The sequence below is a fragment of a genome, unplaced genomic scaffold (genome assembly GCF_019419815.1).
Source record: "Pyrus x bretschneideri cultivar Hongxiangsu unplaced genomic scaffold, Pyrus_bretschneideri_v1 Contig45, whole genome shotgun sequence".
NCBI classification, from domain to species: Eukaryota; Viridiplantae; Streptophyta; class Magnoliopsida; order Rosales; family Rosaceae; genus Pyrus; species Pyrus x bretschneideri.
Genome location: NW_025999779.1, coordinates 85,097 through 157,185, shown reverse-complemented (window position 1 = coordinate 157,185; position 72,089 = coordinate 85,097).

Below are 72,089 nucleotides of genomic sequence, written 5' to 3'. Positions count from 1 at the left end.
TGCTAAAGCCGACTCTGTCAAATATGTCATGTCCAAGCCAGTCTTAACAGGGCGACTCGCCAAATGGGCTTTGCTTCTTAATCAATATGAGATCATCTACGTCCCAGCTAAAGCAGTCAAGGGACAAGCGATAGCAGACTTCCTTGCCGATCATCCAATCAGACGACTTGCCTGATGAGGAGGTGTTCTACATCGACATTTTCCCGACATGGACGATGTTCTTCGACGGATTTGCACGAGCAGACGGAGCGGGGGCAGGAGTAGTATTCATGTCGCCACAAAGGCAAATACTACCTTACTCCTTCCAACTGAGTGAGCTATGCTCCAACAATGTTGCTGAGTACCAAGCATTGATCATCGGGCTCCAAATGGCGATCAACATGGAAATCACAGCTCTTGAGGTATATGGCGATTCTAAGCTCATAATCAATCAGCTCTTAACTGAATATGAGGTGAGGAAAGATGATCTTGTCCCATACTTCCGGCTGGCAACTCAACTGCTACAAAAGTTTGAGGCCGTGACATTAGAACATGTGCCAAGAAAGGAAAATCAAATGGCAGACGCTCTTGCCAATCTAACCTTGAGTATGACACTAAGAAAAAATGAAGCTGCAGACGTGCCAGTTTGCCAAAGATGGGTGATTCCGCTCGTTAATGAAATGTCACTAGATGATACAAATGTCATCTCAGTACTTCCAGTCGATGCTGAAGAGTGGAGACAACCGCTGATCGACTACTTAGAGCACGGAAAGCTTCCAGATGATCTTAGACACCGTTCCGAAATACGTCGACGAGCACCTCGTTTCCTTTACTACAAAGGGACACTCTACCGACGCTCTTTTGAAGGAGTGCTCCTGAGATGCCTAGGTGAGGAAGAAGCTAATCAAGCCATGGAAGAAACACATTCAGGTGTGTGTAGGGCACATCAGTCTGGACCAAAGCTACATTTCCAGCTTAAAAGAATGGGTTACTACTGGCCGAGCATGGTGAATGACTGCCTGGAACACGCCAAAAGGTGCCAAGCTTGCCAATTCCACGCCAACTTCATACATCAACCGCCTGAACCATTACACCTTGCAGTTGCTTCATGGCCGTTTGACGCATGGGGATTGGACGTTGTAGGACCAATTACGCCAAAGTCATCTGCAGGAGAAGCTTACATCCTAGCTGCAACAGATTACTTCTCCAAGTGGGCTGAAACCATACCTTTAAGGGAAGTAAAAAAGGAAACTGTTGTTCGTTTCATCAAGGAGCATATCATCCACCGATATGGTGTGCCTCACTACATTATCACTGACAACGGAAAACAGTTCTCCAACCGACTCGTGGACGAGCTTTGCGACAAATACAAGTTCAAGCAGCACAAGTCTTCCATGTATCATGCTCCGGCCAACGGCCTCGCAGAAGCATTCAACAAGACGTTGTGCAACCTCCTAAAAAAGGTAATCGGCCGAACAAAGAGAGACTGGCATGAAAGAATAAGTGAAGCACTTTAGGCATATAGGACTACATACAGGACTTCCACCCAAGCTACGCCTTATTCTCTTGTATATGGCGTGGAAGCTGTGCTACCGCTCGAAAGTCAAATCCCCTCACTAAGGATGGCTATACAAGAAGGCTTGACTGATGAAGAAAATGCAAAGTTGCGCCTTCAAAAGTTGGAAGTGCTGGATGAAAGAAGGCTCGAAGCTCAACAACACTTGGAATGCTACCAAGCACGATTATCCAAGGCATTCAACAAGAAAGTCTGCCAAGGTCTTTCCAAGTCGGAGATCTCGTGCTGGCATTGCGTAGGCCTACCATTACAACCCACAAGACAAAAAGCAAGTTCACATCAAAGTGGGATGGACCCTACGTAATACAAGAGGTCTACACCAATGGCGCCTACTTAATCATGGCAGAAGACGGCTTGAAGATCGGCCCTATCAACGGCAGATTTTTGAAGCGCTACTACCCCTAAAGCAAACGCACCACGTTCCTGGCCCGCAAGAGCATAAACTGTGTACGGCAAAATCATCATCAAAATCACCCAAAAAAAAAAAAAAGGAAATTATCTATATTTAGCACAATACACTGAATAAAATAAAGCATGTCCATTGATCTCCGAGAAATTACAAGTGCGTACAAAAAAAAAAAAAAGAAAAAAAAAAAAAGAAAGATGGAGCTTTCACAAAGGTTGTTCACGTGAAGCCCCACTACTTGGCAAAACTCCAGGAGCGGGAGGCATCGAAGATAGATCATTCGAGGCCTCAATACTTGGTAGAACGCTAGATGACGAAGGAAAAAGGTGCCTCTGGAAGAAAGCCGCAAGCCTTTAACGGTCACTTTGAATTCGACCTTCAAATTCTTGCAGCTGATCAAGCTTCCTCTTCATGCTCGTCGAATAATTATTTGCAAGCACGTGCAAACCTCTATTCTCGCGCTTAAGCTGTTTGATCTCTTGTTTAAGATTTTCCACCTCCGCCATCAATGATTCAACTTGACGGGATCGAGCAAGTAGGCGTTGTCCCATGTTGGACACAGAGCCCGCACATTGAACATTGAGAGCTAGGGACTCTTGAACGGCCAACTCATCAGACCGTTCTGAAAGCAGCCTACTATCTCTAGGAGTGAGGAGGTTCCTAGCTACTATCGTAGTTGTTGTTGCATCCTTCATCACGGAGTCTTCACCTGTAAGAGGGCCATTAGAAGATAAGAAAGACGGGCACCATATATTACCCTGACGCGGCGCACCCGTATCACTGCTGAGACTCAAATCTAAGCAAATGTTAGATGGGTTAGCCATTTTCGAAGATGTTAAAAGAGAAGGGTTGGATGGAGTAAAATCTCAAAGGGCTGTTAAAACAAAATACACCGGAGACGATTTTCACGAATGGGCAATCTTCAAAGTGTGCATGTTGGAGGTGATCGATACCTTTATAAAAGGAGAGGCGACACAACCACCGATTCAAAAAAATTGAAGAGACACCACTCTTCAAATCTTAAAAGCAAGATTTTCCTGCGTAAAGTTCGTCAACACTCTTCAGACACAATCTCGGCTTTTCAGATAACGCGTGCAACTTTGTCAAAAGATCTCTGACAAAGTTGAAAACGCGTGGAGGTCATTATCCCAACTACCACACTTTTGCCGACAAGCGTGGGTGACAAAGCCGCATCTCGGCTTTTCAGATAACGCGTGCAACTTTGTCAAAGATCTCTGACAAAGTTGAAAACGCGTGGAGGTCATTATCCCAACTACCACACTTTTGCCGACAAGCGTGGGTGACAAAGCCGCATCCGCACTACTACTTGCCATTAAAATTCCTATATATGTCAACATTCATGGCAAGGCATACATCCAAAAACGCATGACTCTTCTTCTCGGCCGAGAATGTAGCTGCAACCAAACCTCTCAACATGCTCAGTTTTCTTCTTCCCTTGAGAACACCTATTCAACCAAGTCTTCGAGAGCAAACGTATCCCATATCATTAGGGTCGAAAGCAAGAGTATCTCATAGCATGCCTTTCCCTCATCCTTTCCTTTGTTCTTGTTCTTCCCTGAAAGACAAAGAGAGAGAGAGATCAGTCGGCACTTGGAATCAAGCTTTCCGTTTGGAGCCAACTGCCTGGAATCCCTTCCCTGATTGCTTATCCAGCCCTGCTCTCAAGTACTCATCTTCAACCATTGATGTACCCCCAAAGAAGATAACAGATGCCTAGAGTACAGATGAGGCAGGAGGAAACGGTAGATCGAAGTATGTGGAGACGAGCGCAACAAATATATGTGCTGATTCATTCGCTGCTTCTTCAAAAGCAAAAGTATCTCATATCATCAAGGGCGAAAGCAAAGGTATCTCATATCATGCTCTTTCCCTGTTTTTTCCTTTGTCATTGTTCTTACTCGCATGGCAAAAAGAAAGAGAGTAATCAGCCGGCACTTGGAGTCAGTCTTCCGATCTGGAACCGACTACCTGGAATCTATTCCCTGGTTGCTTACCTAGCGTTGCTCTCGAGTAGTCATCTTCAACGGTTGATACACTTCCAGAGAAGGGACCACATCTGCTTGGAGAACAGCTAAGACGAGTGACAATGAAACATCAATCTTGTGGATCGTCAGCAAACGCAACAACTGCATATGCTGAGTCATCCTCTAACCCTCTTCAATATGAATTGGAAAGATTGAACAAACAAACAGGTCATCACCTCCACCTCGTGCTTGCCTGCCATGTGTCTGAATCCTGAAACCGCTCATGGTCCTATTTTCACTCAAGATCAAGCCTCGATGGCCCTTGAAGAAATCACAAGTCCGATTCAAAATCAAGTGTTCACCACCCTTGAATCAAATTCAACTCCAGATAAAAGGAGCAAGTTCAGACCTTCGGGGGAGACCAAAAGAATCCTCCAGCCCAGTTCAAGATTAAGCCTGTGGAAAATCAACGATTGGAGGAAACCAGAAAATCTTCCAGTCGAACTCAAGATCAAGCCTCGATGGCCCTTGAAGAAATCACAAGTTCGATTCAAAATCAAGTGTTCACCACCCTTGAATCAAATTCAACTCCAGATAAAAGGAGTAAGTTCAGACCTTCAGGGGAGACCAAAAGAATCCTCCAGCCCAGTTCAAGATTAAGTATAGTGCTTAGTATAATTGAAAGTGTGATCATGCATTATTACAACTAGATAAAATAGCATAAAAGGAACCATCATACTCTGTAGGTAAATAGCTTCATTGCCACGTCCACTTGCCAGCTTCAAAAGTCTTCTTGTGCTCTATCACACCCCGGCCCATGAATAAAGACATTCATGAGTTTAGGGTGTGAGCCATATCTTAGAAATTCTATAACCAATACATGTTGAGAAAAATGAAAGTAAAATTTTATTTATTTGTAACTAATACACAATACATCATACAATATTGAGTAATAATTTTTACACAATATAAGGTATAACAAATTTTACGTAATAAACCCTTAAGTTTACTACGTACATTTATTGAATACGTAGCGGAATAAAAATTTGCAATGATCACTGGTTCAGGGATTAGTTCTCAAAATGATTAAAGCATCTACCAAACAATAATTAAAATGTAGTAGTTCTTGAATGTAAAATATATGCAAGTGAGATGCATGAATGTACTTACTCCCTTCTAATCCTGCTAATGCATACCTAAGGCACCCAAGCCTGCACGTCCCATACCATGCTTATACCACTTGGCTTTGAATGCCTTAGAATATGAGTTAACTTCCTTTCATCCTTTAAGCCCAAATTTTCAGAATTAAATTCTTAATTTTCACTTTATTATATAGGCACTTCCCTTGACTCCCAACTGTATATTAAAGCCCTTCCCTCGACGCTGGACATACACAAGATTTCATTATTTTATAATCATCTATTTGTATACTCAAGCCTTTCCCCCAATGCATGACATATACAAGGTTCATTATTTTATATTTAAGGCATTCTTCAGCCCTTGAACATATACACAACTCAACACTTAACACAAGAAAGCACTTGACATAACTCTTTGTCTTGCTTTGCATGACTGCTTATGTATATGCAAAGTAACATGGATATCAATAATCACATGCTCTATAATAATCAAACAATTTGCAACACTAATCAAAATAGTTAGTAAAATAATATTAGACTACCAATAATGAAGTATTGATAGCTAACAACAATATAAATGAGAAAATATGACTTTACCATTGGCTCTTTTTGTTGATCGTCCTTTAGAAAATGCAGGGATCCTTAAGACTGATCTCAATTTCATAGAGGAACGGTGAGAATATGCTTAAGTTTGTCTAGCTGCCTATCAACATCAAATTCGATCATATTACAACAAAGACGTTAAGTCCAGAAGCCTGCAAGCTAGATATCTAGTCCTAAGAGAAGTCTTTGAAAAAACCAAAATCCCAGGAGAAGTCAAACTCAGGGCAAAGAGGAAATGACCATACATGATTGCCAAATTAGAATGTAAATGAATCTATTATCTGGAGAGCATGAATGGAACCTCGATTGCCAAAAAATGGAACATCCCTAAGCTCAAGCGGTACTACTTATAGAAGAACCAGATCCAAACTAACATGGTTTGATTCCATTTCCAATATATGTAGGATGTCCATTCTGGACTCAATCATAACCTCGTCATCTGCATGAAGACAAGTCCATGGAGAAAACATCTCCCAACGCCTCACCATAGGCTTATCGTCAAAAGTGATCCCTGATGTAGTTGTGAAGTCAAGATTTATTGTTTGTCTTTCCTTATAAAAAATTATAAATGGTACCACACATACTCTAGTTATATTTAGGATACAATGTCACTATAGGATGATACTGCTTGAAATAATCTCTCAAAGGTTGGACTTCTCACTCAAGGGTTTGTTCATACATATGCATTTCATGTGTAAATTTGCAGTTCATTTTGTCTAGTGGTTTTATCTAGTTAGAATTGTTTGTTGTTTTCCAGCGAGCTCAGCACATACTTTAAGACAATCCGCATGGGCTGACTGACACCTTTTTGCTGAGGGCTAGCTTTAGCACTTGATATACTCAAATTGTTTGTTAGGTTGACAAGTGCCCCTTGTCCTTGATTTGCTAAAAACAAACAATCCTTTTGTTTAAAAAACCCTAGCTGGGATTCAGTGGTGGTTGGCTAGGAAATTTAAGTTTTTTTTTTTTTTCCTTTTTTCCCCAAGAGTGTTCTTAAAGTCATGAGTTGCCTCTTAAGTTTCTCATTAGAAACCCTAGCCTCAAAACCTTCTTCATGCATTAATCACCCAATTATTGAGAATCTAGGTTGCATTGTTTTTCTTTGTTTTACATTAAGTTCATGGTCTTGATATTAGTTTTCAAATCTTCAAATAAGCCAATGTTTGGATTGTCATCAATTTCTTCTTTTAAGTGTTTGACTGTAGAAACTGGCTAGTCATTGAATCCAGATTTTTACATTATCATCATAACATCATTTACATTGGTTAATTTGGTTCCGGTGCCACAAGGAGAAGAATGTTGGAAATGTGCCTAAAAGCCAATCATATGATGATACTTTTACGGGCATTTCACATGTTAAACTAATCTAGTTTAATATAAAGGGCAAATATTATTGTTTAAAGCTGTCTCATATAGACGTTATATGCTTAAACGATAAGTCCAAGGAATATGTAATTAGAAGAATGTGATATAAAGAAGTTAGACTCATGAGACCATCATTTTTCGTATACATATCCTAAATGCTCCTGATCATAGGATTGCCAATTGGGTATTAACAGTCCGTTAAGATCAGTACGTGCTATGTCTACTCTTAGGGAGAGTGATTGGTTTCGAGTCATTGGTGTGACTAACGCCAAGACAAGCATGTAGGTGGTCAATAGAGAATGAGTCCACTAAATGCAATCAACAAGGAGTTCTCATACTCATTCACATGAGAACTCATGGTTGAGATAATGCAAAGTAGTCCTTTGACCTGAGGCATCATAGTTGTCTTGTGGTTAGGTCCTTGATCTTTGACTACGTCAATGTCACTCCGTCAAAGGGTGTCCACGGCATAGTTGGGGTTAAGCCACTTAGTCATGGAGGCAAGTGAATGCACAACAAGGGATCTCTAACCTTCAAATCGTTTGAGGGAGAATACTCTATGATATGATTAAGAATCTTTGGCTAGAGTATGAATGAGATATAGGAAGTCGTTCCAAATCACATTCAAGGTAATCATATAAGTAAAAGAATCACATTGGATAGTAGACATGAATAAACTATCAAACCAAACCATGTGGTTAAGAGTATTGTATTAGAGAAAGACCGTATTGCATTGTAATCCTAAACTGAATATGTTCTCCACCTCTTCTGATTAGCTTGGGTAGCCATGATATACTGCTAGGTGTCACTCATGATTTGTCGAAGCCCTAAAAGTGTATAATCACTAAAGGGAGAATTGAAAGTATGTTTCAATTCATAATTGATTTGAAGAGTTCTAATTGCCCACTGCATTGCTAAAAGGAACCTAATGGATCGTACACCGTGTAAGGTAGAGATTAAAGAAACAATGAAGATGAGTAAGGATAATTAAATGGTTTAATTATTTATGGCTAGGATTAATTGATATGTTAATTAATCAAATGAATAAGTTCATACTAGACTTTGAGGTTAGTTTTAGGCCTCAAGGTCCAATGGGATTTGAATGTCAAGTCCAATAAATCAAGTTGTATGACAACTTGAAAACACAAAGGTCTTGTAAGCCCAATAAACCCATCAAGGCCGGCCATATGAGGGAGGGGTAGTGAACTTGGCTTAATTGCAAGTTTGCCACTCAAAAGTGAGGTGGTATAAATGCATCTTTATAGCCATTTCATCATTAGGGGTCTTTTTTGAGGAAATTGGAGAGAACACAGGCTCTCATTTTCTCTCTAAGAGGGCGGCCACCCTAGAGGAAAATAGTTAGCAATCTTTCTTCCTCTAGGTCATTCATCTCTTCCTCAATGCTCTCTTTGGTGTGGAGACTTAGAGGTTCCCTATTTTGGGAACTCGGAGAATCCATTCCTTCATCGATCCAAGAAGTCATACAGTCAAGAAGCAAAGTTCCTCCATCCTCATCCATGGAATCAAGGAGCAAGTAGACTAAGGAAAGAAGGCCCTCACATGGGTGAATATCCTTTGCTAAGTAAAGAGGTGCTTCAAAGGTATAAAAGTTTCTCAACTCTTGTCTTTAAGATTTGAGTTGAGTCTTGGTTCACACAATTACTAGGCCTTGAATTTCATGGGTAAAGTTTTGTTTTTGAGTGCATACAAGCATGATTCCGCCTTTTAATTGTTAATTGCATGCATAGATGTTGCTCAAATGAACTAGTTTTCACAAATTTTTCCTTCAAAGAGTTCAAGGTAGGAGTTGCTTCCTCGCGAAGGCCAAAGGGATCCTCATCTCATGCAAAGTAAGGTTGCACAAAGATAAAGCTACTCTGTAGATTAGATCTAGGAATTGAGCTTTGAGTGGTATTTTGTATGAAACTCATTTGCATTAGTGAATTGGACTTAGTGAGAGTCCCCGATTTTTTAACCTATAGGTGGGTTTTTCCTGCCAAAAACTCTATGTGTTGTTTATTGTGTTTCTTGCATATATCTTTCTCTTTGCATATGATATATGGCCACCTTGATTTGCAAATAGATATGTCCACGAAACTAAGTTTATTAGAGTTTAGAGTGTGCATTGAATTGGACCTTAGTTATCTAGGAACAGTTTAGTAAACCAAGTTTTAAATTGATTAATTCTACTATTGGTAAACCAACAAATCCGATCTCAATTAACTGGTGTTATTGACTAGTCAGTCAAACATATATAAAATTTTTAATTGCAGGTTATTTTGCCTTGTACCAATTTTAATTGGTATCAGAGCATTACTCTACATATACGTAGAGTGATCTCTGGGATTTGCTGGTATTAGGTGGAATTTCACTAGGCCTTGCAACTCTCTTCCATTCTTTGATGGAACAAATTATGCCGCTTAGAGTGAGATGTTTCAAATCTTTCTGGAGGCACAAAATTTAACTGTTGTTGATTATCTTACCCTTGAATACTTTTGGAAGAAACCAAGGGAAGTTTGTTGATAGGAGGGACAAGTCATTCTCTAATGTACCTGGACCTGTACCTAGACCTTATTTTGCCTGTGGTGTAAGTGGACATTGTGCTGCTGAGTGTGCAAACAAGAAAGTGCCAAGTCAAAAATGTGATAAAGCCATGATGGCCACATGGAGTGATAGCGAAGATGAAGATTTTGTTTGTTTTGACAAATCATCAAATGCCGAAGACGATGTTATTGCTTTTGTTGCATCTGTCCAAGAAGTGTCTTCTAAATGATGAGATACTGTTGAATGATAGGGAGAAAATGCCTTATCAGAAGTTGCCCATCTTGTATAACTCTTTATTTGATGAGACATGTGTTGCAAAATTGGACAATGCAGAAGTATCACAGAAGATTTCTGAGCTAAAAGAAGAAATTGAGTCTCTTCGACTAGTCAGAACTATTCTGAGGGAAAAAGTTGTCTTTCTTGAGGCTTAGTCAGGGTATTGAATGGAAGGGGATCTATTTGTGATGATGAAGATGAAATAGATGATCTTATTGCTGCAACTCTTAAGTTTAGGAATTGGTGATTTATTAAGAAACATTGTTGCATTAGGTTGATTTGTTGAGAGCCAACAAATTGTGATGCTAATATGAAATTAAGGTCTGAGCTGAATGAGGCAAACAATCGTTTAAATTGCTTAACCATTAGGGGTAAAACAATCAACAATATGTTGGGTGTCAAAAAACCATCTCATGACAAGTGTGACCTTGGTTTTTTTGAAACATGCTCAAGTTTTATGTGCACCAATACTGAAGTTGTGGAGAAATCATTACATGTGACTTCTCTGGCCAAATCTTCCTTAAAGAAAAGATTCATTCCTACATGTCATCATTATGGTGAACTTGGTCATATTCGACCAATATGCCGAAAACTTTCCTTGGAAACAAAGAATGACTTGAAGGATCAGGTAGTTGTGAAAAACAACAGAATGGCTCAAGTTGTGGACTCCTCTACCACAAACAATATCATGTCTTTTTCAAGATGATTTCAAAGAAGTTTTGACAAATGTCTGGTAGCTCATTGTGCTCCTTTAGTCCCAAAACCATATGTATGGTAATTTAATAGTGGATGCTCCTATTATGTGTTTGGGGTCAAAGATGTCTTCTCATCACTTATACTTTCTAGTGGAAATGATATTGTGTTTGGTGGAGGATACAAGTCTCAAATTATTAAAAGGGGGCTGTCAAGATTCTTAGTCTTCCTCAACTTGAAAATGTCAATTATGTGGAAGGTTTGAAGACAAACCTCATCAGCAGTAACTAGTTGTGTGATGATGTGGAGTGTGAAGTTTGCTTCTCAAAAAGGAGTTGTAGGATTGTAGATAAAAATAAGAAGAACATGTTATTCCTAAATGTGGTGAGTGCTCAGAGTAAAACAAAGAAGTTGATACACTAATGACTCTAAGGAGGTAACCACATCTCTCATTTTCTAAATGTTTTTTATGTGAGTCTTACAACTTAGGAAAGCATACTGTGATGTCTCGCATGAGATTCTCTTACACTGAAATTTCCAAAGCTTCCCATGTGGTTGAAATGATTCTCAATGATCAAACTCTATTGCTACTTCATGGGAAGATGATGTCAGTCTTGATTGCTGAATGCAATGAAAAACAAAGGTATGTTTCTCTCCCTGATGTGAATGCAAATTATGATCTTATCATGAGTAGTTATGTTGTTAGTTGTGGATGTTGTATTTGTTCAATAACATGAGGTGAAACAATTGGCTATTCATTTTCAATGTGACTAAGTGTGTGAAATTGACATTTGGAAGAACTTTGTCCAACATTTAGCAATCAATAATTTTTGGAACTCAATTTCACTTCATTGGAGGGTCTATGGAAAGAAAAATCTATGTTTTAATCTTTGTGCCGATTGAAAAACAGCTAACTAATTGTCTCACATGTACTTTGGACAATCGAAGGCATATGAACCCTTGATGTCTATTGGTCTTTGTGCCATTATTTGAACAGGTTGAATAGCTATAGTTCCAAGGTTCCTTTTTGCTGTATATTCTGCCTTTGGCTTTATTTCTGTTGCGTCTGTCAACTTATCAGACAATGGTATCTTTTTCTATAAGCATCTCTTAATAGTCATAGTTTGTGGATTAACGTTGAATAATCTTTCCACTGTGATGTCAAAGGTTCTCCCTAGTATGGCTGATAACCTTTAAAAATCATTGTTTCATTTAACAAAAAGCTTATGTTGCTTTAGGGGTTAGGCTAACTTTGGTCTTGATTGTGTTATCCCATGCAATGTCATGGGTAATCAAATTACTCCCACTTGTCATAAAAAGTTCAAAAATGTCTTGGGGTGCTTCAAATACATCGTGCACCAACCATATCAAATGACTCGTGTATCTTATTTGTTGTGCCATCTTAAAGTTTCATTTAGCTTTGGCTTTCCAATGTGAGTAGTTTTGTGTTTTGCTCCTTGTTCGTTTTATATTGCAAGTTTTGTTTCTTAAACTTAATGGATTACTAAAAGTTTGGTTGGCCTTCAATTAATCTTGAGCATCGTGACATAGAGTTTTGATTTAAAGATAGCTATCACCAATCCCATTCTCATACCTTGACACATCATTGTTGTTTTATGAACTTGTGTTAATCTATACTATATTGACCATGTGTGATCTTGAAGACCTGTCTTTGTAGCATTGCATCTCCGTAAAGACAACCACGAGATCCTAATAGGTAACAATTTGCATATACATAAAAAAATAGCATTTGTACGTAATACATTTGTATTTACATTATAACACATTCTAATAATCTAACACCATGCATTTGTGGAACTATAAGATATTTTGGGCCATATCACGGCGGTACAATACTTAAAGCAAAAACAAATCGACAACAGAGTCAAAGACAAGTGTGATGTATTTATAAGAAATGTCACGTAAATATAATATATAACAATTATAAATTTAAAATATCCTCCACTTCTTCCTTAATTTACCAAAATATTTATAGTTTTTTCTTGCACATGATTGTTTCAAATATAATCGTTTTTATCTATCCACTCTCTGTGTCACATTCAGCTTATTTGTAACTCATTATTCTAAATGTATTTCCCTTCTTTTCCCTATAGTAAGGAAGAAGTCAGAATCACATAATGGGCTGATGTTGCAAGAAATTTTGTCTCCATGTTAGTGAAGAATTTAACACTATCAGTCATTGTTGCTATCACAAGCTTGAAAGTAAAGCAATTCTAGTTATTCAATTAACATTTACCTAAACATTTCTAACAGTTGCTATTGAGCAATCAAAATCTTATATTGTCAGTCTAGAATACCCATGAAGTCTTGTACTAAGCAACAGTGGATCATCGTTATTCTTCATAAATTCAAACATTCCAGAATTAAGTGCATATAAAATACAACGTATGTACATTTGCTTAAAAAAAATTATATTACATTTAAAAAAACAAATTTATATTTATTCTTGTTAACTTTAATATTTTAATGCACTATCATTTTATAAACAACATTACACAATTTTTCCAATTCAACACAAGGTGTGAAAATATTGCCTCATTCCTCAAAACAATTCCAGGATTCTGAATAACTAGAAACAGTTAACAAAGTGAGCATTCTGGATCCATATTTATACAAGGTAAAACTCGAATTTCATTCTTTAAATTTTAGTTAATTGATTTTCATTATTCATTTTAGCATGAAAATCTCAAATTATTTTCAAAATATAGGGGAGCGACCCTTTCGCATTGTTTTAGAAGTAAATGAATGCAATATTTTCAAATTTGGCATCTAATAGCCAGGATCATGGATCGTAATATCTATGTTTATAAATTTTGTTATTGAGCATGAAAATTCCAAATAGGGGATGGACCCTTTTGCATTGTTTTAGAGGTAAATGAATGTGATATTTTCAAATTTGGTATCTAATAGCCAGGGTCAATGAATCCCTTTAAATTTCGTTATTAATTTGAGCATGAAAAGAACAAATTATTTTCTAAATGTAGGCATGGGATCTTTTGCATTGTTTTAAAGGTAAATGAATGTGTTACTTTCCAATATTGCATCTGATAGCCAGGGTCAATGGATCCCTTTAATTTCGTTATTTTCTAAATATAGGCGAGGTATCCTTTTGCATTGTGTTTTAAATTTTAATATATTGATCTAGAAAGAAGAGTTAAAAAGAAAAATGGCCGCTGCTGTATCTTTAAAGAAATTTCAAGTTGGTTTGCAAATGAATTCTTTACAAGTTTTAGAAAATCAAGTGCTACATTTGCCCAAAATCATGGGTTTGAATGAGCTAAAAGAGAAAAATATTCTTACTAAAATATCGTTAGATATCATATAGTCTAACTGAAAGATTATATCTATATTTCAACAAGGTGCATAGGGAAAACAACAATGCTATCCATCCTCCCAACTTCTTTAGAAGATTATTAGGTTTCATGTATAAGTGAATTTTGTACTCTAATGGATTTTATCTCCATACTAATCTTTTTCTACACATCTTGTAGAGCGATACTTCTTTTCGGCAGAGCATTTACAAGTAGTTTCGATATATGTTATAGATGGTGGTATAGTGCTTGCCTAATTTGTGTTAAACAAATGCGCAAGGACACAACAAACGGTCAATTAATTCGCCAAACCCATCCTAATCAGTTTCCAATTCCTTGGTGGTTATTGAATTTATCACCTTTTCATAACAGTCATGGAATTAGGGTTTGTGAGTGAAAGAATTGCAGGAAGCAGAGAGTTGCAGAGATAAAAAATAGCAGCTGAAGGTTTCTCATTAAAATTGTATTGAAAATGGTATATTTTACTATTTATGGTAGTTACAATATCATCCTTATCTGATAACTACCAAGCTTACAAAGTAAGCAACCTCTTATACTAATGACGCTTGGGACTATCTCGATTGTACATTTGGCAATTCTGTTATAAGCCTCTGTTATTACCCCCCCTAAAGCTTAACCTCGATCAGCAAGGTTAAGATTAATACAATGTTGTATGAAAACTGGGCTGTGAAGATCCTTGGTGAGAACATGAGCAACTTGCACCTTAGTAGACACATAGTGAACCAAAAGATCTCCTTGTTGAACTTTCTCTCGAGCGAAATGGAAATCAGTATCAAGATGTTTGATACGAGAATAAAAAACAGGATTAGTACTAAGAGCCAATGCAGAAACATTATCATAATTTAAATTGGGAGGTGAAGGAAAAAATCTCTGAGAACATTGCAAATCCAACAAACATTAGCTGCGCAATGAGCAAGAGATTTGTACTCAGCTTTAGTAGAGCTGATGTGATAAAAACTAACACACAAATTAAACCCTTTTTAGACAATTGTAGTATACGTAAGTAGGGATCCTTCTAGATCGGGGATTAGAAGGGATGCTAATCAACACAAATTAGACTTAAAAACACAAAACTAGACTCTAATGACTCAAAACTAACTAGACTAACTTTAAAAAGAGCAAAACAAACAAATTGACTCAAAACATGAACTAAAGGGTGATTTGGACGAATTCTAGACTTAACTTGACTCAAAATACAAACGGGGGACAAGTTTGAATGAATTTTTAAAACTAAACTAACACGACACAATGGCGGGGGGTTTGGTTTGGATGAAATTTAAAACTAAAACTAAGTAACTTGCAGAAAACAAACTAATTGATACTAAATTGGGGTGAATGAAGGGGGTGAAAGGTTAGCTAGAGGGTCATTCTCCACACATGACACATATACAACACAAATCGATCTCCAATTACTATTCCTATAAACCATGAATGACAATGCCCTAAGTTAACCGTGAACTGCACAAATTAACCATCAGATTTTCCTAAATTCATTGAATTGGACTTAGCGATGCAATCAACTTATTCTCATCAAGTTCCCTATATGAACTGCATGATAGAGATACATATCAAAGATCATTAAGTTCTATGAAAATCATAAGCATTGACAAGGCATTCATAACTATGAAAAGCATGATACTCCTACCAGGAATTTGCTTAACATAATCATGATTAGTGATTTCCACTACTTATAAATATAAGTTCATAACTATTAGGTGAAATTCCCTTATATTTTAGCATCAAATTCATGCATGCAAACTAGGTAGGCCTCCTTAATCAACATACAAGAATAAGTTATCAATCAAACAGATAAGTAAATTGCATTCACGATTTATGAAACAATAACTGGATGTAATCGATTCATTTCACACATATGTTCATGGCTTTGAATTCACCTCTAGCTAAAACGAAATTAGTTCCACATGTCTATCATAACTGAAAACCAAATTAAAACAAACATTGAACGAAAAACTAAAGACATAATACACCTAGAAATGCTCCAGCAATCCAAAGACCTTGGATGGCAGGCACGGCTCCAAGCTCTCCTTCCTTGCAAGTTGTGGCACTATGTGTTTATTCTCTGAAAATCCAACTCTGGTGTGTGGTGTGTTTTTTTTTTTTTTTTTATTATTATGCGGCACCTTTGATTGTATTTATAGGTTGAGGGCACGGTACAAAAGTTGTTTTGGAGAAGGATTTGGCACTCCAATCCCACAAGGAAAAGGCTAATTGTAAGGTAGAAACCAAAGAGGATAAGGACTAGAATATTTGGCAGGTTCTTAGCATGGATAAGGGCCTATGCGACACCTTTTTAGGAAAAGGGCGTGGCTTCTAGAACCAAGTTTTTAAGTGTCCTAATTTGAATAATCCCCCCTTGCAGCTGGAATTTAGGTAGAATAGGATTAGGATGAGGTAAGATAAGATGAAGTTAGTTTGGATAATGTTTTGGATAATGTTCCTTCCTTTTAGCTGATTCCTTATCTTCTATGTCTTGAATTAGTTTCTCCATCTCTTTAGCACATTCCTAGCCTTATTTGGACTTCAAAAACGTCCATCCACCTTGTTTCATGCATGTGCTATCCATTCCAAGTCCAAGACTGCTTTAAGACGCTTCAAAATGCCCTTTCTTGCCAACTTTGCCATTTGGACCTATAAACATGCGAAAATGGCTTAAAACACTCTAATAAATAGAAACTAACTTACTAAATGCAAAGAAACAAGCTAATAAAGTTGCATAAATATGCTCCTACCAGTAGAGTTACGAGATACGGAAGATTGTTTCTTTGATTGCCAAGAGATAGGATTGCACCCTAGATAAACTACATAACCAGTTATAGATCGCCTTGTATTGATATTGGCGGCCCAATTAGCATCAGGATATGTAGAAATGTTGGTTTCAGATGAAGCATGATAAGTTAATCTACAGTTGACAGTAACTTGAAGATATTGCAAAATTCTTTTAACCAAGAAAAGATGAGTTTTAGTAGGATTTTGCATATATTGACACACAATACTGACAAAATAAGCTATATCAGGACGTGTAAATGTTAGGTATTGTAAAGCACCCACAATGCTTCTATAAAATATAGGATCTTCAAGTGGAATACCTTCTACAACAAGTTGTTAAGTGTGGGGTTTGGATGGAGTGGGGGTAGCTTTACAATGTTCCATCCTAGCCTTTTTTATTAGGTATTTGATGTACTTGGACTGATGAACAAATAGATCACCATTATCTTTATATTGAATTTAAAGATTAAGGAAGTAAGTCAGTTGTCCCATATCCTTTAATTCAAACAATTCTGCAAGTTTATCAACAACTTGTTGCACTTGAGCAGTGTCAGAACCTGTAAGAATTATGTCATTGACATAAAGAAGGAGAATCACCACATTGGTGCCATTAGACTTGACAAACAAACTATTGTCTAATTGAGAAGAATTGAGAAAAAACAAATCCCAGCATTGGTAAAACTCCTATGAATTTGGAGTGCCATGCTTGAGGAGCTTGCTTTAAACCATATAAAGATTTAACCAATTTGCAAACATAAGTAGGACTTTAAGAATCAATAAAGCCCTGAGGTTGATGCATGTAAACTTGTTCTTGTAAATGACCATGCAAAAATGTGTTTTTAATGTCCAATTGTCGAAGTTGCCAAGGATTACTAGTAGCTAAAGCAATAACAAGTCTCACAGTAGAGTGTCGAACAACCAGTTAATGCCATGCTCCTGAGTAAAGCCTTGAGCTACAAGTCTAGCTTTATATTGAGCTACGCTGCCATTTGGATTCTTTTTAAGTTTATAAACCTATTGGCAACCTATAACAGACCTATGAGAAGGAGAATGAACCAAATCCCAAGTGCCTTGAGACTTCAAAGCATCAAACTCTTCCTGCATGGCCTTTTGCCAATGAATATCGGAAGAATCACTTTAAAGTTCTTAGGTTAATCTAAATCAAAGGCTTGTGACAACAAATAATACCCAGAAAAGCAATAACATTCAGGTTGAATGTGCAAAGATTGCAACTCGGGCAAAAAAGCAAGATAAGCAGTATAATCTTTCCTTGTAATTACGCCAGTTTGTAACCTTGTTTGAATAACAGGTCTAGCTATAATAGAATTAGAAACCTCATTGTCAGAAGATGAGGAAAAGGAATGACTACTTGAATTGGTACATAATTGTGGACAGGTAATAGGGAAGAAACATCATGAGGAGTGGCCACATTATGAGTTGAAGAGACAATATTTTAGATTCCTGTATAAGACTTGATGCTGACACCGAGGTACCCTGAGAAGTGGAGCTTGAATCTTCATAAGTGACTTGAGTAGCTGAATGACACCGAGGTACCTTGAGAAGTGGAGATTGAATCCTCATAAGTGACTTGAGTAGCCAAAATTGGGATATTAACTATAATTGGAGAAACAACTTAAGTAATAGACTGTAAAGGAAGGTCTTATCAACTTTGTTGGAAAAATGGTTTCATCATGGAGAACATGTTTAGTAATCAACAATTTAAGAGCTTGAAAGTTGTAACAAATAACATCTTTGTATCCAACTGCATAACCAAGAAATACACACAGTATGGACCTGGATTACAGCTTATTCTTGTTATATGGTCTGATATAAGGATATATAGCAGTACCAAAAATTCTCAAATGATGCAACTCAGGTGGCTTCTTGTATAATGTAGAAAATGGAGAATTCATATGCAAGACATTCTATTTATAAGATAGAATTTGGGTGATGGCTGTCTCAATAATATGCCTATTTCTTCTTTCCACAAAACCATTTTGTTGAGGTGTATAAGGACAAGAGACTTTGTGGAACATCCTTTTTGAATCCAAAAAAGCCTTAAATTGCTTATTAATGAATTCACCACCCCCATCAGATTGAAAACATTTGATACGAATACCAAATTGTATTAAAATAAAATTGTAAAACTTCGCAAACACTGAAAACACATATGATTTATTGCAAAGAGGAAAAATCCATATAAATCTTGTATTGTCATCCACAAAGGTTACATAATATTGATATCCTTCAATGGACTTAGTTAGAGAATAACCTCAAATGTCAGAATGGATTTTCTCAAAAGGAAACAAACTCCTATTAGAATTAGTAGGAAATGGCAAAGTAGACATTTTACCACAAATACAGTTTGAACACATATGATATACATCATCTACTACATGTGAAATCTTAGACTTATCCAACATAGAAGACAAAACTTGATTGGTAGGAGGACCCAACTTCTGATGCCAAAGTGAAGACTTGATCTGCTGTCCTAGATAAGCAGAAATTACAGAAATTGTGAAGGAAAATGCATTGACTTGACAACAGGAATCTGAAACAACTCATGTGGCCTACTCTTGCCTTTGTAAAGGATCTCTCTGGCTACCTTGTCTTGCACATAAAACCAAATATCATCACAAATAAACTAACATTTATTAACCTTGCACAACTGCTTAACAAAGAGCAAATCTTCAGTTATTTATGGAACATGAAGAACATTGGACAATTTAAGTATACTAGAAACAGTTTTAAGTGTTGCAGAACCAATATGTTGAATAGGCAAACCTTGACTATCGCTTATCTTAATCTTGTCAGATCTTTCAAATGGAATAGCTTGTGTAAGATTATTAATATTATCCTAAAAATTCTAGAGGCAACATGTGGTTTTTTATTCAAGAAAGACAAGATTGCCCTCAATAAGTGGGTAGACTTTTCATATACTCCCACGTGTATCTCACATCCCTGAAGGTTCAAGCAGCTGAATACGACTGCCCACAGCTCACCTGCCTTTGGCAAGGAAAATTTAAAGCATTAACGATAAGGATTATTTACCCAAATCTGATCTTTAATAGATTGACTCCAATCAAGTAAGTAATCACAATTTAAATAAATTAGGGATAATTACACCATTATCTCAAGATATTATTTCCTATTTAATATCTTGAGAATATTTTGAGAACATTTCTTCATAAACACCTTGGCCAATAGGATACCGCCACGTGTAGGGTAAAACCCTAACATTGTGGCCGGCCCTATCCCTATAAATACCTCATATTCTACCAAATTTTCAGAGCTTTTGCTACCCTTAAAAAGCCCTAAACACTTTACTCTCTCAGAGAAACTAACTTAGGCATCAAAGATCCATTGGCCTAACCCCCCTCCCACCTCATGGGCGCATAAGTCTTAGGTCTTTGATCAAAGGTGTTGATTGTTTTGCAGGTGCATTTTCGTCAAGTTTGAAGATGGTGGAAATTTACATCGACAAATTGGTGCTTTCATTTAGAGCTGATTTAAATACTTGAAGAAGCCTCTTCATTTGTTTCTTGAATTTTTTGTTACGTTGAATTTCTCACACGTAACAATTAATTTTCCTTAGAAAAGTTTCTTGATCAATCCCTGGAAAAAGGATACAATGGTAGGAAATTCAGAAACTGCGACAAACTGAAACCCGTACGTACACGGATTTGAACCTGAGAGTGACACCACTTTCACCATTGCTGCCCTTACAGCGCTGCACCCAACCAAACCTTGGGCAGGAGGCCCAACCCATCACAACAACATGCCTTGCTGCACAGCAGGCCCAGAACGTGGCAATTACTGCTAGCCAAGCCACCTAGCCAGCAGGCCACGATGTGTCAGCCCAACAGCTAGGAAAGCCTACAGCCATATGAGCCTAAGACGAGTAGGCACCGGTCTAACGCGCCTTGTGACCCATTCCAATAATTCGGCCCGCGACCCAATCCAATCCAAGGCTACCTCTGACGATCCAGATTTTGACCAATGGTCTTGCGATTGACTCAGGGTTATTTTCACCCCAGTTTTATGCAGGAATGCCTACTTTAGGTTCAAGTTTTATATATGCAGTCTATTATATTTCCACCACACATAGAGATGCCCATTTCCCAGACTCTTCCAATCCAAATGGCGAGCACCACCTGCCCTAGTAGGTTGTTAATTTGACAAGCTCCCTTGTGTAGCAGACCACCTTGGTGAACTAGCTCTTTGAAAACATCAAGGTGCAGCACGCCCCTGAACAAGGTGTCTAGAAGAAGGACAAGGGCGAAAGAACGTGACTCATTCTAGTGGTGTCTCAGCAAAAAGCCACTCAGCCCGTCACGAACTGTGCGTTTGGGTAATGTGCATTTTCATTTAGGCCCTTGAGGAAACGTCTTATCCTGCTTAGATGTTCAGAGAAGCGTTCATTCCTGACTTGGCTCATGAGTCAATGCTCATTTGAGGTTGGGTGCACACTCCAACGAGCACTCACGACATTCCAGGAGAAGTGTCCACACTAGGCTAGGCCCACAAGGAGATCATTTTACGAAGCACTAGAGTAGGCAACAGCATGACGAATAGAGAAAAGCATGAGAGCAGTCCAGCTCAAGTTTCATTGGCAACACTTGCCAAGTGCAATAGTGAGCAGCACATAGCGAACTATGTGTGCCGCTGCTGTGGCATAGATGTGTAGGACATGTCGAAGAGCAAATTGGACTAGCAGGTCAACACTGAGGGCAGTTAGAGGCTCCACTGGCCCCACTAGGCACAAATCTAAGACGAAGTACAAATGGTCGTAGCAGAGTAGCTGCGCAGATTCCAGAATATTGACATTACCGACGATGCCTTTTGTAGAGACGTGGCAACTTGAGCAGGTCACCTTTTATAGACGAGATTGAGCAGACGGAGCCACCGCTGAAATTCAGCCCTCCATATTTCACCTTATTCAAAGAAGATGAAGACTCGGACAGGCATCTAATGCATTATCGAAGCACCATGACCCTCTAAGCCAACAACGATGCTCTCATGTGCAAAATCTTTGCCATGACGCTCTTAGGCGAGGCGTAAGACTGGTTCCACACCTTGCCACTGCGTTTAATCCAGAACCTCAACGAACTTTCCTTGGTTTTCACCAAGGAATATTCGTCTCACTAATCGATTAAGAAGAAGCCTGACAACCTCTTCAACATGAAAAATGAATCGAATGAGTCACTTCGCACATCGTCGGATGCGATGACAACATCGCATGCTTAGCTTTTCAAAAAGGAACTCCTAGCAGATCACCCATTTTTCAAAAAATTGAGCATGGGTAGGGAGCTGATCCTGATAGCTTCATACGCTTTGGCAAACCCACTGTGGGATGAGACAACTAGTCCGGCGGGAATAAGCAAAAAAATAAGCACATGGACCGTTCACCAAAAAAAGATGACGCAATACCTAAGGTGTTCACTAAGTTCACAGTTTTGATTGGCCAGATTCTCCGTAAGCTTAAGAATGAACCATGGTTTGAACTGCCACCACCCATGAAGGGTGATTTTACCAAGCTCGATCAGATAAAGTATTGCGCATTCCACCAATGGCTGGGTCACACTACCAACGGCTGCCTGAAATGGAATCAGTACCTCAAGGAGTTGACGAAGGAAGGCTGGTGCGACTATTACCTTGATAAGCCAGCTGCACGGCCTATGTATGCAACGAAAGTTGACATTGAACCGCTATTAAAGATGATACGGATTAATGGCATCTTTGCCAAGTCAGAGCACTCTCAGTCTACTTTTAGCAATGTGAATGAATGCCTAAGGAAATCTCCCATGACCTCCTGAACTCTGTCCAAATAAGTTCGAAGTCTCAAGCAGTTCAGCAAACAAGACCTCGTAACCTGAGGATTATTCTAGTTGTTACGCAGTTTCTACCTTCCAGCATAGTTGTTGCGTTTCTTTATTCTCAATAAAGATCCAAGAAGTTATTCACAAGCCTGGCTCAATTGCTGCCTACAATGACTGCTCAAAGCTCCATCTGGGTAAACTCTTTAGCGCGAGAGCATAAACTAATCCCTGGACACCCATCTGGGTAAGCTCTCCCGAGCAAGAAGGTAAACTAATTCCTCGACACCTATCTAGGTAAGCTGGACGCGAGAAGGTAAACTAATCCCTCGACACCCATCTGGGTAAGCTCTTAAGCACGAGAGGGTAAACTAATTCCCTGACACCTATTTGGGTAAACTCTTTAGCGCGAGCGGGTAAACTAATTCCCCGACACCCATCAGGGTTAGCTCTCCGGTGCGAGAGAGTAAACTAATCCCCCGACACCTATCTAGGTAAGCTTTTGAGCGTGAGAGGGTAAACTAATTCCTAGACCACCCTTATGACAAGCAGAAGACACCCTCTGCCCTGCAAACATGGCGTGTGCTCTCCAATAAGAAGATGGTATACTAATCTGGAGTATCCAAAAGTGGATGGGTGGTACGACTCCTCAGCTTCCCCTCAATGTAGCGATTACCTGAGCCGGACAACCCCCAGATTGGCTAAGATACTCATTCCTCTTGAATAGACTTAGCCGACTGAAAGATTCAATTTCACGGGATCCTGGGTCTCTAACCTGAAGAGACACTAAGTGCAGGAGATCTGCCCATAAAAGAATTCACATGTCTAGATTGTCCATCCTCGACTTGCAAGTCTTCATGAAAGTAGCTTGGTTTTAAAGTGTTGCAATACTAGTTAAATGACCTGTGGAATCAAGTTACAACTCAGAAGGATGTGGCCTTTGAGGCGCGATTCTGTTTACACCTCACACCTAAAACACCTTCAAGAGCCAGGGATGTTGCTTGGAGTGGTCACGCGGGTCATCTACTTCTGTAAGTAAGACGCCTGGTCGGCGACTCAACAGCTAGTAGCCCAAGGTAATTCATAAGTCGAGACTTACACCTGCTATGACTATGCAGACTCGTCTGCTTACTTAAAAGCAGCGCTTCCGGCCAACAATCTATGGTTTAAGTTTTGAATGTTACTACTACATTCAAAATGTTGTTTTAATTGATTAAATATGAACTAGTAAGTGGTAACTTTGGTTAAGGGTGTGCTAAAGTGTAAAGAAAGCCAAAAACCGTGGGAATGATGTTCTTTGATGTGTCATGTTCATTGGAAATCCCTGAGGTACATGTTGGAAGGTTTAGAGTTTGTTTTGGTTGTGTTCTTTTTGTTTCTTTTGTTTTGTTTTGCTCGAGGACTAGCAAAAGCTAAGTGTGGGGGAATTTGATAGGAGCATATTTAGGCGACTTAGTTAGCTTGTTTTCGTGCATTTATGTTGTTAGTTCATAGTTATTTTAGTAGTTTAAGCTATTTTCGTGTGTTTATAGGTTCATATGACTAAGGAAGCAAAAAGGTGCATTTTGGAGCATTTTGGAGCAAAATTGGACTTGGAATGGATAGCACAAAATTGGACTTGGAGCAAAAAGGAATGGACGAAATTGAAGACCTAAAGATGTTAGGATTCCTAATCACAAGAGGAATCCTAGTCAAAGAAGGTTTCCTACTTGAAGTAGAAAAGTTAAGCCAAGGTTTCCTATTTTGGTTTAACCTTTCCTAATCCTAAAAGACCTCATGTTTCAGCAACATTGAAGACTCCTATGCATTTTAGGACACAAATCAAGTCTTCCTTGCAACTTAATTGCCCTTGCCGTGCATTCCATAGGGTTTCCATTCCTTGCCATGCAAGGGAGGTCCTTATTTCCTATTCTATGTCATTAAACCACATTCCTTTTCACCCCAATCTCAACCACACCTTACATACCTTTTCTATCCTAAATTCTTGCCTAAATTCAGCATTAAATCACATTCCTTCTCATACAATTGATGTTGCAAGTTACCTTTCCTTTTTCCCTTTGATTTCTGATTTCATATCTCCTTTTCCTTAGGGATTTGGGGCTCCAATCCTTTCCTAAACTATGTAATAAACCCTAGGATTCTTTCTCTCAAATAAATACTAAAGCCGCACCCCTTATTCTACCCTAATCATTCACCCACACAATCTGCCATCATTCACAAAAATAAGTCCCTTTGCCACAGCCTTCAACCCTTCTTTCCAGCATTCTCCTACTTCCATACCTTCACCCAAACACCTATACACCATTCGCAACCTTTGCCGCACCACCTTACCACCCTAAATCCATTCACAACCCAGAAATCCATCCAAAATCACCCAATAACTCTTATGCCGCAGCCTTGCAAGGAAGAAGAAGCCTTAGACATTTGTGCATTCAAGTTGGAGTGTTCAAACATTTTTAGGTGTAATCTATCTTTTGTTTTCAATGTTTAATTCAATTTTCCTTTGTTTTGTTGTGAACATGAGAGGCTAAACTCGTTTTAGCCAGGGGAGGCTTTGAAACCATGATTATATTTATGATATGAATTGATTAAGTCCAGTTGTGATTTAAAAAATTGTGAATGTAATTTACTTAACCGTATGATGGATAACTTATTCTTGTATGTTGATTAGGGAGGCCAACTTAATTTGCATGCTTGAATTTGGTGCTAGAATATAAGGGAGTTTCACATAATCGTCACAAACTTATATTCACAAGTAGTTAACGTTGTTTCACAATCATGTTAAGTAAATTCCTAGCATGAGTATCATGATGTCATAGTTACAAGTGCTTTGTCAATACTTATGATTTTCATTGAACATAATGATCTTTGATTGTATCTTTATTATGATGTCACGTAGGGAACTTTTGAAGAATGCTTTGGGTTGTCTATGATGTCATCCAATCTAATAACTTAAGGAAAATCTGAGGGTTAATTAGTGATGTCACGATTAATCTGGGGTGTTGAGGTTCATGGTTTATCGGAAAAGCAACTGGAAATCAATTTGTTTTTGAATGTATCATGTGTGGAAAAGTATCCTCTAGCTATCTAATCATCCATTGGTTTTCCGAAATTCGTCAAAATCTCTTTTAAGTCTTTTAGTTACTTGTTTTTCTCTTAAATTCGTCCAAAACCCAATCCCCTTTACTTACTTGTTTCAAATATGTCCTAAAGTGTGTTTTTGAGTCTTTTGAGTCAAAACCAATTCTATTTTCGTCCAAATTAAGTCCTAGCGTCTAAATTGAGTCTTTTGGATTGTTTTGTGTTGTTTTGAGTCTTTTAAGTTTGTTTTGAGTCATATAAGTTTAGTTAAGAGTCTTTGAGTTCGTTTAAGTGTTTTTAAGCATATTTTTGTATCTTTGAGTCAGTTTTCATTAGATTAGCAATCCCTCCTAATCCCCAGCCTAGAACGATCCCTACTTATATCTATACTACAATTGTCAAAAAGAGGGTTTAATTTGAGTGCTATTATTTATCACATCAAATTCGTCGTGCTAAGCATCATTGCGCCACGAGAAATACATAGTTCGTTGCGCAAGTTTGAAAAGATGAATTTATTCGCATGCCCAATTTTTCTTGGCAATTTAATTCAAGGAACTTGCGCGACGAAAGAGTAAACAGTCGTTTCGCATAACATCGTTGCACGATGAGAGATATATAGTTCGTCGCACAAGTTTAAAAGATAAATTTATTGGCGCGCCATGTTTTTGCTAGCAATTTAAATTTAAGGAACTTGCATGACGAATAATTAGTGGTTGCACAAAAGTTATTGCATGGTGAATAGGAGAGGTTTGTTGCGTAAAGTTTAATTTAATTTGTTTTATGTATACTTTATTTTATTGCAAATTTAATAAATTAAATTTAATTTGTTTCATACTCAACCTCAGTACAATAAATATCACTATCTTCACTTTGATCATTTTTGGTCTCCCACTCATCCTCGTTGGTTGGTACATCAACATCGTCATCTACGGCCTTAGGTGGATTGTATCTTGGGAGATTCCTGAGATCAATTGTAATTGAGTCTATAGGAATTTCGATTTGAGGACTCTAGCTACTTGAAATGGTTCTTGGACAATATTAGTATCCTGAAGTGTTTCTGCACCAATTTCTGTTGAAGTTTTGAGGAGTTGGTCAGCAAAGTTGTTGTCATCATTGTTGTCTACAGGATCTCGGTTCAGAATATTATACACCCCTCTATGATAAATCCTCTGAACAACTTTCCATCCCTTTCCGGGCTTTAGGTCATCGATGTAGAAAACTTGTTTAGCCATAGTTGCCAAAATGTATGAGTCTTCGCTGTATCAACATTAGTTAGTGTTCACCAATAATAAACCATCGTCCCCTTTGACGTTCCCATTCCTACTAGGGTCCGTATCGAGCCAACGACACTAAAGAAGAATGGCTTGGCAACAGTTTTTGTAAAGCAATTGGACAAACATTTGTTAGTTTGCCATAGAAATCAATGTTTGCAATATCTCCCACTCTCGAACATGTACCTTGCTGTTTTTAGTACATAGCTTATCATTGCGATCAACTCCCAAGAACTTTATGCTGTTTATATAACATCTTGAGTACAGTTCCACACTTAGAGTTCCGATAGCCAAGTCGGATAATTCTTCAGTGTACGCGGTGGAATTGGTTTCCATCAATTTTTCACCCAATTTATAAAAAATATTCCACATATTGGTTTTACCAAAATTTAAGACTACTGACATGAAAGTATATTTTTAGAAATAACCCTAAAAAAAGCTTAAACAACTTGCTTGTTCATGAAATCAACGAGGATACAATTCATGATGCTTCATAGCATATAAAGTCAGAAGATGTTCCTGCTTCATCAACTCTTCATGCTCATCTAGGTACTCCATTATCTCACCATAGTTTTTAAGTACAAACCAATGAGCTACCTGCATGTCCCTTTCGGTAAACGAATCGCCTCGTACTGGTTCGCCAAAAGGTCATGCGATTTGGGTGAAAACATAAAGTTTTCCCTTCTCACACGACCGTCATTATTGCACTGTGGTCGATTGAACATCATCTCAACGTCTTGTAGGTACGTAGTACAAAAAGTGTTCGTCTCAAATGTCATCCAAGCCTTCACAATTGATCATTCATGCTTTCTCCTATTCAGTGTACTCTTTTTTAACTCACAAGTAGTTTGCAAAAATAAAAATGTCATGATTAAAATGAGTTAAATCATAACTTGATCGAGAATTAATAAATTACTAATGATGTTATACCTTTCTATTGGATACATCTATCAATAGTTGATAAGTCCAGCAAGTGAATCATCACGTTATCATGCTTGTGAAGAACGATGGAGGAAAAATTTGTTCAAACTTGCATAGGACTTCAATAGTGTCAGCGCATAACTGTTGAACATTCGACTTTTGCAACATCCTAGCAGATAATTGAGGAAAAAATCTCGCCAATAACATAATCGGCTTTACCACATCTTCGGGCTAAAGGTGTTGAATACTAACCAGGAGCAGGCGTTGCAATATGACATGACAATTGTCACTCTTCAGCCCAAAAAATTTATCGTCATCCATGTTTAGGGATTCGGCTAATATTTGAATCATACCTATCTGGAAACTTTACGGAGGATAGAAACTATAAAAACTCTTTCCTCTTTTCTGGTTTTACTGAAAAAGATGTAAGCCCCTTTCTGGCTATCTCACCCTCCCTAGTCATCCATAAATGTGGCCTTATTCCTATTTGCTCCCAATCGATGCGAGCTTTGATCATGTCCTTCATTTACCCTCGATGTCTAATATAGTTCCGACCAGTGTATCAAACATATTCTTCTCAAAAGATGTGGTTCTACTGAAAAAGATGCGAACTTTGATCATGTCCTTCATTTATCATCGAGGTTGCAACACAAACAACATACTCTTGTGTGTCTAGCTAAGATGGGTGTTTGGTCTAGTTTTATTTACCGATTTTCCAAACAGACAAAAATCCAAACGATTCGACTGAGCCAAAATATTATCTATGAACCATTCTCTATGTCTTGGCCAAATCTCTGTTCCGTTAACGAATGTTGCCTCGTTCTAACACTATTCGTGGTCTCGTGACAGATGTTGTGAAGTCTAGATTTATTTGTTTGGATTTTCTTGTCAAAAGTTGTAAATGATACCACACAAGTTCTTAGATAGTTTAGGAATTTACAACCCGTTTATGACTTCATCTTGTTGGATTTTGCATCTAAGGGCATTGGTTGAGGACAATTATCATCACAAAAGGTTTGTTCATTCATGTGCATTCATGCATAAACCTGAGTTCATTCTGACTAGTGACCTTGTCTTGTTAGTTTTGTACACTGACTTCTAGCTGTCTGGGCACATAAATTAGGACAGCCCACATGGGCTAACAAACATTTTTTGCTGATGGTCAATTTTTAGCCCTCGTTATGCTGGGTTGACAAGTGATTTTTGTCCTTGTTGGATGTGCAAAAATCAGATTTGTCTATATAACCTAAGCAAGTTTTCGTCTTTTTGGTTGAGGGAGATTAACTTTAGAGAGAAACATTGTTTTTCATCTCCATCTCAACCCCCTATGAGCATCAAGCATATTTAATGGATAATGTTCTTCATCGAATATTTCTAAATCTATCTTTGAAATTGCTTGCTTAAATTTGTTTTATGTGCTCATTTGTTTTGGCTAGGAGTTTTACATTTTCAGAAAAGAGTTGATTTTAGCTTTGAGCTTCTTCATTGAAACTCCAGCAGCAAAACCATGTTCATGCATCAAACACCCAATCACTGCATATTAGGGTAGCATTGTCTTCATGGTTTTGTTTTAATTTTGTGGTCAAGTTCTTCAAGTTTCAAATCTTTAAACTGACCCGTTTTGTATTGTCATATGTTTCTTCCTTCAAGTATTTGTCTGGAGAAACTGATTGGTCATTTAATCTATATTTTTCATAACCATCATTGCCATATCATTTGCATTGGCTGTGTTGATATCGATGCCACAAGATGAAGAGCTCAAGAAAAGCTGCCACTTCATGAAGACCAAATGAGTTCATCTTGTGCAAGGCAAGTTTGCACAAAGGTAAAGCTGCTCCGTAAATAGGGATCTACAAATTGAGCTTGTGTGGTCATTGTATGAACCTTGTTTACACTAGTGGATTGGACTCAGTGAAAAACCTTTTCCAGCCAAAAACTTTTTGTGCTTCTTGTTTCTTAAACTTGTCCACATATCTTACTTACTTACATATGTTTCATGCATCCTATGAGTTGTTCTTTGATATGTGTTAGCTACCTAGTTTACACTGCATATTATGAGTAATGAACTGAATTGTTGTTGACTAGGATAACTTATAGTGAACTAAATTTTATTCCTAGATTTGCATTTGATGAACTGACGAATCTGTACATGGCTAACTAGTGAGCTTGACTAGTCAATCCAACATACTCTGTTTCATAATTGCGTTGTCATTGTTATTTGCATAATGAACTGATATGTAAATATGTTGAAGTTTAGGAATTATTGTTATGAAACTAATAAGGGTAGACTTTAATTAGTTAGACGTGTTGGTTAGTTAGGATTTGTTATTGCAATTACTTTTTATATCACTGACTAACTTGTAACTAGTTGACTAGCTTATTTGACTAGTTTATTGTGCAATGTTAAATTTTTATTTGCAGGATATTCCGCCCAGTACCAATTTCAATTGGTATCAGAGCCTTGCTTTAGATATACATATTGGATGAAATCTCATTATCCTTGATGCTTCTAAAATAGGTGAATTTTCAAAGTTTGACCAAGCAATTGATGAAATAAGTGTGTCGTTTCATAGACAACTTGGTCATGTGAACCTTAAGGATCTACATAGATTATCCAATAAAGAGGTTGTTAGGGGGCTGCCACATCATTTTATCTCTGACTCTTGTGTTTATGGAACATGTTTTCTGGGAAAACAAACTAAAGTGACCCACAAGGAATTGTCTAACATTGGAACATCCATTTCTCTTTAAGTAATACACAGGAATATTATTGGTCTAATTCTACCTTTATCTATCAATGGGACCAATTTCAGTCTGCTAATTGTGGATGACTACTTTATGCCCATCTGGGTGTTCATTTTGAGAGATAAATAACATTTCACATCAATTTCTCATTGAGTACAAAGTTACACTAAATGAATCTACATCTGATCTTCCTGCTCTAGTCAGAATCAGCATTGATCATGTGTGGTTTGTTTCCCAGTCTGAGCTAAAATACATCAAAGATGCGTTGATTGATAAGAAATGGATCTCTGCTCTTAAAGAAAAGCCAAATCATCTTGAAAGAAATGTTGTTTGGTCCATTGCCATTCATCAATCAATCATCAGTATTACTGGCACTAAATGGATATACATTAACAAGTCTATCGGGTTTGAAAATGTAATAAAAAATATGGCCAAACATATTACTGATAGGAGCATATTTATGCGACTTAATTGGCTTGTTCTCATGCATTTATGTTGTGTTTCTTTAGTTATTTTAGTCCTTTTATGCCATTTTCGTGTGTTTCTAGGTTCATATGGCTAAGGAAGCAAAAAGGTGCAATTTGGAGCATTTTGGAGCAAAATTGGGCTTAGAATGGATAGCTTATGTTTGGAGCCAAAGTGTTGGATGAAATTGAAGCCTTGTATGCACTTTAGGACATAAAACAAAGGGCCTAGCCCAATCAAACAAAGCCTTAGAACCAGAAATTCCCATACACACACCAACACATCCCTTGCCGTGTGTTGGGTTTGCATTTCCCTTTCATTTCAGCCACATGTATTCATCATTGCAGCCACATTCTTCCATTCCCACTTCAATCATTCACCCTAGTTGGCAGCCACATGCCTTCCCATTTCAATATCATTCTTCCAAAAACAAACAGCCACATTCTCCCTTCATTGCCGTGCATAACATTCAACATTTCCAGCATTCCATTTCATTATTGCAGCCACCATTCATTCTTTAATCCACATGCATTCATCATCATTCACCCTAGCTGTTTTTCACATGCATTCCCTTCATTAATTCAGCCAACACATGCACCCATCACCTAACACAAATTCATTGCCGTGCACCCCCCTTGCAATTCCAACTTTCCACCAACCAACCTAGTTGTCATTCCACATGCATTCCCTCCTTAATCATGCAGCCACATTCTCTCACATTCTCTCCCATTCTCTCCCTATAAAACCATGCAATCCCATCACACATCTACACCATTCTCAACACCACAACAACAACACAAACACATCCCTTGCCGTGCATCACTTCCAATTCCAGCATTCTTCCCTTCCATTTCCACCACTCCTCATCCCTCCAAAACACTACCCAACCATTCCCCAATCCATTCCACATACAAACACATCCCAAAACCTATCCTTAGACCTTGTGCCGCAACAAAGAGGAGGAGAAGGGCCCAAATGTTCATACAATTCAAGTTTGAGTTGTTGGAATTTTTAGGTGTTTTCTTTTCCTTGATTTCAATGATTAAATTTACGTATCTTTGTTTTGTACATATGAGGAACTAAACCCCCCCCCCCCATTAGCTAGGGGGTGATTCGAAACCATGTTTATCCTTGCAATATGAATTGATTACCTTTGGTTGGAATTTCATGAGTTGTGGATTCAATTTGTTTAACTATTTGATTGATAACTTATTTATGTACGTTTATTGAGAGTGCACGCTTAATTTTCATGCATGAATATGACGCTAGAATATAAGTGAGTTTCACCTAATAGTTATGAACTTATATTCACAAGTAGTGGAGGTTGCTTATAAACAATCGCGTTAAGTAAATTCTTGGCATAAGTTTCATGCAATTCATAGTAACGAATGCCTCGTCAACACTTATAGTTTTCAAAGAACTTAATGATTCTTGCTTGTATCTCTATTATGCAATTCATGTAGGGAACTTGTGGGGAATGCTTTGGGTTGTCGTATGCAATCATCCAATTCATTAACTTAAGGAAAACTTGATGGTTAATTTAAGCGAACCTAATTAACCCGGGGTGTTGAGTTTCATAATTCATCGAAAGACCAACCGAAAATCATCTTGTATGCAAGTGTAACATGTGTGGAGAAGAACCTTCTAGCTAGCATTCATCCATACTTTCATCACGTTCATATTTACATTTTGCCCTTAATTACAATTTGTGCATTTTAGTCTAATTTCGTCAAAACCTCAATCCCCCCATATTTTGTTTAGTCTTAGTCTTAATCTATCTTATTTTGTGTTTTTAAGTATTTGGAGTCTTGTGGACTTATTTTGAGTTTTTGTTAAAGTGAATTAAGTGTTTAAAGATTAGTTTTATTTATTTGAGTCAAGTGTTTAGCACCCCTAGTTAATCCCCGGTTAGAACGATCCCTACTTACATCATTACTACAATTGTCACCAATAGGGTTTAATTTATGTGTCACATTCGTAACACATCAAATTTTGGCGCCGTTGCCGGGGATTAGTAAAGTTGCTAATCCCTTGGATTATTACTTCCTGTTTAGTTTTATTTTGTTTCTGTGTATATATTTTAGTTTTGTTTTGTTGATTTTAGGTACTAGAGAAGCAAGACATGGCATTTAATAGTGCTTCTCTTTTGTCACAGCTCATGGAAAGGTCCCAAATGCAAAGAGTTGGTACATTTGATCATAATCAATCAAGGAATGACGTGTTTTCCAATACTTACAATTCAGATTGGAGTGATCATTCAAACTCTATGTGGTGGAAACCTCAACATATTCAACAAGAAGGATATTGGCAGCCATATGAGGAGTTCTATTCAACGTCTATGCATCCACCACAACCTCATATACAATATGCCCAACCAAACTCAGGTTTGTCAATAGATTATAATCAAGTTCTTAATGAATTAATTTCTTTGGTGCAGGGCTCACAAAACCAAGTCAAGGAGGCTCAACAAGGAGAATATTGGCAACCATATGAGGAGTTCTATACAACACCTATGTAGCCACCACAACCTGCCCAAACAAATTCAATTAAGTCTTTGTATAATGATACAGTTAGTAAGTTACTCACCAATTTGTCTCAGGGGCAAGAAGATCAAAACAAAGCAAGGCAAAATCAAGACAAAAGGTTGGACCACTTGGAAAAGCAAATTGGGCAGATAGCGGAGTTCGTAGGACAATTTCAAGACCAAGGCAAACTCCCTATTTCAACCATTGCAAATCCGAAGGAAGGATTTGAAACTGCCAAGAAAATCATCTTGAGAAGTAGCAAGAAGGTTGGAACGGACCCTCAACCATCAAAATCAAATCACAAGGAAGATGAAAGATTGCAATTTGAGAAAGAGGAACACACCCAACACACGGCAAGGGTGGAAACACCTTTGCCGCAGGCACCTATTGCTCCTACGCCATCCAATTCAGGTAAGGTTGTTCCAAATTTAATTCTTTCTAACCTCATTCCACCCAATGTCCCTATTCCTTGTAGGTTCATGAATTCCAAGGAAGAAGAAAGTGAAAAAGACATCTTGGAAGCCCTTTAAAAGGTGCAAAGTATGGAATATCAAGAGTTCGTCAAAGAGGATGTTCTTGAGGCAAACAACCCCAAAGAAGTTGAATTTTATGACACAGGACAAGGACCAATCCTCACACCACATCTAGCTGAGTGCAAAGTCCCTGAAACGTTCAAAGAAGATGTGTTTATCCTTGGGTTCTTATTGGAGCACACAGGTAAGCCACTTCCCCGAATTTCAATTTTGTTTTATACTAATATGTTGTTAATGATTCAGGCACCCACTCTAGAATTTAAACCATCACCAGATCATCTCAAGTATCACCCCCCATTCAAAGATCAATTCCATGTCGTGGGTCCTAAGTGAGAAAAGAAGGTCTCGTCCGACTGCAAGACGTAAAAGAAAGCACTACTTGGGAGGCAACCCAATGCACTGAATAAAACAAAGCATGTTCATTGATTTTCGAGAAATTACAAGTGCGAAAAAAAAAATGTATCTAACAAAGAAAGAGAAAGATGGAGCCTTCACAAAGGTTGTTTACATGAAGCCCCACTACGTGGCAACACTCTAGGAGCGGGAGGCATCGGAGCAGGAGGCATAGGAGCGGGAGGCACCGAAGATAGATCATTCGAGGCCCCAATACTTGGTGGAACGCTAGATGACGCAGGTGAAGGAAGATTTGTGAAAAACAAGTTCATTTGAGCAACATCAACAACATGCAATTAACAATTAAAAGGCGGAATCATGTTTATATGCACTCAAAAACAAAACTTAGCCCATGAACTTCAAAGCCTAGTAGATAGGTGAACCAAGACTAAACTCAAAACAAAGTGAGTTGAGAAATCAATACCTTTGTAGATTCCTCTTTGCATAAGCAAAGGCTAATCACCCAAAGAGAGGGCCTTCATTCCTTGCATCTTAGATCCATGGATTTGGATGGATGAAAAGGTTTCTCCAAGTTCCCAAAATTGAGAACCTCTAAGTCTCCACACCAAGGCATATTGTAGAAGAAATGAGTGACCTTGAGGAAGTAAGATTGCTAGATGTTTTCCTCAAGGGTGGCCGGCCTCTTTTAGAGCAAAGGGAGGTTTGTGTTCTCATCTTTACTCCTAAGAAAACCCTTAGGATGAAATGGCTATAAAGATGTCTTTATACCACCTCACAATGGAGTGGCAAACTTGCAATTAAGCCAAGTTCACTACCTTCCTCTAAATGGCCGGCCATATGGGATTTATTGGGCTATTTGGGCCTTTGTGAATCATTATTCATTAAGTTGTCATACAACTTAAGTCAATGGACTTGACGTTCGAAGCCCATTGGGCCTTAAGGTCCAAAACTATCCCGAGGTCTTTTAACGAACTTATTCGTTTGATTAATAATCATATTAATTAATCCTTGCCATAAACAATTAAACCATTTAATTATTCTTACTCATCTCCGTTGAATCTTCAACCTCTACCTTACACGGTGTACGATCCATTAGGTTCCTTTTAGCGAGGCAGTGGGCGATTCAAACTTTTTCAAATCGATTGTGAATTGAAACTTACTTTCAATTCTCCCGTTAGTGATAATACACTTTTAGGGCTTCCACAAACCATGGTTGACGCCTAGCAGCATGTCATGGTTACCCAAGCTAATCAGAAGAGGTGGAGAACCTATTCAGTTTTAGGATTACAAATGCAATACGGTTTTTCTCTAATACAATACTCTTCACCACATTGTTTGGTTTGATAGTTTATTCATGTCTACTATCCAATGTGAGTCTTGTGCTTATATGATTACCTTGAATGTGATTTGGAACACATTCCTAAATCTCATTCATACTTTGGCCAAAGATTCTTAATCATATCATAGAGTATTCTCCCTCAAACAGTTTGAAGGTTAGAGATCCCTTGTTGCGCATTATGGCTAAGTGGCTTAACCCCAACGATGCCGTGGACACCCTCCTGATGGAGTGACTTTGACATAATCAAAGATTAAGGACCTAACCACAAGACAACTGTGATGCCTCAGGTCAAAAGACTAATTTGCATTATCCCAACCATGAGTTCTCATGTGACATGAATATGAGAACTCTTCGTTGATCGTGTTCAGTGAACTCATTCTCTATTGAGCACCTACGTACTTGTCTTGATGTCACAAACACCAATGACTCGAGACTAGTCACTCTCCCTGAGAGAAGACATAGCACGTACTGATCTTAACGGACTGTTAACGCCCAATTGACAATTCTATGATCAGGAACGTTTAGGATGTGTCAACGAAAGAATGGTCTCATGAATCTAACTTCTTTAGATCGCATTCTTCCAATCACATATTCCTTGGACTTATCGTTTAAGCATATAACATTTATATGAGACGGCTCAAACAATAATCTTTGCCCTTTACATTTAAACTACATTAATTTGAAATGTCCGTAAAGTATCATCATATGATTGGTTTTAGGGCACATTTCCAACAATCTCCCACTTGCACTAGAGCCAATCAGCTTAGTCATCATTGATGATACCTCTTCTGTAATTCATTTCATAAATGGCTGAGTAGTAGGCCTAAACAATGGGTATCTATATGTTATCCATAGAAGCAACCTTGAGAATAACGACGTCACCATTATACATGATTCTCAATCATGTGGTTCAGTCTCTCATTTGAGTTCGGACCTTGATGAGACCTTGATTCCCTGGCTCGAGCTATCGCCCCATTAGTGTCATACACTTTCTGGTTGGAACCGAATGGAGAGTTCATGAATGAACTTTCCCATCCAAACAACAATGTTGTAAGCTTCTATATGGCAATATATTTTGCATGCATGATGGAACACATTAAAGTCATTTACTTTTAACGTTTCCACCCAAATATCTCTTTAGTCATAATAAAGAGATATCTCATTATCACTTCATTCATAATGAAGAGATATTCTATGATGGATTAGATTCATAATCTAATACATTTACGCTTCTATTACGTTACTCTAATTCTTCCTCATTCTTGAGGAATCCATCCTTAGTATTTCTTAAATACCTAAGGATTCACTTGACAGTTGCCATGGTTCTGATCCTGGGCTTGCACTGATATCATCTTGTACCGTTCTAGGTACAACTTATATCAATGTTTTCATACAATATGTAATACATAAATCACCTTTCTGCGTATGCATAAAGGATTCTATTTACGCATTATTTCTTTGGGAGTCAAAGGGTACATTCCCTTTGAGAAGAACAACTTCCTAGTCTCACTAGAATTGTCATTCTAATTGAAGTTTATCATCATATGAGAAACTTCCTAGCATCTCTTGTCTATTTTAGGGATTGATATAATCCAATTATATCTTGAAATCTATCATTATAGATTTCCATCCCATGTATATAGACTATGTCTCCCATATACATTCTATTATTATAGAATGTTTAAAGTCATAACTTTAACGATGAAGGATTCCTTTCATTTTCAAAATTAATATATATCATGTATATATATTCAAATTTAGGAATATGATCAACTCCCACTAATCTTTTGTAAACCTAGTAAACAAAAGATTCATTTACATCTTTATGAGAAATCAAACAATTGATCTTTTCTCATAAGACGCTATAGCTCCCACTAGCTTGCTAAGATCCATGATGGATGGATCTCTACAACTAACATGTCTTAGAAGTATATATCATATATATATGGGTAATTGATAATGTCCAACGAACTAAATCTTATTTATGTTCATTCTTCTCCTAATGGAGAAATTCATTATCTTACGATGCTACTTTCCTTGATATTTTTCAAGGAAATTAATCTAAAGTGTTACTTTTTCCTTGGATCAAATCTAAGGAGGTAAATACTTTAGACGTCTTACTCATCTACTTACATTTCTTGAATTCTTTGAAACCTTTTGCAAAGTATTCGGACTTGTGTTTATTCAAAATAAACTATAGTCCAACCGAGAGTAATCTTCGGTGAATGTCATACAACATGAGTAGCATTATGTTGTGGACAAGTGCCACTAACATCTAAGTGAATTAACCTCAACAACTTTGTGATTCTTTCTTCTTTCCAAAAGAACAAAGATTCGAACATTTCGCCTCTATACAATTTTAACAAGAAGCTATTGGATCCGGATCTAACGATCCAAAGCATCCATCTATGACCAGCTCGTAACTTATGTTTTAGAGGTATCACAACTCAGTTGGGATTAGTCACTACCTTGCAACCTTTTGGGTTTTAAGCATCGTTATATTCTTAAACAGTTAACACTACCACATCATCTCTACTACAGAGACAATTAATTAGATTACCATAATCTAATCATTCATTAATAAAGAACAATGTTTTGTCAAACAAAACATTCATCCATCTCTACAACTATGACGGAATTATGTTCCTTTAAAATTGGGACGTAAAGACAATCTTTGGTTTTTTCCAATTTCTTTGGTAGTTCATATGAGGAAGTAAGTACATTCCGCTTTCGCAGAGATCTATATTCGATTCACGTTTGGAATGTGAAGTACTTTCTCTTCTCTCATTAATCTTCTACTTCTTATTAGCACACTTTTACAACAATTGAAAAACATAGTTACTAATACAGAATCATGCATTGAAGTAGAAGAACCAACTGTTATGAACTTTTCAAGAACATTTTACAACACCTTCAAAAGGTGTGTTCTTGCCACTTGCAAGACATTTCTTGCAAATACCCCTTCCAATGTCCATCCTTTCATAAAGAAAGTTTGTTCCCTTGGAGTTATTTTGCCTTCTTCATTTGACTTCCCTTTTGATTACAATAGTCATGGTCCCTAAACTCCCACTATCTCTCTTGAAACTTATTTCAAATGTGTTATACACATCAAACGATTTGGAGAGCGTGCGGTTATTGTTCACTATATAGTTTACAATAAACTTAGTGAACCATTAGGATAGGGACACAAAGGTGAAGTCCTTGCCTAGTTTCCGTCTCGTTAAGTGGTTTAACACTTCAACACTCAATGATTCAAAATCATCATAAGTCCATATAAATGGACTATTTTTGTCAACCAACCATTATGTTCTAAACATAATAACAAACTTTCAAGAGTTGTTCAAGGCAACTCTCATTTCTTCATACAACAATTTGTAAGTGAAGAATCATGGCACATAAAGTGTCCATGCCCTTGTGCTTACTTCTCAAGTTCCTTGTTCGTGTAACAAAGAGACAAGCACTAGAGTTTGCATTGTCCTCTTCATGGTAGACTTATCTAACATGTTCTTCCATTCATGGTAGACTTCACTAGAGTTCGACCTTGAGATTCTTGCATCTCATCAAGCTTCCTCTTCATGCCTGTCGAATAATTATTTGCAAGCACGTGCAAACTTTTATTCTCGTGCTTAAGCTGTTTGATCTCTTGCTTGAGATTTTCCACCTTTGCCATCAAAGATTCAACCTGACGGGATCGAGCAAGTAGGCGTTGGCCCATGTTGGACACAGAGCCCACGCACTGAACACTGAGAGCTAGGGACTCTTGAACGGCCAACTCATCGGACCATCCTGAAAGCAGCTGACTATCTTTAGGAGTGAGGAGGTTCCGAGCTACTATCGTAGCTATTTTTGCATCCGTCATCACAGAGTCTTCACCTGTAAGAGGGCCATTAGAAGATAAGAAAGACGGGCACCATACCTTACCCTGACGCGGCGCGACCGGATCACTGTTGAGACTCAAATCTAAGCAAATGTTAGATGGGTTAGATGGGTTAGCCATTTTTCAAGAAGTTAAAAGAGAAGGGTTGGATGGAGTAAAATCTCAACGGGTCGGAGACGATTTTCACGAATGGGCAATCTTCAAAGTGTGCATGTTAGAGGTGATCGATCACCTCTATAAAATGAGAGGCGACACAATCACCGATTCAGAATTGAAGAAACACCACTCTTCAAAGCCGGATTTTCCTGCGTAAAGTTCGCCAACTCTTCAGACGAAATCCCGGCTTTTCAGATAAAGTGTGCAACTTTGTCAAAAGCTCTCTGACAAAGTTGAAGACGCGTGGAGGCCGAGAATGCAGCTACATACTTTTGCCGACAAGCGTGGGTGACAAAGCTGAAATCCCGGCTTTTCAGAAAACGCGTGCAACTTTGTCAAAAGATCTCTGACAAAGTTGAAGACGTGTGGAGGTCATTGCCACATCCGCACTACTACTTGCCATTACAATTCCTATATACATCAACATTCATGGCAAGGCATACACCCAAAAATGCATGACTCTTCTTCTCGGCCAAAAATGTAGCTACAACCAAACCTCTCAAACATGCTCAGTTTTCTTCTATCCTTGAGAACACCTATTCAACCAGTGATGTACCCCCAAAGAAGATACCAGATGTCTGTAGTACAGATGAGGCAGGAGGAAAAGGTAGATCGAAGCATGTGGAGACAAGCGCAACAAATATATGTGCTGATTCATTCGCTGCTTCTTCAAAAGCAAAAGTATCTCATATCATCAAGGGCGAAAGCAAAGGTATCTCATATCATGCTCTTTCCCTGTCCTTTCCTTTGTCCTTGTTATTACTCGCATGACAAAGTGAAAGAGAGCAATCAGCCGGCACTTGGAGTCAGTCTTCCGATCTACCCTCTTCAATACGAATTGGAAAGATTGAACAAAGAAACAGGTCATCACCTCCACCTCGTGCTTGCCTGCCTTGTGTCAGAATCCTCCAGCCCAGTTCAAGAGTAGCCTGTGGAAAATCAACGATTGGAGGAAACCAGAAAATCTTCCAGTCAAACTAAAGATCAAGCCTCAATGCAATCACCAAGGAAAAGAAGGAATCTACACTCCATAACCAGATTTGCATCCCTAAACCTCTTCTCTTTGTTATTTACATTCTGCCCTGTTTAATGAGTTTAGTTGCTGTTTTTGTGTTTGCTTGTGTTTAAGTGTGGTTTTAAGCTTAAAACATTGAGGACAATGTTTGATTGAAGTGTGGGGGGGTAACTAAGTATGTTGATGCAAATTCGTTGGATTTTATCACCCATAACTTCAAGTGTTGTTCCTTGCTGTTTTAAAATGTTTTTAAGCTGATTTGGAGTGTTTTAGTGTGTTTTGTTTTATAACTCCAAAAATCACATAAAAATTTGAAGGACATGTTTTGAAAAGCCTAAAAAGAGTGTTTTGAGTCGTTTTTGTGTGTTTTGTGTCTTAGGGCACCTTCCAACTCAATGATGAGGATTTGGTTTTTAATTGCATGACTGTTAAGAAAGAGTTATAAACATGGAGAAAAGTTTGATATACTCTTGGTATATGCTTGGTTATGGTTATAATGTATGACTTCACATGCAATCCTAAAAGAAAAATTAGTTTTTGTAACATGCTTGAAGGAAGGAACTTAAACAAACGCTACATCCCTGTAAAACTTGAGCCTAAACGTTATTTGGAGAGTTAAAATCTGTGCATTAATGTTTTCTAAAGTCGTTGCATGATCTCATTATTCATTGCTTGGTTACTACTTAGAAGGTGTTTCATCACTTAGTTCCAAATGCTAGAACTCATGCCCATTTCATTCAAAGCATGTTATTGATTTGCATAACACATATTCAAGATGAAGTTGTGTAGTGACCACCATCAAAGCCAAAAAGCCATGTGCCCTTAACTCATTTTGTGTTTAAGTTTAACCCCATTGAGCCGTGTTAGCCCATGTTCTTTGTTAACCCACTTTATCCTCACCTAGCCTAGAATATGACCATCCTTACCCTTGTTCTTGAAGCATAGTAAGCAATGAATTCCTTTTGATTATGGTATTGCAGAAAATAAGTGTGGGGGAGAGAGTATTTATGTGAGTTGATGTGCCATAGGCACGGCTAGAAATTTAAAAAAAAAAAAAAAAAAAAAAAAAAAAAAGAGTTGAAAAGTATTGTTTGTTGAAGTATGGGCCCAAAACAATGAATTAGGCCCGAAGAGTTGTTGAATCTCCCCCTTATGTCTAAAAGTTGATTTCTGCATGCCAAGTGAATTCTAAGTCTTAATTTCATTACTTTGCTTGCTATTGTTTAAAGAACTTTTGTTTATCCCTACCTTTCCTTGTGAGCCAATACCCCAAGCCCCGTTACAACCCTTGACTTCCATCTTGAGTGTTGTGCATTTCAATTGTGGAGTTTGAATTTGGTATGAGCATATGGTATCACTGGTTCTCGCATCTAAGTGGTAGCATTCCATTCATGAGATCATATCTAAACATGCTTATTAACTCCAGAAATTGCTTTCTTTGCGATACATATATGTGAGTGTTCGTTTTCATGTTTACATCAATCTTCTCACATATGACTAGATTAGGGTGTGTAGTTAGAAAATCTAAGTGAAAATTGAGTGCATATCTTGTAAGGAATTGAGCAAATTCTCTAAGGCATGTTACTACATTCAAAACATGGTTTTAAATGCTTAATTGTGAACTAGTATGTGGTGACTATGATTAAGAATGTACTTAAGTGTGAAGATGAGTAAAATCTATGGAAATAATGTTTTTTTTAACATGTCATGTGCATTGGAAATCCCTGAGGCAACGTTGGAAGGTTTAGATTGTCTTTTGTTTGTTTTGTTTTGTTTCGTTTTGTTTCGTTTTGTTTTGTTTTTCTGTTTTGCTCGAGGACTAGCAAAAGCTAAGTGTGGGGGAATTTGATAGGAGCATATTTATGCGACTTAATTGGCTTGTTCTCATGCATTTACGTTGTGTTTCTTTAGTTATTTTAGTCCTTTATGCCATTTTCGTGTGTTTCTAGGTTCATATGGCTAAGGAAGCAAAAAGGTGCAATTTGGAGCATTTTGGAGCAAAATTGGGCTTAGAATGGATAGCTTATGTTTGGAGCCAAAGTGTTGGACGAAATTGAAGCCTTGTATGCACTTTAGGACATAAAACAAAGGGCCTAACCCAATCAAACAAAGCCTTAGAACCAGAAATTCCCATACACACACCAACACATCCCTTGTCGTGTGTTGGGTTTGCATTTCCCTTTCATTTCAACCACATGTATTCATCATTGCAGCCATATTCTTCCATTCCCACTTCAATCATTCACCCTAGTTGGCAGCCACATGCCTTCCCATTTCAATATCATTCTTCCAAAAACAAACAGCCACATTCTCCCTTCATTGCCGTGCATAACATTCAACATTTCCAGCATTCCATTTCATTATTGCAGCCACCATTCATTCTTTAATCCACATGCATTCATCATCATTCACCCTAGCTGTTTTTCACATGCATTCCCTTCATTAATTCAGCCAACACATGCACCCATCACCTAACACAAATTCATTGCCGTGCACCCCCCTTGCAATTCCAACTTTCCACCAACCAACCTAGTTGTCATTCCACATGCATTCCCTCCTTAATCATGCAGCCACATTCTCTCACATTCTCTCTTATTCTCTCCCTATAAAACCATGCAATCCCATCACACATTTACACCATTCTCAACACCACAACAACAACACAAACACATCCCTTGCCGTGCATCACTTCCAATTCCAGCATTCTTCCCTTCCATTTCCACCACTCCTCATCCCTCCAAAACACTACCCAACCATTCCCCAATCCATTCCACATACAAACACATCCCAAAACCATTTATGTGCATGTTTCTGCCTTGTCAGTTCACTCATCATATAATTGTATTGCTCTTTCTGCATGCATCACTTAACTGTCATACGTTGATAGTATTTTGTGGATTAACCCCTTAGATAAATTTTGCATTGTGATGTCAAAGGTTCTTCCTATTACTTCAGATAGTCTTTGAAAAATCATTTTTCTTACCTCACTATAGCTTGGGTTGATTTGAAGGCTAAGTTTACTTTGGTCTTGATTAAGTTGTAGTGACTTTACTTACTTTATAATCTGGACCATGTGTCATTTCTCTTCTTTTTTTTTTGTCCATTTCTCTTCTTCCTTTTGTCCTCTCCCAAATCAAATTAAAAATTCAAATGGGAGAGTGTTGTATGAGAAGGATGTCTTCGAAAATAAATTATATATCATCAAAAATGGGAAAATCCCATTAATTTGGCCTTCCATGCAATTGCATGAAGTTGTGCTTCAAGATCCCCTCTACAGGTCATGGATTCAAAATTTTAAAAATCAAATGGTGTTTCATAAATATTCACCTTCATTCTATTGACCTTGGCATATCTCAAATTGGTGCCTTAGTCAAAGTTCCACACTAAAGTTCACTTTCTTTCAAGGCTTATGTCTTGCTCTTTGTGAGTCTTCTCCTTTGTTCATATTATAAAGGAAGTGTTGTTTCTTAAGCTTAATAGAGTATTAAAAGTTTGGTTAGCCTTTGAATTAACCTTGGGCCTAGTGGCATGAAACTATGATTTCAAGAAGGCTATCACATGTTCCTCTTCCAATACCTTGGCACATCATTGTTGCATTATGAGCTTGTGTTAATCTACGCTTTAGTGTCCATGTTTGAAGATTTCTCTTTCGAGAGCTGCATTGCATGTCTATTTCTGAAGTTCTTAAGTTGCTAATCATGCCTTAAAAGCATTGATATTCAAAATACTTTTTGTTTCGATTCCCTTGTGGATTTTCTCGTTAGCTGTAGTTTATTGGTGCTGAGATTATGCAAATCTTCCTTGATCTCAATTTTTTATTGTGTATTGTCCAAATTGTTTAGGTACATTGTTGTGTGCTCTTGCACAAAACCATTTTTGGATGGACATGTTTTCTTATCTGTCGAGTAACTTGTTCTCGTCAGAAAAGTGAAAAATTTCAGGGTTACTTAGGTCATTTGGGATTGTCAATTTGCAAGGAATGCTCTTATCTGTTTTTGATATGGAATCATCTCAGTCATATCTCTCAGGTTTTCACCATATGACTATATTGTCATCATTTATGCTAACATCACTAAATCTGAGTATCTCCTAAGCATATTGTGCCTTGTTCTCCATTTTCACATCTGGGTATTACGTGGGAGTCTTGTTGCCTTACGAGAGCACTTATTGTGGGGAGTATAGTATTTTGTCCATAGCTCATGTTATGGAGGAGTAGGATTTTTTTTGCGTGTACTAAGTTCATTTCTTAACTTTATTCTTTTGTGCTTCTTTCATGTCAAGTTGCAATTCTACTCTATCTCCACCATTCATTTGAGTTATCTATGTTTTTGGTCCCTTCCTCAAAACCCTAGAGGTTGTATGCTTTAAATTATGATTCTCTAGTATTACTGCGACTTCCGTCCATTAATTGGAAGAAGATATCTCGGGTCAGTTTAGGTTGGGTGGCTATGTCTCTGAGGACAAGTTCCATTCTAAGGAGTTATATTTCTATGTTCCCCTCTTGCATTCTAGCTTGAAAGTCATTGGGGTATAGCTTATGGGGGAGTGAGTTATTTAGAAGAGCACTAATTTTGGAGAAGTAGTTTTCCTTTTAGGACTTTGCGTTATAAGTTGCATCACTTGTGCTTTACTTGAGATGATTTTTATGACATGCGCTTTCTTGTTGCTAGACTAATTGTTGATTGATTTGGCTTGGGCATGCTCATATGGTCTATTGCTTTCTGTTATCTGTTGTGCTTTTACTATCATTGTAATGTGTTGCTGCCTATTTGGACATTGTGTGTGATATACGACCTTGTCTTTGTCTTACCATGACAAAATGGGGGAGAAAATGCATGTTTTGTAAATGGTGGTTTCATATGTTTTATTACCTAACCCATGATAAATTTCACTTGTTCTTATCAAGATTTTTTCTTTTGTAGGAGTTGTCATTTGGTCCTCTTCTATTGATTGATGTTCTCTTGAGTGTGGGTTTTGAGTGAAATTGGTTATAGGTTATGCGAATATTTTGTCAAGGAAAGCCAAAGGGGGAGATTGTGAAGTCTAGATTTATTTGTTTGGCTTTCTTTGTCCAAAGTTATAGATGATACCACACATGCTCTTAGATAGTCTTTGAATTTATAACTCTGTTATGAGTTTATCTTGCTGGATTTTGTGTCCAAGGGCATTGGTTGAGGACAATCATTATCACAAAAGGTTTGTTCATTCATGTGCATTCATGGATAAACCTAAGTTTATTCTGACTAGTGACCTTGTCTTGTCAGTTTTGCGCACTGACTTCCAGTTGTCTGGGCACACAAAATAAGACAACCCACATGGGCTGATAGACACTTTATGCCGGTGGTTAGTTTCTGGCTCTTGATTTGCTCAGATTGTCTACTGGTTGACAACTGGTTTTTGTCCTTGTTGGATGTGCAAAAATCAGATTTGTCTATATAACCTTAGCTTTGGTTTTCATCCTTTTTGGTTAAGAGAGTTTAACTTTAGAGAGAGACATTGTTTTTCATCTCCATATCAAATCCCCTATGAGAAACATATTTTATGGGTAATGTTCTTCATCGAATATTTCAAAATCTATCTTTGGAATTGCTTGCTTAAATTCGTTTTGTATGCTCTTTTGTTTTGGTTAGGAGTCTTACATTTTCATAAAATAGTTTATTTTAGCTTTGAGATAGCTCTTGCGTTCTTCATTGAAACCCTAGCCACAAAACCATGTTCATGCATTTGGTGCGAAATATATAAGCACACAAATTAAAACCCTCTTTTGACAATTGTAGTATATGAATAAGTAGGGATCGTTCTAAACCAGGGATTAGGAGGGATTGCTAAATCACTTGAAATCTGACTCAAAAATGTAAAACAAAGATTAAAACACTAAACTAGACTCAAAGAATGCAAAACTAAACACTAAAACACTAAAACAAACCAAAAGACTCAAAACAGCAACAAAACACTCAAAACTGCCTTAAAAACACAATCTGGGCAGTTTTGAACACCTAATACTAATTTGGACGAATTTGGGTTATAACTTGAATCAAAACACTTAGAAACACAAACTAAGACACTTTCTAACTAAATTGAACCACTAAAGTAAAGGGGGATTTAGTTTTGACAAAATTAAAAGAAAACAAGTAACTTAAAACTTAAAACAGATTTTTGGACGAATTTGAGTGAAACCAATGGATGATGGACTAGCCAAGGGATACTTCTCCACACATGATATATTTAAACATAAGTTGATTTCCAGTTGCTTTTCGATAAACCATGAACCTCAACACCCCAGATTAACCGTGACATCACTAATTAACCCTCAGATTTCCCTTAAGTTATTGGATTGGATGACATCATACGACAACCCAAAGCATTCTTCAAAAGTCCCCTACATGACATCATAATAGAGATACAATCAAAGATCATTACGTTCAATGGAAATCATAAGTATTGACAAAGCACTTGTAACTATGACATCATGATACGCATGCTAGGAATTTACTTAACATGATTGTGAAAACAACCTTAACTACTTGTGAATATAAGGTTGAAACGATTATGTGAAACCCCCTTATATTCTAGCACCAAATTCAAGCATGCAAATTAAGTAGGCCTCCCTAATCAACATACAAGAATAAGTTATCCATCAAACGGTTAAGTAAATTGCATTCACAATTTATGAAATCACAACTGGAATTTATCAACTCATATTATAAATATAATCATGGCTTTAAAGCATCCCTAGGCTAAAACGAGTTTAGCCTCTCATGTTCATAACAAAACAAAGGAATTTAAAATTAAACATTGAAAACAAAAGATAGATTACACCTAGAAGCGTTCCAACACTCCAACTCGAATGCATAAACGTCCAAGGCTTCGTCTTCTTTCTGCTCTTCTTTGCTAGGTCACGGCACAAGTGCTAAGGTGGGTTTATGAATGAGTTTCTGGGTTTAAGTTGGGTTTATGGAGGTATGGTGGTGCGGAAGCTTAGTGGTGGTGCAGGGTGGTTTGGATGAAGGTTTGAAAGTCAAAGGATGGTGGAAATTTGGATGGAAAGCTGCGGCAAGGCTGGATGATTTTGTGAATGAAGGCAGGTTGTGTGGAATGAGGGATTAGGTCCATAAGGTTGCGGCACAAGGGTATTTATAAGGAAGAAAAGACCTAAAGGCTTTATTACTTGGTTTAGAGAAGGAATTAATTCTAAATCTTTGAAGAATAGGAAACACAAAATCAGAAATTGAAAGGAATAGGAATGTGACTTGCGGCAAAGGTTAGAAAGAAAGGGAATGTCTTTTATTTCTGAATTTAGGCAAGGATTTAGGAATATAAAAGGGTATGTGAGTTATGGCTGAGATTGGTATGAAAAAGGAAGGAGTTTAAGTAGTTAGAATAGGAAACAAAGCCCTTCCTTGCATGGCAAGGAAGGGAAACATAAGGGGACACACGGCATGGCTTAAGGTTGCAAGGGATGTTGTTTTTGTGAATCCAACTCTGTTTCATAATTACTTTGTCATTGTTGTTTACATAATGAATTGATATGTAAATGTATTCAAGTTTAGGAAATATTGTTGTGAAACTAATCTGGGCAGATTCTGATTAGTTAGACGTGTTGGTCAGTTAGGATTTGTTAGTTCAATTACTCTTTATATCACTGACTAACTTGTAACTACTTAACTAGCTCATTTGACGAGTCTACTGTGAAAAGTTAAATTTTTACTTGCAAGATATTATGCCTGGCACCAATTTCAGATGCCCTAGATAACAAACTTTCCCCGCATGCCAAGAAGACATTACGTTCTCCTTGCAAACTAGGCATGCCAAATAACCCTTAGTACTCCACCCAGACATCATAGTGTAAGTGAGAAAATCGTTTGTAGTCCACATCATTGTTGCTCGCAAGGTGAACATCTGTCGAGTTGCTTTATCGTACATCGAACTCCGTTTTCCCATAAATCTTTCAGCTTGTCCACCTACAGCCATAGATAAACATTGATAGACTTTCTTGGATCCTCAATTATCAACATAGTCATCATCATCTATTCTTTCTACATGCATTTTCAAGGCCGCAAATTATATGGAATTACGAAGATTGGCCAAGTGTTGTGGTTTTGGTTTAGTACCCGGAACAGATTAAATTCGTGTGTGGCAAGTTCCAATCTACATTTTGCGGCTCTTGCGCAAAATCAGGGAAACGATCAAAATTTTTTCCATGCCTCCACATTAGTAAGATGCCTTATCAAATCATCATCCACCCATCTGTCTTTATACCATCTCATGTCACTAGTAGTATGTGTCGACATATACAAACGCTAAAGCCTAGGCTTTAGTGGAAGATAATGCATAACTTTTTGTGGAATCTTCATCATTCTATTTTGAACTGTCATTTTAAACCTCGACTCTTTACATATAGGGCATTTATTAAGTGCTTCATTATGGTTATAAAATGATATACAATTATGTTTGCACGTGTGAATTTTTTCATAGCCTAATCCCAGACCATTCAACACTTGCTTCACATTTTTATGATCTTCAGGCAAACAATTGTCCTTTGGAAGCATCCTCTTGAAAAGCCCCACAAAATAATCAAAGCACTAGTTGGACATACAAAACTTTATTTTCCCATGCATCAACTCCATGATAACTCTTACTACCGAAAAGTCCTTGCAACTGGGTATATCTTGTTTGGCACTTTTTAATAGTTTTTCATAATATTTAAATGCTCCACTATCCATGCTTCGAGAGACGTCATCTCCCCCTTCTTGATCCAAATTCGTCGAGGCATTTGGAAAAGCATTATCTGGGATATCCATAATTTGTTTTTTTTGGATCCACATAAGATTAACTAGTCTCAACTAATGGGGTCACGTGTGAAGATGAAGTATGTACTAAGCGTTCCCCATGATGCTTCGAAGTGGTATACGTCTCCATCATACCATGCCTTACTAAATGGTATCGAACATTTTCATAATACTCAACCATTGAATTGTTACATCTCCTACACAAACACCGGATAAAGGTGAACCCTCGTTGTGTGCCATTGCGAAATCAATAAACTGATTTATTCCATCCAGGTAATCATTTGCACATTTGCTAGGAATCGTTATTCACTGTCTGTCCATATTGTCTGTGAAAAAATAAAATCACAATGGTTACAAACACTTCAACTATAACATGCCACCTTATGCCTCTGATAAGGGTCATATCCCATTCAAGAATGCACACCTAAGTGTCGTATTTTACGGTACTATCATATTAGATTTCGACGTTGGAAAAATTTGGTAACATATCCTTGCAATTCTTCCAGTGCAGCACGTACGTAGTAAATACGTAAATAGCACTTGAAGAACGCAAAGACATGCTACCAAGTTTCTCACGATCGAAATCTAATTTGTGAACCGCAAACTACGACACATAAATGTGCATTCCTAACCTGTCCAAACAATAGGGCAATTCAAGAATCTATTAGACTACAGTCATGGTTTCGCATCCATGCGCGAAATCCAACTAATTATCAAATAGGAAACTATGTTTTCATGAAAAAAACGTACGAAGTTAAGTACTATTAACTTCGTACAACAAAAAAAAATATTTCGTACAATTCGTAAAAAAAGTTTGCAGACAAATAAATTATATCACATAAATGCTAAAAAACAAATAAATAAACTACAATTTGATAGGAGCATATTTATGCAACTTTGTTATCTTATTTCTTTGCATTTACTTAGTTAATCTCCATTTATTATAGTGATTTAGTTTATTTTCGTATTATTGTAGATTCAATTGGTGAAGATGACAATAAATGGCCAAAAGGAACAATTTGGAGCAATTTTGGATTTGGAATGGATAGCATGCGTGGAGAACAAGCGGGATGGACGTTTTTTAGGCTTAAAAAGTGTGTTAACATGTGTTAAAAATGTGCTAAAGATTTGAAGAAATCAGAATTGAAGCTTGGAAGACAAGGAAAAACATTATCTTTTCCAACCTTATCTAACCTTATCCAATCTTATCCTATCTTATCCATTCTTATCTTATCTTATCCCATATTATCCAAACATTATCCTATTTAATCCAACATCATCTAAACTTATCTACAGCTACAAAAGGAGTCCTTATCTTATTCTAAATCTTGCCCATCTGAATTTAGGAGTCCTAATCTATCTAAACACATCAATCATTTTCCTCCTTGGTTTCAGCCGCACCCTTGCCTTATAAATTGTATTGTGCCACAACATTCAGTGGGGCCGCAGCTTTTAGGAGCATTCAAAGAAGAAATCAAGTGTGCTGTGACCTGCAATTAGGAAAAGGAAAGCTTGTGCTGTGCAAAGATACACCCAAGTCTTGTGCCACAAATTGCAATCAAGCCTTGGAGATTTCCAAAGTTCTTTATATCCTTTCTTAGTTTTAATGTCTATTTTTTATTGCTTTTCAAATACAATGAACATGAGTGGCTAAGTTTCGTTTTAGCTAAAGGTGAATTCAAAACCATGGATATATGTTTTATATGAATTGATTTCCTCTAGTTATTGTTTCATAAAGTATGAATGCGATTTACTTATCTGTTTTATAGAGAACTTATTCTTGTATGTTTATTAAGGAGGCCCACTTAGTATGCATGCAGGGATTTAATGCTAGAGTATAAGGGAATTTCACCTAATCGTTATGAACTTATATTCACAAGTAGTAAAAGTCACTAGTCATGATTGCGTTAAGTAAATTCCTGGCAGGAGTATCATGCTTTTCATACTTATGAATGCCTTGTTAATGCTTATGATTTTCATGTAACTTAATGATCTTTGATATGTATCTCTATCATGTTGTACATATAGGGAACTTGATAAGAATAATTTGATTGCGTCGGTGAGTCCAATTCAATGCAATTAGGAAAATCTGAGAGTTAATTAATGTTGTTCACGATTAATTTGGGGCATTGTCATTCATGGATTATAGGAATAATAACTGGAAATCGATTTGTATGCATATGGTTTATGTGTGGAGAAGAATCCTCTAGCTAGCCTTTCACCCAATTTTCTTTCACAATTTACTTTGTTTGATGAAATTTACTTTAGTTTCTTAAAATACGTCCAAAAATCCCCATATCACTGTTTTAGTGTGTGTTAGTCAGTTTTTAGAGTTTTTGTGTCAAAATTGTGTTGATTAGCATCCCTTCTAATCCCCGGATAGAACGATCCCTATTTGCTCATACTACAATTGCATTAAAAGGGTTTAGTTTGTGTGTTAGTTTCTACCACATCAAATTTTGGCGCCGTTGCTGGGGATTAGCAAAATTGCTAATCTTCTCTTTTGTTTCTGTTTGTGTTTTTGTGCCGTTTTTCGATTTTGTTTTGTTTTGTTTTCTTTGTTTTAGGTACTAGTTTATGACTCAAAGTTCTCAACCTATTCGTGCCCATATATTGGAGTTTGACGACAATTTTGAACAAACTTTGAGAAGGAATAGGAACCAGCCAGAATTCAATTCACCTAGTTCTAGTTCCGAATCTGAAATTGAAGCTGAAATTGAGACAGATTTGGAAGGGGAATAAGACATGGTTGTGGACAATTGAACAATCAAGGAACTTTTAGCCTCGGGTTTGTACAATGTCGTGGCTTTATGCATCCAATACCCTGCGGCAAGTCGAGGCAAAACCGATAAGTTCGAATTGAAGTCTAGCTTGCTACATCACATTCCCAAATACCATGGGCCATCCATGGAGGATTCAAACAAGCATCTTAAGGAATTTGAAGTAGTATACTCGAGTATGACACCAATCAATGTGGATGGGAATATTTTGAAAATGAAAGCCTTTCTATTCTCTTTTATGGATAAGGCTAAAGATTGGCTCTGTGAACTAGCACCTGGAATTGTTACTTGGGAAAGCATGAAGAAAGCATTCTTAGAGAAATTCTTCCCAAGTTCAAGAGTCATTCTTTTGAGGAAGAAAATTAGTGGAATTCAACAAGGCTCGGGAGAATCCTTTCCAGTATACTATGAGCGTTTTAAGACGTTAGTTGCATCCTGCCCACAACATCAAATGAAGGAACATCTTTTATTTCAGTATTTCTATGAAGGACTACTTCCACTTGAAAGACAAATGCTTGATGCTTCAATGGGAGGTGCCTTGGTTAACAAAACACCAATTGCAGCGAAGATCTTAATAGTGAACCGAGCCTTGAATGCACAACAATACAAAGGAGTTAGAGGAAGGGATCATACATGGCCAAGGAAAGTTAATGAGGTAAGTGCTATTTCGGAACTTCAATCTCAAATGGCTAATCTCTCTACCCTTATTTCGCAGGTTATTAAAGGATCCAAAGTGCAAAGTCCAGTCACTTGTAATGTGTGCTCTATGCAAGGACACCCCACTGATCATTGTCCTCAATTAATAGAAAATGGAAGATGGGAAAGTGTCAATGCCGTGGGCTATCAAGACCAAGATCAACCAAGGTATGACCCGTTTTCCAACACCTACAACCAGGGCTAAAGAGAGCATCGAAATATGAAATAGAGGGAACCTTAACAAACTCATCAACAAGGCAGATATAGACAGCCACCTCCGGGACTCTATCAAAGGCCATTCACACCACCACAACTTTTACCATAATCTGCCCAACCAAATTCAGGTTTGTCATTAGATAATGATAAAATTCTTCAAGTACTAACTTCTTTGACTCAGGGTTTACAAAATCAAGCCAAAGAGATGGGTGAAGTGAAGAATCAAATTGGGCAGATGGCGGAATTCATGGGACAGTTTAGAGAGGAAGGCAAACTACCTAATTCAACCATCGTCAATCCAAAGGGAAGTTTTGAAACGACTAAGGCTATCATCTTGAGAAGTGGAAAAGTGGTTGGAACCAATCCAAAAACATCCAGACAAAGCTGAAAAGAGGACGAAGAAGAAATGGAGGATTCAGCCCATTCTACACCATTGCCAATCTTACTTGGACGACCTTTCATGAAAATAGCCCGAACAAAGATCGATGTGTTCAAAGGGACGCTGACAATGGAATTTGATGGCGATATCATTGATTTCAATATTTTTGAAGCTATAAGATACCCTATTGATGATCATTCGTGTTTCTCTATTGATATATTTGATTCTTGGGCGCAGGATTATCTGGAATCCCTAGATAGAGATGCCCTTGAAACAACCATTGCTCAAGGAATTAAACTCATCACCAATGGGGCCAAGCCTAATCATGAAGAAAGTGGCAAGATGGCGGCTGCCCTTGAGTCATTGCCACAATATGTTGGTAAGCCTCCAATCTTAATTTCAATTCCCGTTTCTACTAACAAGTTGTTACCTTTGGTGATTCAGGTGCCCAGTCTCGAGCTTAAACCGTTACCGAATCATTTGAAGTATGTCTTCTTGGGAGATAAAGATTTTCTCGTCATAGTCTCTTTATCACTCACGGTAGTGGAGGAGGAAAAACTAGTTCGGGTGTTGCAAGAGTACAAAACAGCCTTTGGATGAACTCTAGCAGACATCAATGGAATTAGTCCTACAACATGCATGCATCGCATACTTCTAGAAGAGATGGCTAAACCAACTCGAGAGGCTCAACACCGACTCAACCCTCCAATGATGGAAGTTGTGAAAAATGAAATAATTAAGCTTCTCGATTATAGGGTCCTTTACGCAATTTCGGATAGTCGTTGGGTTTCATCAGTTCAAGTTGTACTAAAGAAATCTGGAGTCACTGTGGTCAAAAACGAAGAGAATGAACTTGTCCCGACTCGTATTCAAACAGGTTGGAAAGTTTGCATTGATTTAGGAAGCTCAATGCCACCACAAGGAAAGATCACTTCCCTTTGCCATTCATTGATCAAATGCTTGAAAGGTTAGCAGGTCATTCTTGTTATTGCTTTCTTGATGGTTATTCGGGATATAATCAGATTGTTATAGCTCCAAATGACCAAGAAAATACCACTTTTACTTGTCTGTTTGGTACTTTTGCTTATCGTCGAATGCCATTTGGGTTATGTAATGCACCAGCCACCTTTCAAAGATGCATGGTAAGCATCTTTTCAGATTTCATTTAGAAGATTTTGAGGTTTTCATGGATGATTTTATTGTCTTTGGTCACTCTTTTGATGGTTGTTTAACTAATCTCACTTTGATATTAAGACGTTGCATTGAAACTAACATTGTTTTAAATTGGGAAAAACGTCACTTCATGGTGAAACAAGGCATAGTTTTAGGACATATAGTTTCAGAAAAAGGGAATTGATATTGATAAATCAAAAATAGATCTTGTAAACCACTTACCCTCTCCCACTTCGGTGAGAGAGGTTAGTTCTTTCCTTAGACATGCAGGATTCTATAGACGTTTTATCAAAGATTTCTTCAAGATTTCAACACCTTCGTGCCGATTTCTACAAAAAGATATGTTGTTTGTGTTTGATGACGAATGTGAGAAGGCGTTCAATCACCTCAAAGAATTGTTAACTTCAGCACCTATCATTGTTCCACCAGATTGGAGCCTTTTGTTCGAACTTATGTGTGATGTTTCAAATTATGCTTTAGGGGCTGTTTTGGGACAACAGAAGGACAAGATGCCACATGTCATCTACTACGCATCCCGGACCTTGAATGATGCTTAATTAAATTACAACACCGTTGAAAAAAAACTTCTTGCTGTTGTGTTTGCTTTAGATAAGTTTCGTTCTTATTTACTTAGTACTAAAGTTATGATTTACTCTGACCATACAACTTTGAAGTACTTACTCACAAAGAGAGAAGTCAAACCAAGGCTTATTCGTTGGATGCTTCTTCTTCAAGAGTTTAACGTGGAAATTAGGAACAAAAGAGGATGTGAGAATGTAGTGGCCGGCCACTTGAGCCGTTTGGTACATGAAGAAGACCCTCTACCTATTTCAGAGGCATTCCTAGATGAAAAATTGCTGACCATTGAGGTAAGTGAGCCATGGTATGCTAATATTGTGAATTATATTGTGTCTAAACAAGTTCTAAGCACCATAACTAGGCACCAACGTGATAAACTTAAGAAAACGGCACGGTTTTATGTTTAGGATGACCCTTATTTATGGAAATATTGCCCTGATCAAATTATTCGTAGATGTGTGCATGATTTTGAGTTTAATTCAATCATAACTTTCTATCACATTTATGCATGTGGAGGTCACTTTGGTACGCAACGCACAACACTTAAGGTTTTAGAATGTAGATTTTATTGGCCTACTATCTTTAAGGCTCATTTATAGGAAACCATGTCATCTTCCATTTGAGTTAGAGCGTCGTGCACATTGGGCAGTCAAGACTTTCAACATGAACATTGATGCTGCTGAAATCTATAGGAAGTTACAATTGAATGAGCTTGAGGAAATTCAAAATGAGGCTTATGAGAATGCTCACATTTACAAGGAGAAAACAAAGGTTGTCCATGACAAGATGATTCAAAGTAAAACGTTTTCTGTGGTGCAGAAAGTGTTACTTTTCAACTCTCACCTTCGTTTGTTTCCAGGTAAGTTGCGTTCTAAATGGATCGGTCCTTTTGTTGTTACTAATGTTTTTCCCTATGGTGTAGTCCAAATTCAAAGTTTGAAGACGGGACATAAATTCAAAGTGAATGGACATCGTTTGAAGCCTTACTACGAGTGTTTTGAGGAGTATGCCATGGAGGATATACCCCTCCATGCTATTGGCCCTAGTGAAGCTTAATTGAAGGTATTGTCCGGCTGGAAGACGTTAAAATAAGTGCTTCTTGGGAGGCAACCCATGTGTTCCAATAGAAAAATGACGGACTCTTCGGCTCCTACAACCAGATTTGCTCTCTTTTACCCTTCTCTTTATTGCTTTTACTTTGCCATGATTGTCTTGTTCTATTTTTTTTTATTGCTTTCTTGTTTCAGTTTAGTTTTGAAACATTGAGGGCAATGTTTGGTTTAAGTGTTTGGGGGGGGGGGGTAAACAGATGCTTTTCATGACGTATTTTCGAAATTCACCACCTATCACTACTAATGTTGTTATTCATTGTTTTAAAAGTGTTTTCATGTCATAAAACAAAAAGAAAAAGAAAAAGATTTGGAAAAAGTTTGAAAAAATGCCAAAAAGAGTCGTTTTTGTTGGTTGTTTGTGTCTTAGGGTACCTTCCAACACAATGATGAGGATTTGGTTTTTAATTGCATGACTGTTAAAGAAAGTTACAAACATGGGTGGAAGTTTGATATGCTCTTTGGTTAATACTTAGTTATAGTTGTCATTTATGAATTCACATGTAATCACAGAGAAAAAAATCAGTTTTTGTAACATGCTTGAAGGAAGAAACTTAAACTAACGCTACAACCCTGTGAGACTTGAGCCTATTCTTTGTTTGGAGAGTTATTAATCCGTGATATTGTTGTTTTCTAAAGTCGTTGCATGATCTCATTATTTCTTTGCTTGGTTGCTAATTAGAATGCTTTTTCATCATTTTAGTTCCAAATACTAGAACTCATGCCTATTTCATTCAAAGCATAAAATTGATTGCATAACGAATAACAAGATGAAGTTGTTTAGTTACCACCAAAGCCAAAAAGTCTTATCCCTTGCATATGTATTGTAGGTTTAACCCCTTTGAGCCTTATTTAGCCTATTTTCTTTGTTAGCTGCATTATCCCTACCTAGCCTAGCATAGGAATACCCATACCCTTGTTCTTAAAGAATAGTGAAGCATGACTTATTGGGAATTCCTTTGATCTACGATTTGTAGAAAAACAAGTGTGGGGGAAGAATTTGTTCTTTCGAATCCAACGAAGTAGTGTGTATGTTTCAAAAAATAAAAAAATAAAAAAATAAAAAATAAAAAGTTGAGAAAAGAAAAAAAAAGAGTTGAAAAGAACAGAGAATGAGTTCATAAGTGTTGGTTGCTGAAGAAGGGTCCAAAAATGTGAATTCGACCCTAATGTTGCACGAATCTCCTCTTGGTGTTTCAAGTTGGGTGCTGCAATCAAAAGTTGAATTCTAAGTGTTGATTTCATTACTTTGCTTACTATCACTTTAAGAACCTTTGTTTATCCTTAACCTTTCTTTGTTAGCCAATACCTTAGCCCGATTACAACCCTTAGACTTCTATATTGATTGTTATGTTATTCAATATGTGGAGTTTGAAATTGGTATGAACATATGGAATCCCTGGTTCTGGCTGCTAAGTAGTGGCATTGCATTCATGAGATCATATACATGTGTGTATTAGTAATTTCAGAAAGTGCCTTCTTTGTTATAACATATGTGAGTGCTAGTCTACATGTTTAAATCAATCTTCTCATATATACTTAGTATAGGGAGCGTAGTCAGAAAATCTGTGTGAAAATAGAGAGTATATCCAGTGAGGAATTGAGTGAATTCTCTAAGGCATGTTACTACTTTCAAATATTGTTTTAATTGATTAAATGCAAGCTAGTGAATGGTGACTACATTTAAGTGTATACTCAAGAGTAAGGATGGTTAAAATCTATGTGAGTAGTGATTTTTAACATTTCATGTTCCATTGAAAATCCCTGAGGCAATTGTTGGAAGGTTTAGGTTTTATTTTGTTTTCTTTGTTTTGCTCGGGGACTAGCAAAAGCTAAGTGTGGGGGAATTTGATAGAAGCATATTTAAGAGACTTTGTTATCTTATTTCTTTGCATTTACTTAGTTAATTTCCATTTATTATAGTGATTTAGTTTATTTTCGTATTATTGTAGGTTCAATTGGTGAAGATGACAAGAAATGGCCAAAAGGAGCAATTTGGAGCAATTTTGAATTTGGAATGGATAGCATGCGTGGAGAACAACTGGGATGGACGTTTTTGAGGTTTAAAAGGTGATTAACATGTGTTAAGCATGTGCTAAAGATCTGGAGAAATCCGAATTGAAGCTTGGAAGACAAGGAAAAACATTATCTTTTCCAACCTTATCTAACCTTATCCAATCTTGTCCTATCTTATCCAGTCTTATCTTATCTTATCCCATATTATCCAAACATTATCCTATTTAATCCAACATTATCTAAACTTATCTCCAGCTGTAAAAGGAGTCTTTATCCTATTCTAAATCCTTCACATCTAAATTTAGGAGTCCTAATCCATCTAAATACATCAATCATTTTCCTCCTTGGTTTCAACCCCACCCGTACCTTATAAATTGTATTGTCCCGCAGCATTCAAGGGGGCCGCATGTTTTAGGAGCATTCAAAGAAGAAATCAAGTGTGTTGTGACTTGCAATTAGGAAAATAAGAGCTTGTGCTGTGTAGAGATACACCCAAGTCTTGTGCCGCAAATTGCAATCAAGCCATGGAGATTTCCAGAGTTCTTTCTATCCTTTCTTAGTTTCAATGTTTATTTTATATTGCTTTTCAAATACAATGAACATGAGTGGCTAAGTTTCGTTTTAACTAGAGGTGAATTCAAAGCCATGGACATATGTTTTATATGAATTGATTTCCTCCAGTTATTGTTTCGTAAAGTATGAATGTGATTTACTTATCTATTTTATAGAGAACTTATTCTTGTATGTTTATTAAGGATGCCTACTTAGTATGCATGGAGGGATTTGATGCTAGAGTATAAGGGAATTTCACCTAATCGTTATGAACTTATATTCACAAGTAATAAAAGTCACTAGTCATGATTGCGTTAAGTAAATTCCTGGCAGGAGTATCATGTTTTTTCATAGTTATGAATGCCTTGTCAATGCTTATGATTTTCATAGAACTTAATGATCTTTGATATGTATCATGTTGTTCATATAGGGAACTTGATAAGAATAATTTGATTGCGTCGCTGAGTCTAATTCAATGAAATTAGGAAAATCTGAGAGTTAATTATTGTTATTCACAATTAATTTGGGGCATTGTTAATCATGGTTTATAGGAATAATCGATTTGTAAGCATATGGTTTATGTGTGGATAAGAATCCTCTAGCTAGCTTTTCGCCCAATTTTCATTCACAATTTTAGTGTGTGTTAGTCAGTTTTTAGGGTTTTTGTGTCAAAATTGTGTTGATTAGCATCCCTTCTAATCCCCAGATAGAACGATCCCTATTTGCTCATACTACAATTGCATTAAAAAGGTTTAGTTTGTGTGTTAGTTTCTACCACATCACAATTAATGTTAATGAAATAGCTAACGAAAATATACTTCCTAATTCGTTCCTCACCGATAGTCATTTAAAAAAAAACCGTATACACAACAAATTTAAGTTTGTTAGTTTCATTGTGTAATTTCCAAAAAAAATATTCAAAACAAATCGCTTAACAAATGATATAGGTGATAAAGAGCGGGAAAACAAGAGTTAGTGATCGAGCTAAGGGAGAGGAGAGACAATGAGATGAGGGAGATGAGAGATAGTGAGTTGAAGGAGAAGATAGATAGAGCTACAATGAATTTGCAGTTTCTGCCTATCTGCGTTTAGGAAACTGAATTAAAAACTCATCTTCTTGTGCGACAAAGGCTTTGTCGGGCAAAACCTATTCAAAACTTTAGCGCCTCCGTCCTCCTTTGCAATGTTTTTTGCTTGACCTTGTGTGATGAAAATATCATCACGTAAAGCATATACATTCCTTTTTGGCACCAACTCGATGATCATTCCTGCGTTTTCTGATTACCTTTACATGACGACATCGATGGTTTGACATTCGTCACGTATGGTAGCTTTGCGCAACCAACTATATTTCGTCATGCCGCAATTATTGTTATTATTATTTTTGTTATCTTTTTTTTTCATTTATTACTTTATCTATTTTAAATCACATAAATGTTTAATAAACAAAGTAATAAATTACACACGAATAAATTAACAAATGTTTAAATTAAAACATTCATGCATATTTAATTAATACAATCATTTATTACAATACTATTTCATTCAACAAAAACGTTAAGATCACATGTTCAAAAGTAACATTCATAAATAAAAACTTAAAACTCAAATGTTATTATTTAATTAACTATAAAATGAAACAAAAATACGATTCTATTCCATTGCTAGTGGTTCATGTATTCGTTGCAGTTTTGCCTCACATTCAATATCAAACTTCCACTCCCGGAAAGAGGATTTGAATATGTTGTCGATGCAATTTATCATATTTGGGTCACTTTTTTAAATGTGCCAATTAGGCTTTTATGCAAAGATTAATAAATTATAATCTCACTAATATAATATATGTAAAGAAAATAATTATTATTTAACTAATTAATTAACACGTACTTCTAACTCATCGATCAAGTGCGTCTTTATCTCCTCGGGGGCGACTCTCCAAGACTCTCAATCTACACCGCATTTGTCGCGCACTAATACTCGCACGTCAAACGTAAACTTGTTGTGCATATCCGACATTTGAACTCCAATTTATTCTTCAAAAGTGATTCAGTAGTGGCGCCCACCAAAAGTGTATCGGACCCAAGGCACAACTCTTTTTTTTTTTCGTGTCTACCAACACAATATAAATTTAAAATATTAAAACAAAATATATACTTTATACAAAACACAAAATTTAATATGTATCACCTTTTCCAGAACCTTGACCCTCGATTCTCTCCAACGAACGAGCACCAAAATCTGCCATTGTACTCAAATTCAAATAACAATTGGAATTGTAATCCGGAAAAAAGTATAACGTTTTGAAAAGACGAATTCTGAAGAATAGGGAAAGCAAAACTGCATATTTAAAGGAAGTTTGAGCACCTTGCGTGATGAATCCTTTGTCGCGCAAAATCCTGCACTAAATACCATATTGATTCCTCGAATTCAAAAGCATTGATTCCTTTGACTTAGAAAACTAACCATCTAGTGTAAATGTTCATAGCTTGCATGACGAAACCTTTGTCGCATAACACTTTCATGGGAAATGTTTCATCGCACATTTGTTTGGTGGCAAAAAAGGACTTACCTACGGTTTTCTCCCACACTTCGAGCGACAAAGTCATTTTTTCATTGTGCAAAGCCCGTTTGCATGACCAAACATGTCGTCGCGCAATGTTCAATGATTTTGCACGACGGTAGGTCATTTTCATCACGCAAAATACTCTAGCACGACGATTTTTGCTTCGTTGCATAAAGATTTGTGGTGAAAATAGTTTTTGCTACTCATGAATAGAAGATTGACATTGCATAGTTATGTGTAAATTTAAAAAATTTCCAAACCTATGCTCTGATATCACACTAAAATTAGAGCAATCATAAGATCAATTTCAAATCTAATACCAATTTGACACGTCCAATCCGGAATGTCCACTGAATATCCGAATCATGGCATGCTATCCGGTACCCAAATGGTGATGAAGTCATAGTATGAAGGTGAGTTGTAAAAAAATTGAATAAATTAATGAGAGTATAAAAATAAAAGCAAAGTAGAATGCAAGAGAGTGGTGAACCATTAAATAAAAGTATGCAATGGTAACCAGAGACACCAAACTGACACAAATGCATCTAAATATTTGAAGCTGAAGTAAACTAATGTAATACATTTGACGATGTTAATTACAAGATTATTAAGAAGAGTTCGTACACTAATGAGGAAAGACTATGCCTCCACGCCTCGTATTCAAGAGTTCCAAAACATACTAAATCAAAACAAAACGTATGAGTGGGCCAAAAAAAGATTTCTACAAAACATTTCCCCTTCGGACATACTAACCCCTCATTGTAATAATAGTCAAAATCATAATACATACAGTACCAAAAAAAAAAAAAAAAAAAAAAAACCAAACAATAAGGTAGAAAAAGTAATTCAAAAAGTCGGGGTAAAACTCTTGAATTCTCAATCTAAAATTATCGAGAAAGATCCAATGGGTGGAATCACAGATTCAAAGTGTCCCATTGTGAATCCGTAATACTAAAAAAATAATAAAGAACCATGGCATCATGAAAATTACGTATACTGAAAAGTAAGTATATCACAAATCATCAATAAAACAGATATGGTATGTGGTGCTCATCAGACAATGCGATCACACAAGCTCATGTAGAGATATTCTGACATGAAGCATGTTGGGTGTATAAAGTTTATGTTATACTACATACACGTGTAGCTGACGTTAAGTGCTCAAATACAAGTCCTATTTTCCTAGTGCAATCAAGGGACAAGCTAGCACCTACAATAGATCCAAAGTCAACATGTTCCCCTTCTAGGAGAATTTAGGTCATTTCACACCTTCCAGAATTAAAATATTCTTATTTTCAGGAAGGCCTGTAACATTAACTACAATTTTTATTAGTTTTCTAGTCAAGGTGTTTATTTTGTTTCTTTGAGAACTAAGATTAAATAGTGAGTGACTACTCACAACTCTATGGTTGAACACTTATACTTCTACATCTAAAATCTAATTTCTCACCTCTCTTTTTGGGTCTTAGACCTCATTTGAATCCGGAACAAAGAGGGTAATGATTTTGACACGATTTTTAGCCAAATGCCCTCCAAATTAAAAAAAAAAAAAAACAATATCCTTATTTTGTCACTAAAAAGGAGAGAAAGAAGGAAGCCTACCTTACTTTGAACACCAAGCAACATGAACTGGCCGTCAAAAGAACTCTACAAAAGTACAGCTCCATGTTCCAATTGATGAAAAATTAGAGCGAACAAAGACAGTATTCTTTGTATAATGACCATGTTCCTCTCTATTCTTTTCCCCAATTGTTTGGTACAAATAAGGACGATGAAACTGTACAACATCCAAAATACGAAAGTTTGTATGGCAAAGGTACACCATTACAGTAACGTCCTATGCTAATAATATAATGTAGTGTGTTAGTTTCATTTTTGTGTGTCCTTGTATCACATGTTCCCTTCACATGTCCTTATATCACTGACACATGACAGCACCATGACTGTTTACCTATTGCATACAAGTTGTCCTCCCAAAATATAGACTGTGTTCTGTCAGCTGGCTCGGGGTTGGTAGGGACATTATCAATTTAATTGTTACTTGTTTATTACCCTGAGTTTCAAGGCATTAAGAGTTCGGACCAAACAAATAAATTAAATTTAGGCTAACCTGGATATGTTAAATAAAAAGCAGGTTAGACAAAGGTACTACTTTAAGGCCTAATCTGTTAACAACCTCCGGCAAACCCTAATCTGTAATTCTTTCTGGTTTTCTTGATGAAAAGCTGCCTAAAATTAAGGCCAAAGTTGTTGACCCACGAAATGAAGTACTCATTGTGTCCACCTTTTACCTTTCCAAACTAATTATGCTTTGCACATGTTTGGATCTGTAATGGAAGGAAAGAAATATTGTTAGGGACTTTCCAGCCAAGTGGTAAGTTGAGTACAACAAAGCGTTATTCAGTTCAAACGTATCATGCATCTATGACAATCTTTTATTTATAATTGGAATTATGTGCATACGACACATTTTTAAACAGAAGTTACTTACCGTTCAACTTTGTCACGTAACATGAAAGCAAAATAGTAGTTCAAGGGTGGTTCCTAAAATTGTATAGGATCAGATAACAAAAAAAGGGCCACTGCTGAAACTATGCCCTATATTAGAAGTATGTTGAAGTTAAAAATGAAGGTCAACTTTTGAAAATTTGTGACTAATCCAAATTGAAGGAGAGAAGATGATATAGTGACTAATCCATCTAACTCGTTCACTAATCCATCTAACTCGTTCAACTTGACATAATTAGGACGTTGACTTTCAGTTCTTGCTTCAACGTTGACTTCCAGTCCTAAGCACCAAAGATGCCCTTACGGTGCGGTTGAACAAGGGACTTCAAAGTCTATGGAACATGGCCGAAGATACTAGACACTGCATCAGATCAGGTCAAATTAGCAGGGTTTCGGACTTGATAGCTCTCAAGCCCAACTTCAGCTTCATGACCCACAGCCATCAAACGTTGCATAGGGAACATGTTTTGGGGCCTCCTATTGTAGCAATGTACTGTCATTGTTCCGTCTGGAAATAATGTTGGGCGGCCAGTTGTGTCTACACTACTCATCACCTGATAAAACACTATCACTCTAAAATGAGAAAGCCCCAAGTATAAATACCCACGTCCACCTTGAACAATCCTTAAAAAAAAAAAAAAAAAAAAAAAAAAAAAAAGAGGAAACTAGATTATAATCCCTAAATAAGATCTATTTTTTATTAAAGTTGGGTGTAAGAATAAATATTGATATTGATTTTGGTCCTTTGACTTTATATATCACCTAAAATTTAGCTAATAATTATTAACTTTTGTTTTGTTTTATCTTTAGTATTATAAATAGAATATTTTTACTTAATTTGTATTCAATATGGGTACAAAAATTGCTTAAGTGGTAATAGTACATACATGTTTATATGCACCTATATATATGTATACATAATTTGTGTACTTGTGCATATGCACATTAATATATATTTATGTACCGATATATATGCACCCATGTATACATAATTTGTGTATTTGTGTATCTATACATATGAACCTATGTATATATGTTGCGTATATATATATATATATGAACCTATGTATATATGTTACCTATATATATGAACCTATGTATATATGTTACCTATATATATGCACCTATATGTACATTTGTGTACCTATACATATGAACCTATGTATATTTGTTCCTATATGCACCTATGTATATATTCATGTACCTTTATAATGTATATTGTTTATTGTGTCTGCATATTAATATTTGTTTGGTTTCGTGATTGTATGTATAAAATTTTGAGTATTTATCAAATATAGCAAAAAATTAACCCTTAATTTCAAAAATGTCACTTTTTATAAAATCTTTCAAATATATGCAAAATTCCATCTAAATAGACACAAATACCCTCAAATTTAACAACCAAATAAATTAAAGACTTTTTAGTCAAAATGATTCGTGACATTGACAAAACTCCATAATCTAGTCCTTAACAATTAATGGTAATCAATAGTAGTGTTCTTGAATTTATCTATCGTGAATCATTTTAGTCTTTCTTTGAATTTGTCTATCGTGATCATTTTAGTTTTTTTGTGAAAATTTGTCAATTGCTCTGTTAGTGTGATGATGTGGGCGCCACGTGTGTCACATCCCGGCCCGGGTGGGACCACTTCCCGGGCCCGCTCCACCACCGTAGCACGATATTGTCCGCTTTGGGCCCCGACCACGCCCTCACGGTTTTGTTTCTGGGAACTCACACGAGAACTTCCCGATGGGTCACCCATCCTGGGAGTGCTCTCGCGCACTACTCGCTTAACTTCGGAGTTCCTATGGAACCCGAAGCCAGTGAGCTCCCAAAAGGCCTCGTGCTAGGTAAGGATGGGAATATACATATAAGGATCACCCCTGGGCGATGTGGGATGTCACAATCTAACCCCCTTAGGGGCCCGACGTCCTCGTCGGCACACACGCGACCAGGGTTAGGCTCTGATACCAAATTGTCACATCCCGGCCCGGGTGGGACCACTTCCCGGGCCCGCTCCACCACCGTAGCACGATATTGTCCGCTTTGGGCCCCGACCACGCCCTCACAGTTTTGTTTCTGGGAACTCACACGAGAACTTCCCGATGGGTCACCCATCCTGGGAGTGCTCTCGCGCACTACTCGCTTAATTTCGGAGTTCCTATGGAACCCGAAGCCAGTGAGCTCCCAAAAGGCCTCGTGCTAGGTAAGGATTGGAATATACATATAAGGATCACCCCTAGGCGATGTGGGATGTCACAATCCAACCCCCTCAGGGGCCCGACGTCCTCGTCGGCACACACGCGACCAGGGTTAGGCTCTGATACCAAATTGTCACATCCCGGCCCGGGTGGGACCACTTCCCGGGCCCGTTCCACCACCGTAGCACGATATTGTCCGCTTTGGGCCCCGACCACGCCCTCACGGTTTTGTTTCTGGGAACTCACATGAGAACTTCCCGATGGGTCACCCATCCTGGGAGTGCTCTCGCGCACTACTCGCTTAACTTCGGAGTTCCTATGGAACCCGAAGCCAGTGAGCTCCCAAAAGGCCTCGTGCTAGGTAAGGATGGGAATATACATATAAGGATCACCCCTGGGCGATGTGGGATGTCACAACGTGGGTCTCACAAATACAATCATATGACGACATGTGAATTAACTTTAAAAACTACTTTATATTTAAAACTAAAAATGATATTAGTAAGAAAAAAGGCGTTGAATGCAGGATAGAAATTCTGCTGCTCTCACTTGCGGTAACTACGACGGCGCTCAATGTTGGTGGTGAGGGGTCGAAGGGGATAAGGTTGTGGTGGTGGAGTGTAGAAGCGAATGTGAAGTTGGATCGGAGCTTAAGGCGACAGTAGCTGAAAAGCCTTTAATTTATTTAATTGTAAAATTTGAGGGTAATTGTGTCTATTTAAGTAAAATTTTGTATATATTTGAAAGTTTTTATAAAAAGTGACATTTTTGAAATTAAGAGTTAATTTTTGGCTATATTTGATACATATTCTAAAATTTTATATAGTTTAATTCTCATTAGCAAAATGATTTAAAAAGTCTTTCATTTTAAATTACTAAATTTGATATGTAGAAATAAAAATTTCTATTTTTAAGGCCTTATTGATGATTAAATTAGGTATCTTAGGAAAAAAAAATTGAAAATAATAAAAGTGGGCAGGGTATTTAATATGATTGATAATGAGTTTTAATGTTAGAGACTAAAACTAGATTTACAAAACCATCCCGGTTATAATGAAAAAATAATCTTCTTTAGGTCCTTAAGTCTAAATGCCGCTAAAAAAAATGTCTGAGTTCTCACTTCACGTAAATATGGCTCCTTGATAGGAGCATATTTATGCGACCTTGTTAGCTTGTTTCTTTACATTTAGTTAGTTAGTTTCTATTTATTATAGTGCTTTAAGCTATTTTCTTGTGTTTGTAGGTTTATGTGACAGCCCGTCCCGAACTTTTCGTACCGTAGGGGGGAAATGATGGTTTTGCCCCTAGTATGGTTGTTTCGTTGTGTGGTCATTTTTGGGTTTTGATTGGTTGATTTTGGACCACACACATACCCACACTCATTTCTCTCTCTCTACGCTGTCCCGAGACCCTTTCTCTCACCTTTTCTTACCTTCTTCGCACGGACAACACCCAAAACCCTTGGAATCTTCACGGATCGAGGAAAAAAACTACATATTTGTGCTCATGAGGTCCTTAGGAGTTCAACCATACCCATTTCAGGTAAGGGAACCTTCATTTTCACGTCGAACCCGAGAGGTGTAAATCGGGGTATTGTTCATGCACACGTTAATTCTTATGCTTTTGGGAATTTTAAGCTTGTAGGAAGCTTGGTGAGGTTCTTAGGAGGCTCGGGGTGGTTCGTTTGAAGGTTTTGGACGTCAGGATCGTGAGTTGCAGGTTTGGCCGGAGTTGGTGGTGTTTTCTCGGCGAGATTTCGTTGGTTTTAGTGCTTGAAAGTGGTAAGGATTTGTTCCTCTTGTTGTAAGCTTCATTTTGGTACTAATTTTGTGGAATTTGGATGAAAAACAAAAGAGATTTCAAGTTTTGAATTTTTCCCGGTTTTCCGGTGCCGGCGACGGCGCCGGAGGTTGGCCGAAGAAGATGATGGAATATTCCGTCAATTTGGACGGAATATTCCTAACGGCATTAACGAAATCAGTTAGATTTAACAGAATATTCCTGACGGCGTTAACTAACGCCGTCAGTGTGCCAGGCACATGCCTACGCGTGTGGCCGTGCCTTGACCAGCGTGTGGGGGCGCGTGCGGTGTCAGAAAATTATTTTTAAAATATGGGGATGTTCGTGAAGTTGAGTAGATCACGTTGGTGTATTCATACACCCCATTTGAGCATTGTATGAGAAGTTATTTCGTAATGTTGGTTATGTGCTTTGAAATTTACGTTTTTATAGTTGTTTCGCATATAGGTGAGACCTATCCCGAGGATGAGCACGGTCACTCGAGACAAGGGGGTTACAACCCTTCTCCCTACCAGTGAGTGGGCTTTTGGTTTTCCGTATATACCTATATACTTGTGCTTTTCCCAGAAAGTGAAATGAAACGTTTATATGATTTATATGCCATGCATTATGTTTGCCCGTTTAATTATGCATTATTAGTTGCATATATATATATATATGTTTGGTGCTGCAGACGCACAAGTAAGTGCCAGGTAAGTTATGGTTTATGTTTATGTTTAGTAGTGATTTGAGATGCATAGAGAGCTCATAACCTGCACCCCCGGTGTTAGTGCTCCAGCCCAGAGTTGGGCACAGTCCTTCACGTGATGTTCACCTCCCGCACCACACGCTCATATTGAATCCAAGTTAGGTGCACAGTCCTGTCGTACAGACCACTTTAGGTGGTTCCGACTCGTAGGTGACCCGCAATCATTCGCCCAATCTTCATGTGATCGTAGCACTTGAGCGTACTTATTATACACCCAATCCTGTCGTACAAACCACTTTAGGTGGTTTCGACTCATGTGCAGGTATGGTTAGTGATTGGAGATCTGAGCTCTAGATTCAGCCGTACAGGTCATGTTAGGTGACTTCAGCTGACAGATTATATGGCATTGATTGGCATTACCTGAGTACTTGCATCTTATTTGGAGGCATTTGACATGGCATATTTCTGAGCATGACTTATTTATATGTATATATAATATTTTCTAGGAAGTATACAGGTTTTACAGCGAGGGATTAGAACTTTATTTATGAAATGATTTTTGAAAAGCTTTGTTTTTGCCCACTCATGTTTTTTGTTTTGCGCCCCTCTAGGTTCTAGTTGGCTAGCACTTTTGGTGGTTCCCCAGAGGATTTTCTCGGCTTATCTGACAGATTATCACCAGTGTAGGACCACCTTTGGGTGTGTTTATTTAGTGTTTTTTCTCCTATACTGCACTAGGTCTTCTGTGCTCTAAACTTTGTTTCTCTCACTTAAGCTTGGACATGTATGTTATTTACTTTGTGTATAGCTAGGTCTATTTTTATTCGTACTTTATTATTATTTCGTAGCTTCCGCACTGTGCACATGGTTACATCACTTCTACGTGACGGCCAGCATGCCCTGATCTCGGTCGGGGTGTGTCAGTTTAAATGGCAAAAGAGGCAAGAAAGTGCATTTTGGTGCATTTTAGAGCAGTTTTGGGTTTGGAATGGATAGCATAAGTATGGAGCAAGGTGGATGGACGAATTTGAAGATCATGAGAGGCTAGGAATGTGCTTAATATCTGGAGAAACAAATTTGGAAGCATTAAAGATAAGGAATCAGCTACAAAGAAGGAACATTATCCAAATTACCTTATCTTATCCAAACCTTATCCAACCTTATCTTATCTTATCTTATCTTATCCTAATCATATCTTACCTTATCTCCAGCTGCAAAAGGGATTCCCTATCACATTAAACCACTTCCCCTCTAATTTAAGGAGTCCTAAAATCATGCAAACAAGTAACTCTTTCCCCTAGGAATCTGCCGCACCTCTCTCTCATTTTCCTCTTTGGTTTCTGCCATATAGCTGACATTTTCCTTATGGATTTGAAGTGTTAAAATCCTTTTCATAAGCTACTTTTGTGCTGCACCTAAGCCTATAAATATATGTCTGTGCCGTATAATTCAATCACCACCCTCTACCATCAGATCACCACACCTCAAGAGCCTAAATTTAGAAAATCCCCATTGTGCCGTAGCAAGGAAGGAAGAAAGAGCCACTTGGAGCCGTGCTTGCCATTCAAGACGTTGGATTGTTGGAGCGTTTCTAGGTGTATTCTATTCTTTGTTTTCAATGTTTAAATTTAATTATCTTTGTTTTGCGAACATGAGGAACTAAATTCGTTTTGGCTAGAGCAGGCTTTGAAACCATGATTATATTTGTATTTGTAATATGAATTATTACTTCTAGTTGTGATTTCGTAAATTGTGAATGCAATTTACTTAACTGTTTGATTAAGAACTTATTCTTGTGTGTTGATTAAGAGGGCCCGCTTAGTTTGCATGCATGAATTTGATGCTAGAATATAAGGGAGTTTCACCTAATCGTTATGAACTTATATTCATAAGTAATGGAGGTTGCTAGTCACAATCGTGTTAAGTAAATTCCTGGCAGGAGTATCATGCTGTTCATAGTTACGAATGCCTTGTCAATGCTTATGATTTTCACAAAGCTTAATGATCTTTGATTGTATCTCTATTATGATGTTCATGTAGGGAACTATTGAAGAATAATTTGGTTGCCGATGCGTATTCCATCCAATTCAATGACTTAAGGAAAATATGAGGGTTCATTAGTGTTGTTCACAGTTAATCTGGGGCGTTGAGGTTCATGGTATATTGGAAAAGCAACTGGAAATCAATTTGTGTTGCATATGTGTCATGTGTGGAGAAGGACCCTCTAGCTAGCTTATCACCCATCCATTCACCTAATTTCGTGCTAACTTTGTTTAAGTCTTTAATCTATTTGTTTTTACTTTAAATTTGTCAAAAACCCAATCCCCTTTACTTTGTTGTGTCAAATTAGTTAGAATCTGTCCAACCTTGTATTTTTAAGTGTTTTGAGTCAAGTTAAAAGTAATTTTCATCCAAATCATCCTTTAGTGTCTAGTTTGACTCTATTTGATTGTTTTGTGTTGTTTTGAGTCATTCTAGTTTGTTTTAAGTCAGTAGAGTCTAGATAACTGTTTTTAAGCTTAGTTTAGTGTTTTTGAGTCTGTTTCAAGTAGATTAGCATCCCTTCTAATCCCCGGCCTAGAACGATCCCTACTTACGCATACTACAATTATAAGGTTTAATTTGTGTGCTATTATATATCACATCACTCCTCCCCCGGAGCAATCTTCTAGATGAGGCATGATCCGCAACATGGAGAAGCCGAAAAAGAATGGGTTACATGTGAAGTGGAGGTTTGCCGGAGGTGGTGAAAAAAAGCCACCTCGCGATGGAGAAGCAGAAAAGGAAGGTTCGTTGTAAGAGCGGGTTTCCTGAACCACCCAGTTTTACTCCAACTGCTGGATCGAGCATAAGAAGAGTATGGTCATGATAGCCCTGGCATTTTAGCTATACCATGTGACGAGTTTTTGTTTGAAGATATAGTTCACTCACTTGGAGGTGGAACAAACAGCAATCAATTCTTTTGCCCCCTTCATGGCTTTCTGAGAAGTTCATCACACTAGACAGATTATTACAGCAGTGGTGGAAGCAGCAGCAACAGTTATCTGCGATCACTACTATTTCTATTTTCGTAGAATACCATTATACCACGCAAGCAGTAGATAGAAAGGTGCTAAATTAAAAAAGTGCATTAAGAATTTTAAGACTTACTGAAAAAAAAAATACGTATGCGTTATACGGGCCGTTTTCATTTATTTGCAGGTGAAGATGCAATCTCTTTATGTATAGGGAATAA